Source organism: Dermacentor albipictus, chromosome 10 (genome assembly GCF_038994185.2).
Source record: "Dermacentor albipictus isolate Rhodes 1998 colony chromosome 10, USDA_Dalb.pri_finalv2, whole genome shotgun sequence".
Lineage (NCBI taxonomy): Eukaryota > Metazoa > Arthropoda > Arachnida > Ixodida > Ixodidae > Dermacentor > Dermacentor albipictus.
In genome coordinates this window covers 92,718,175-92,790,263 of record NC_091830.1, presented here as the reverse complement: position 1 = coordinate 92,790,263, position 72,089 = coordinate 92,718,175, and the positions used below count along the sequence as shown (strand labels likewise).

Sequence of the window (72,089 nt, the reverse complement as noted above, 5' to 3'; positions counted from 1 at the left end):
AGTCCGGACCCACAACTGGTCACCGACGTGACGGGTCTGTGCCGAATGTTGTAGTGTCGTGCATCGTATTCCTGTTGTTCTTGGATTCGGAAACGCGCAAGGTGCCTGGCTTCCTCTGCGCGTTGCGTAAACCCCTCGGCACCAGTCTCGTCGTCACCGCACTCGTGTGGCAGCATTGCGTCCAACATTGTTGTCACTTCCCGGCCGTAAACGAGGTTGAAAGGCGTCACGCGTCTTGTCTCTTGGCGCGCCGTATTATACGCAAATGTAACGTATGGTAAGATATCGTCAAGTTCTTGTGGTTGACTTCGATGTACATACTCATCATGTCTGCCAGAGTCTTATTCAAACGTTCTGAGAGCCCTTTGGTTTGGGGATGACAAGCCGTGGCCTTTCGGTGAGTGGTACCACTTAGCCGCAAAACGGTGTCCAGAAGCGCAGCCGTGAACGCAGATCCTCCGTCTGTTATGACCACTGCGGGAGCGCCATGCCTTAGAACGACGGCTTCGATGAAAAATCGCGCTGCTTCGGCTGCTGTTCCACGTTGGATAGCACCTGCTTCGGCGTATCGAGTAAGGTAATCTGTGACGACGATTATCCATCTATTTCCGGCAGTAGACAGTGGAAACGTATCTAAAAGGTCAATGCCAATTTGTTCGAACGGCGCTTGCGGTATCTGGACAGGATGCAGCAGTCCAGCTGGCTTGCCGGGTAGGGCTTTGCGGCGCTGGCATCCAGACATGTCTGTATGTAACGTTTCACGATCGACGCAAGCCTTGGCCAATAGTACTTTAGCCTAATTTTTGACAATCTGCGGGTCTAACCCAAGTGATCAGTGGTCGGCTCGTTGTGGCAGGCATGTAGGACTTCATCGCGAAGAGATGCGGGAATGACGAGTAAGTAGCTTCTGCCACTAGGTGAAAAGTTCTTTTTAAAGAGAACGTCGTGGCGCAAGCAAAACGAAGGCAGCCCTTACGCGAATAACCTCGGCACGCTGCTTGTTTTTCCCTCCAAGTAATCGAAAAGAGGAACCAGTTCTGCGTCCTCGCGTTGGGGGTGTGAAACGTCGACAGTATCCACCACACCTAGATAAGCCGCGTCTTCACCGTCGTGCACTGCAGTCTCAACAGGAGACCGAGAAAGGCAGTGGGTGTCGGTGTGTCGTTTCCCTGATTTTTAGACAACCGTGAAGTCGAACTGTTGGAGCCGAAGACTCCAGCGAGCAAGCAGACCAGCTGGATCTTTTAAATTAGCGAGCCAGCAAAGTGCATGATGATCACTGACAACGATGAAACACCGACCATACAAATATGGCTGAAATTGCAGGACGGCCCACACCAGTGCGAGGCATTCTTTTTCTGTAGTGGAATAGTTAGCCTCCTTCCTTGATAGCATCCCGCTGGCGTAAGCAATCCCTCTTTCGGTGCCCTCCTGCCGCTGTACAAGCACTGCGCCAAGGCCGACATCACTAGCGTCGGTATGAAGAACCGTAGGAGCGTCATCGTCAAAGTGTGCGAGCACGGGAGGCGTCTGCAGCCGTTGCCGTAGGTCGTCAAATGCCCGTTGCTGGTCTTCGCCCCACACGAAGGGGACATCTTCTCTGGTGAGATGTGTTAATGATCATGCGATGCGCCAAAAATTCCACAATAAAGCGTCGGTAGTAGGCGAAAAGGCCCAGAAAACGTCGCACGGCCTGTTTATCTCATGGCCTTGGGAAATTAGTAACAACAGAAATTTTATCAGGGTCAGGTCAGACACCTTCACGACTAACGACGTGACCGAGAAATTGAAGTTCTTCAAAGCCATAATGGCACTTTTCAGGTTTTAAAGTTAGACCAGCTGAGCGTATTGCTGCAAAGACCGTCTTTAGTCTCCGTAAGTGTTCCTCGAATGTGACGGGGAAAATAATCACGTCGTCGAGGTACACCAGACAGGTTTGCCGTTTGAGGCCTGAGAGTACCGTGTCCATTAGTCGTTGAAACGTTGTTGGCGCAGAACATAAACCGAAGAGGAGCACCTGAAATTCATAAAGTCCGTCGGGCGTCACAAAAGCGGGCTTCTGACGGTCTCTCTCATCAACTTCTGTTTGCCAGTAGCCGCTTTTCAAGTCAACGAAAGTAACGACGTTTCGTAGCCTGTCCAGTGAATCGTCGATACGCGGTAGCGGATAAACGTCTTTCTTTGTGATGTGGCTGAGTTTTCGATAGCTGACGCAGAAGCGCAGGCTACCGTCCTGCTCTTTCACCAATACGACAGGCGTTGGCGAAGGTCTCTTAGATGGCCGAATAACCCCGTCCTCAAGCATCGTCTTCACTTGGGTTTGTGTTGCCTCCCGCTCTTTCGGTGCTACACGATTAGGATTCTGCCGAATTGGTCTGGCGTCGGCTTCGGTGGCAAAACGGTGCTTCGTGAGTGGCGTCTGGCTGACTTGTGACGTTGATGAGAAGCAGCTCTTAAACTCATCGATGAGCTCAAGAAGGCTGTCGCGTTCGACGGGCGACAAGGTGGGACTGATGTCACCCACACGGGCAGGCAAAGCCACAGAGGACGTCGCATGCTCCACTGAGAGGCAGTCTTGTACTGAGACTAATTCGTCGAAGTAAGCTACAGCCATGCCTTTAACAATGTGTCGACGTTCCTTGGTAAAACTCGTCAGTAGGAGTTCAGCACGTCCGTCGTGTACGTTAATTACGGCCCTGGCGATGGGAACGCCTTGACACAGTACCAGTGCGTCGATTTGTTCGGCGACGCCAGTACCGGTGTTGAAATTGTCGCAGATAACAGGTACGAGGGACCAGCTTCGTGGCGGAAGCGTGACGTCGTCGTCGGCGATACGGAAGCGAGGTCGCTGGTGTTCCGCGGGGTCGACGTCGTCTGAGCTCGTAGCAAATGTGACGACAAGGTCACGGACATTAATCACTGCACCCTACTCCCTCAAGAAATCCATCCCCAATATAAGTTCCTTGCAGCACTCAAAGAGAATGACGACGGTGGCGACGAAGTTTGCACCGGCGATTACTATTCTGGCTGTGCATTTTCCAATAGGCGTCATCAACTGGCCGCCGTCAGTTTTGATGTTGGGCCCAGTCCACGGCGTCTTCAGTTTTCTCAGTCTGTCGGCCAGCTTTCGACCTATTATCGAAAAATGGGAGCCAGTATCGACGAGAGCGGCCACTTGGTGGTCGTCAATGCAAACAAGAAGATCGGCGCTGACGGCGTCGGTTACATGGGGTGTGGTTGAAGTCGCCGGAGTTTTAGAGTCGTCGGTCGGCGCTGATGGGGGCTCTTGCAAAGTTAGACGGTTTGTAACCTCACCCCAGGAAGTCGCTGCTTCTAGTTACCCCGGCGTGGTAACTAGGGGATGCCTCTAGGGGACCTGCCCCTAGAGGCATCAGGAAAATCGCGACGGTTCAGTGGGGTGTAACGAGCCGGAAAAGGGGAAGGCGATCGAGGCGTCGCTGAACCTTCCGGCCGAAAGTTTCTAATATTTTCGTCGCAGGTACGTGCAGCATCAAACACAGGGTAATTGCAGTTGGGAAACCTTGGATACCCAGCTGCGCGGTAGTGGCACGCGCGGTAAACATGTCCCGCTTCGCCGCAATGAAAGCATAGCAGCCGGCGGTCAGTGGTGCGCCACAAATCGGTCTTTCGAAGCGGGTAGCCGGCAGGGGATTCACCGTAAGACAGAGGCGCAGTGATCGGCTGGCCGCGATACGGCATAGCTGGCGGCGGCTGTGACTGTCGAAAATAGGGCGTCGGGGCTTGCGGTGATGGCTGCGTCGTAGTGGCTGACGGTGTCACCAGCATCGAAGTGGCGGGAGGTGGACGACATACAGCTTCCGCGTAGGCTAATCGTCGCGGCACCGCCTGCCGGTCGGGCGACCAAAAGGCCTGTCGAACTTCCTCCCGAACGACATCAGGGACAGAAGCCACTGCTGGTGTTGTAGGAGAAATCCCGAGCTGCCGGATCTCCTCTCGTACAATCTCTCGGATGACTTCACGCAGAGACATGCTGCAGCTCTCAGGTAGAATTGAAGCATTCAACGGGGAGTTCTTGCGATCCGTCTTGCTACCGTTGCTGTAGTGCCCGTTCTATAGCCGTAGCCTCCTTGCTGAAGTCGGCCTCTGTCATCGGAGGGTTCCTCACGAGTCCGGCAAACAGTTCCTCCTTCACTCAGAGCAAGAGATAGCGTAACTTCTTTTCTTCGGTCATCTCAGGGTCTGCTCTGCGGAAAAGACGGGTCATATCTTCTGCAAACATGGCAACGCTCTAATTTGGTTTTTGAATACGGGATTCGAGCAGGTGCTGCGCGTTGCCTCTTCTGTCGGTACTACTGAACGTGTCTAGCAGCTTGGTGCGGAAGGCATCCCATTTGGTCAGACCTCTCTCCCGGTTCACAAACCACGTCCGCGCACTGTCTTGAAGCTCAAAATAGACATTAGCCAGCTTTTGCTGGGAGCCCCAATCATTATAACTGGCGACACGCTCAAATTGCTCCATCCAATCTTGGGCATCTTCAAAAGCGTCATCATGGAAACTTTCTGAGATCTTATGATTATGTAGCATCACCTGAGATGGAGTTGCAGTAGCCATGGCTGAAGTAGGCAGACGCGTTCCTGCAGAGTCCTGCAAAGGGTTGTACTGGGGCGTCAGGCCTAGCAGGCAGCGACTGTACCGGTGAACAGGAGTTTCGATCAACGTAGGTGATTCCGTCTTCGATGTATGGCTCCGCGAATGGGTGCCGAGCATCAGGCAATCCTTCGCAGCACCTCCACCAGTGTCACAGCCTAGTAGGAGACGGGAAAGCCGGTGTCGAGGACGTGTAAAAGCACTTTATCAGCGCAGTCAACGCGACGTCGTTGTCGTCTCCGTTTTTCTACTCGCGCGCTTCTTCAGCGTCGTTTTCATCGCCTGGCAAATACCCGCGGGGACCATAGAGGATGTGGCAATAATGGTCACTGTGTTCTACTCATGCCCATGGGTGACCTTAGCAAGTGACTGCTAAGTCAAAGGGGGCCGATACCACTGGCAGTGTCCCTTACATGTAGCCAGGGTAATGGAAGCCTCGGAATATCCAATGTGCGTCACATGTAGCTAAAGCAAAGGAAGTCTCGCAAGTCTCTGGAATACCACTAGTGATTCAAATAAGCGTGGCCTAAAGAAACACACTGCTACCCTATGATATTGTTATGAAATTCTTAGGTGTAGTTCATTGAGTTCTACGGATGGACGTTTACTTCTCTTATAGTCGAACCTGATGGAACATGCGTTTAAGTCTAAATTTTCACCTTGTTCCCAGAAAGTATGGCGAAGTAATGCATTCCTCGAGTCTCTGCTGCTATAGCTAAATAGACATGCATGCTTCTATTACATCTCCAAATGTGATCCTGTCTGCCCAGATGCTGACACACGTCTTGTCGTTATTTGCATATTACGCAGTTCAGCTTTATATTTTTCTAAAAATAGCGCCTTGTTGACCACTTCCCCTGCAGGAAATGAGGACAATTGCTAATTAAGAATTGAGCCGCGAGAAATATAGAAGTGCGTAGCCAATCCTTTGCTGTCGGGGAGCTGTTGCCGTTAGGTGCAATCCTCTGCGCGACCTTTCCCTCCACTTTTTTCAAGGTGTGAAGAAATCCAGCGGTATCTACGCAGACCTTAGGGCCTGATGAGCGTTTGTCCGATAGCGCCCGACCTTCGCGCCCTCCTACTTCCACGTAGAAGCTGAATCACTTTGCACAAGCAAAAGTACATTTAGCGCTAGAGCAAGCATTTAAATTATGACGAGAGACATCTTCCACCGTGGCAGAGCTGTTTGTAATCTTGTGTGCTTTGCGTTTCATAACATCAGAAAAACATTCAAAAACGGGTTATATTTAGCGATTCGCAAGCCGCTCTCACATTACTACAGAGCAATCAGAAAAATTCTTTGAACACTGCGCTATTGCATGAGACACTCAAAGAACTTACAAAAGCAAACGCAATGAACCACGTAATTGCATTCCAGTGGATACCTGGGCACTGCAATATTCCTAGCAATACTGCAGCGGACGCAGCTGCGAATCGAGCGCACAATAGCGCGGAGACAACCGATCTTCCTCTATTGCATAGTGAAATCCATCTGCTCCTGAGACAGATTTCTTGTCCCCTCAGCAAAACTACCTGGTTTGATCAGCAAATTAAAAACTCGGAGTTATACTTTATAGACCCATGTATAAAGTTACCTATGCCGGAAAATTTAAGAGACAACAGAAAATTTGAGCCATTGATACACCGCCTGCGTCTTGGTACTGCATTTACAAAACACTTCTTGTACAGAATAAAACGTGTCTCTAGCCCGCAGTGTTCTTGTGGCCATCCAGACGAAGATGTGAATCATCTTCTTCTCTAGTGCAAGGAATACGATCCACAAAGAAGGGTACTGCAAGCAAATTTGTTGATGTTAGACAGAAGACCATTCACTTTAAAAAAGATACTTGGCCCATGGTAAACTGCGGGCCTTCAAAAAAGAGCGCTGCTTGCACTGAAAAAGTTTTTAGAGGAAACCAGCTTTTTGGGAAAATAATAATAATAATAATACTTTATTGCGCCAAGTATTGAAAAAATGTACAAACATCCGGCCTGCCAAAGCCTCATTGGGCTTCAGTGGCAGAGCCCGACAGGCAGCGGAATCACGCAGATAAACACACAGGCGTGAACGCACATTAAAAGTTACAGAACATCAAATTAGTATAGTGGCAAAAAAATAATAAAAGTAGACATGGAACCCAAGTTACATATAAAAAACACAACAGAATAAAGAGCAAGGAAGGAAAATAAAATAGCATGAAAATACTCAGATAAGTGCAACAAATACTGCAGTAACCAGCGAATTCACAGGATTCATTTGATAAGTGGTGGAGCATGCGTGTACAACGTCGTACACCCACTAAGTAGCGTATCGCAGCATCTTTTTTATTTTATATTTAGTTTTTGCAAGGCGAACACTTGGAGGCAACCTATTGAAGTAAAAGGGAACGTAAAAATCTCTTACTCGCTTTCCATATCTTGTAAACCGTCGGCGAATAAAAAAGCTTCCTTCGGTCGAAGAGACCCTGTGGGAACGTACGGAATTTTGTAGTCACTAAACCAAAAATGTTTCAGGACAATAGTTTCCATCAAAAGGCGATCAAAATCAGGTAGCGAAAATACCTTAAAAACATCAGAATTGGGGCGCAGGCCTAAATCATAGCCAATATTTTTTAACAAAGATTTTAGGAGAGAATTGATCCTGTTTTTCCAACGAACTGCACAGTGACCATAGATTGTTATGCCATAACGCAGTACGCTATAACCGAGAGCGTTTACAATAGCTTTGCGTATTGAAAGTGGCATATAGTATCTAATGTTATACAGCACACAGGAGAAGGTTCGGAGCTTTTTACAAATGTGGGATAAGTGGTCATTCCAAGAAAGAGCACTGTCAAAGTATAATCCTAGGTAGCTCACAGTAGTTTCATAGCTCAGGGGTAGACATTGACATTGAGAACAATTAGATCCGTGCAAGAGCAGCTGCTGGTTCAAATCTACTTTCTTCATCGGGCTGTGAAAACGTATAAGTTGGGTCTTAGAGCTGTTTACTTTGATTAGGTTGCGTGAGAACCAGTCCATAGCAATAGTTGCTGCAGCTTGAAGAGAAGAAAGGGAGTCAGAGTAGTTCGGCGACTGGGATACGAGGACAGTATCGTCAGCGTACTGATACAGGCCCGCAGGCACGGCGTTTGAAAGGTCGTTCACGTATCAAATATTAGGTATCAGATGGTTTGAATACGCTAAATGAGTAACACAAGCGTTGTCCATGGTTCATAATTGGTTTATGTGGTGATCGCAATTTTTACGCAATATGGATAATTCTGTTCTCTGCTTGTAGTGCATTACATGTGTTGTGTGTTTTGGCTGTACAAAATATCTGACTTTATATATGCGTACGTGGACTGAAATAATGCAGAGAAAGTTACGACTGATGTAATGTTGGACTCTACATTTTTTATTCATCCAGTGTTCTACTGAGTGCCATATTTCGTGTCGCTATTCTCCCTTCTTACGGAAATTTGTTTCCTTTGCCAAGTGACAAGGAGTAGCCGGTGCCACCATAAAGGCGCCAACCTCTACTAATATTCACTTCAATAAAAAAAAACTCACCGTGAAACGAAATCAACAATTTGTATGCCGTACTGTTTTTCGTACTCTTCAGTGCGGCATTCGGTGGTTTAAGTTACTTTGTGAGCTTAAACTTAAACTTTTCTTAAGATTTAACGGGTTTCATGAAACCACGTAACCGTCCTACATTTGAATCACAAGCGTAGTTTTCGGGAATGCGGCCAAAGAAATCTTGAGCACGCAGAAAGTTCTTGCATGAGCACTATGATTGATAACGAGAGAGTCGTGAGCCTTTTTGGCTTCGTCATATTTTAACGGACAAAAATAAATAATTGCTTTATAAAGCGCTGTGTGCACCTGTTGTTAAATAATGTACTCTTATGTTCGGCACTGTTTCCTGTAGGAACATTTCAAAAAATTCGGGAACGTTCAGAATATTTTACAGAAAATGACATTTCGTCACATAGCGAATGTAAAACCCGATGCGCAAAGAAAGAGCTATCTTAAGAATATGATATATTTCCTTTGACAATATGTATTACATCAGCGAGCTAATGAAATACACGAAGAGTCTTAAGGAAGAGGAAAAAAGGCTATATTACATTATTTGTCTTAACACAATATTCCAACATTTCATATGTACTTAGAAATAGAAGCACTTGGCTAACTCCCCTTTCCAGAACACGTTGTTGAAGAAACGGGTTAAAATTGCTCATAAGTACTCTTTTAGATGACCTGGCAAATTTCACTATGGAGATAGCGTGCTTGTCTCTCGAGAAATGAGAGACAAATGCGAAACAGTTGCTGCTCTTAGACACACGCAGGCTGTTCACTATCAAGATATTGTTACATCGGATTGAAATATTTATCTGATGCTTTTGATATGTTTCTTTGTAGACTGGTTTATTGCTTCTGTAATGAGATTTCCTAGTATTTCATATCATGTACTTTGAATGTTTTATAGGCTGCTGTTCCGTGGCCTAAAATTCATGGGAGACTACAGTGCCTTACTATACCTTAAGAGTGGCTTAGAGGTTTTTAAATATTTACGAGAGCTTTGCGTTTCTTTTCTTCCTTACTTGACCATTTAAACTGTGCAAATATTTCTTTTGCTAGTCACTCGAATGTATATTTCTGCGCCTATTGTTTCCGCAAAGCGAATAGTAGGGGAGGCTGAATTTGAAATTTGGGGTTGGGCCTACTTAAATTTGCAGGTAGGCTACCTTGAAGTTCGAGGGTGAGCCAGTTAGAATTTCGCGGTGGGCTAAATGAAATTTCAGTGAGAGCCAACTCGAAATTTGGGCGCATGCCAAATGAAATTTAGGCGTGGCCTAACTGAACTTTGGAGGCGTGCCAACTTGAAATTTCATCGTGGGCCAGATGAAATTTTGGGCTATGTTTACGCATATTTTGTTGGCTCCAGTCGAGTTCCTGCATGCTTTTTGATATAATAAAAACGGAGTAATAGACAACGACTAAAATGTGTGTTATTTAGGCTTCTGTGTTAAGCCGTTCAAAAATACCGCGTTAAACAAACTGTTAGGAAACTAAAGCAAGAAATCAGACCTGCACGCGATAATTACGCTAAAGTGTTGAGCTTCATTGTCTCAAAACAATTTGGGGTAATAACACAAGACGCTTAATGAATGTCCAGAAAACTCTCATTCGATAGCTTTTCTGTACGGTTCTGTGGTGTATCAGTCTACTACGGCGAGCAATATCTACTCATGCACCTGGCCATCGGAGCTTTCCGAAGTGGCTCGGTAAAAACTCTTTATGGAGAATACATTGTGAAGTCACTGCATATGCAAAGTTTGTTGTTCAGTTCCATTTATGTCCTCAAAGCACACTTTAGCAGTCAACATCCTTAGAGCAAAACCGTAAAAGATGTGACCTGCGCCACACATGTCGACAATCGTCCAACAGCCAGAGAACCTTTCTCAATGCCTGGGAGCAATCTCATCGAAGCAGGGCCTGTTCCACTTGAAAACCCTCTAATGGCTCCCGTCATGGCAGTACGAACGTGGCTGTGGCAGCTGAAGTTTGTGACTCGTCTTTCGTAAAATTTACAAAGAATCCCTCAAGAAATACACATAAAAATGCACTTCCTAGAACTTCAGTCAATGTACTCGTGCCCAGAATTTTATACTGATGCTTCAAGATTGCATGCCGACGTTTCTTCTTCTGTAGTCGGTCCATCCTTCTCGGAATCTAGCTGCTCGCAACCGGAAACAAGCATGTTTATGGTGGAAGACACATGAAGGAAATGAAACCGCAGAAGAGTATAATATCTACTGGTGCATTAAGCATCGTCAAAAGCTGAATTCTGTCGGTAAATAACTTTATTCTGTGCTCTGCGCTTTGTACGTATCTCAACAAAATATTATATTACGATGTGCACCTGGCAACAAGGCATCGCGGGTAATAAGCTTGCCGAAAATGAACCCAAATCAATAAATACAAAAGAAGGTTATTCTTCTGTAAGTCTTCATGTCATGGATTTAAAACCTTTCCTGCGCATAAAACTGAGGGGCCGCTGGAAACGTACGCGGGTCACTGTGGAATTTTTAAACTCTAGGTTATTAAGCCAAGCGTCGTAAAGGGGCCACCAGTAATGCAGTTGACAAACTAAGGATAATGTCTCCCATCTTAGGATACGCCGCACCTACGACATTCACTCCTACCTTGTCACCGGTAATAGTCCTCTTGCCTGAGATAAGTGTGGGGAGACGCTAATCGTTATTCATATTGCGGGAGAGTGTCGCGTAGTCGAAGCTCAAAAAAAGTTCTTTGCCTTGGCACATAGAAAACCCATTCCCCTCCAACAAGTTTTTCCACTTTGACAATAAGTTAGTTTTAACATTTTTACAACAAATTGGCAAATTACATGTTATCAGCCCAAGGTGTACGTTGCACGTCCTCTCAACTGAGGCGGCTGCTGCTGTTGCATCTCTTTAAATCGTATTTTCGTTGAACCATAACCTTCTGGAACAAGCTGGCTGATAGTGTCGTAACACAGAACTCATTGTTATTATTTGAGGTGCATATTCAATAATTAGTGATTTTATATTCTGTGTAGGTGTTCAGCCATGTTTGTTGTTTGTAAATCCTGAATTGAAATTAATATTCTGTTATGGTCTTGCGCGTGTATAGTATTGGTGAACAATGTTCTCCTGTGTACATGCTTTTGAAACATTTCATTCATTCAAATATCTTTATTCAGAGCCCTGTGATTTGGTGGGGTGGGCCTGGACCCCGCCTAGGTTTCAGCCAAAGGTTCTTGGCCCTTGGCAACAGGAAGAACACATTCTATGCAGAAAAAGACAATAAAAACTTACGTAATACAAACTCACATGTCGTAAGGGGCAGGCAGCGAATTCAATTCAGAAATAGTCCGCGGAAAGAAGGAGAACTTATAGCTGTCTATTCTAGCATAGATAGGTGTCAATGTATCCGGACAATGTTGTCGTGTATACCTAGTGGAGAGATGACTTACATATAGTGAAGGGTCCAGAGCCAATTTGTGATTAATAGATTATGTAAAGAATCTAGCCTGTGTTGCTGTCTTCTTTGTTCAAGCGAAGGAATGTCTTTAGCCAACATCAACTCTGGCGATGAATCCGGACTTTTGAACTTAGAATAAATAAAACGAACAGACCTTCTCTGTATTCTGTCAAGTTCTTTTAACATCGACTTTAGTACAGGGATCCCATGCAACGCAAACATATTCAAGCTTTGGCCGGATATAGGATAGGTAAGTGAGAAGCTTAACGTTTGAGGAGGCATTTCTTAGCTTGTGTCACAGACAGGTTAGCTTCCGAAAGGCGGAAGAACATGTGTTGTCAACGATAAGAATCCAAGAAAATTTTTAGTGAACGTTACGCCAAGGTACATGTAACTCGCCCCTTGCTTTAATGAAACAGATCTAATTTGATACGTGTACACCAGGGGATTCTGTTTATGCCTTATACGAAGAGAGGCAGTTCTACCTATGTTTGCAGCCATGCCCCATTCTTCGCACAACAGAAATATATTATTCAAGCTAGAGTTAAATTCCTTCTAATCATCCACGGACTTAATAGTATGGAATACAACATAATCATCCGCAAACAGCCTTATTTGTGTTCCTGGTTTGACGACGGTAACAATGTCATTATTATATAAGAGAAAGAGCAATGGACCCAGGACCCTGCCCTGCGGAACATTTGAAGTGACTGGTAGATATACCGAGTTGTGTCCGTCAACTGAAACACACTGTTGGCGATTATCCAGATAGCCTGTAATCCAGGTAATTTTGGTGTCCGGAAGGTTAATGTTCCTTAATTCTAAATTTAGCTCTTTACGAATTACCCTATCGAATGCTTTACTGAAGTCCAAAAACAGTGCAACAATTTGACCTTTGGCATCTAAAGCTTTGGCAATTGAATCAATTATTGTTACTAATTGTGTGATAGTGGAACAACCTTTTCTGATGCCATGTTGAGCAATTGTTAGTATAGAGTGTTCATCTAAAAATTCAATAATGCGAGTTGCGATTATGTGCTCGAAAGGTTTGGAGCAAGATGACGTTAATGATGTGGGGCGGTAATTCTCGAGCAATGATCGATCGCCTTTCTTAAAGACCCGAACAACTCGAGCCATCTTTCAATATTCAGGCACGTTCGCGCACAACAAAGATACTCTGAATAATACAACTAAGAATTTCTCAGGACCTTTGGCGTATCGCCTAAGAAACACATTCGGGAGGTTGTCAGGGCCAGGGGTTGTTTTGGTTTTTGAATTGAGTAACCTAGACAAAATGCCATGGAAAGATATAAAGTTCGCCTCACGCTCTTGAAACACTGCAGAATTCAAAGGTGGGCCTGATCGTGCACGGCAGAATACGCTATGAAAATAAGTGTTAAAATGCTGTGCGATGGCACTCAAGTCGTTAAGAATGGTTCCATTAACTGCAATTTCTGTAATAGTCCTCTTGCTATTGCCAAGGTATCCCCAAAACTTGGGAATACCTTGGCTGGGCAATAAGGTTGGGCAATGTTGTCGAAACATAAAGACATTTTAAATCGCGCACGGCGCATGACAGCTTTTTTTTCGAGTTCCGTGATAACGACTGTACGTGGATGCTTCTTTTTTATTCGTTTGATTTTGCGCTTTAGTTGTACTATTCCACGCGTCATGCAAGGCATACCTTTATTGACTTTCTTAGTTTTAGGGGGGTATGAATGTATCTATGCAATGCCTGCACATTGTAGTAAACGCGGTCCAAAGTGGAGACACACTACTACCACTATCTGTCCATGTTTAGAGTAGTTTATCTACATGCTAGTTTCCATGCAGTCGACTAGGCTGGCGTCATCTGCTCTGGTGATCTCTTTAAAAGATTTGGTATTGGAAGTTCTAGGAAGAGTAGTTTTGACAATGGGCAAGGAAAGTAGAATAAGGTAATGGTCAGATAAGCCATCTTCAATTGACACGGTATGCTCGGAAAAGGTTCGGTTTAAAAAAATTACACGTAATATAGAACATGATGAACCTTGCACACGCGTGGGTTCATTAACCACTTGAATAAAATCATGTGTTAGCATGATGTGAAAAATAATGTTAGCATTTGCATCAGCCTCATTGTTTGCTTGGAGGAGCTCCCAATTGATACCAGCAAGTTAAGATCGCCGATCAGAAAAAAATTCTTATTTTGGTAGAGATATATGTGCTCTTTAAGTTTATTCAAGTAATCTGGTGTAGCATCAGGTTGTCTATAAAATGCGAGCAGCACGAAGAATTGACCCCAGCACGATAACCGGATGCATAGGTACTCTACTTCGGGAGCATTACCGACAACTGTGCCTCCGATTTGATCTTTAACTAGAACCGCTATATCCCCGCCTCTGCGCAGTCGATCCTTACAAAATACTTCGTAATGGGGTGGAAAAACGAGTTCATTTGTTATATCGCTGCGCAACCAGGTTTCTGTTATGACTGCGATGTGCGGATCGTGTTGTAGCAAGTGAATGTCTAGGGAATCTATCTCATTCACCACGCTACGAGCACTAAAATTCACCGTACGAAGACGTTTATCCTTGGCTGAAACTGAATTTCTGTGGATGGCAGGCTGGAAGATTTCTAAACACGAGAGTTCTTAAACATTGTCTGGATCATCGGCGACTCTCGTGCCTATTTCTGCGCTTGTGCGTGACGACGGGTCGTTGGGCGGTATGGTTTTTCTGCGTCGTTTTTTATACCAAGAATTCTTTCATTTGTTTCCTCGGTCCAACTATTAGCTGTCCTATTGATGTACAATTTGTCAAAAGCTAAGGAAACTTTATCACCCCTCTCGCGGTTTTTTTTCACCTGCCCACAGCTTCCTTCCAAGTTCTCGAACTTTTCGCGAATAGTCTTCACTTATTAATATAGAAGTGTTCTTCAGCTTGTGGCATTGTTTAAAAATTAACGCTTCGTTTTTTTGTATCGAACAATCTCAGGATGACATGTCGTTTCTTATTTTTGGACGGACGACCTAATCTATGTATTCGTTCAATAACTATCGGGTTCAGTTTGTGGAGCTCTTGGAAGATACCTTTATTTACATCTGTTTCCAGTGATTCGCCGTTTTCACTCTCTGTTTCTGTTAGGTAAAAAATAATCAAATTTTGTCTTCTACTGTGGTTCTCCAAATCGCCTATTTTCTTTTCAAGATTCAGAACAACTTCGTTAATATGTGAAACATGATTTTGGCATAAAGTGGCCTTGTCTTCAAGTTTCGATAAAGCGTGTACCTCATTTTAAATTTCTACCAGGTGGTTTTCTTTGATATCCTTAATATCAGGGGCGATTTCCTTAAATTGTTTCAAGATTTGAGCAACTTCAGGCGCGGGGTTAATTTCAATGTCCCCGGGCCTCCCGAAGCAGTAACTTCGGGAGGGAAAAAATATCAAGCAAGCAACACAGCCATGGGCACGGCAGCACTGGTAGAAACGGATCCCTTGAACGGTAACACATGCGTAATCCTTTATCACCTGCACAAGGAACTGCAGAATGTGCCCAATGGTCGCGTATTCCAATGGGTGGCCCTTTATACTGGTTCCGCATGGTGTCGCCAATTGCATAAGCTGCGTGGCGCCCTCTGAGCTTGTTGTCGTTGTATGATGAGGTGGTCTGATGGGTGGCAACAGAAGCTGATCAGCAGGTTGATGGCAGATGATATCGCCGCGCTCGTACGTAGCCGCCGTGACCACGTTGTGCTCCAGGCAGAATGTAGTGCGCAGGAGGCAGAACTGCACAAAGAACAGCAGAGGGTTTAATCGCATTCGTTCGGTGCCACCGTGCCCAGTTATTGTACAGATATCCTAGGCCTTGTTTTCAAGACTGCAGTGTCCATAAATTAAAAAAAAACTTAATTTCAAAATCCTTATGTCATTGTCGTCATGCCTTCGTTGTCACACTGCGTTTGTCGTTCTACATTAGTCACTGCGTCGTAGTCCCGCTCACGGGCGACTGCCACATAAAGGGGGCCGCTACCACTGGCAGTGTCCCTTACATGTTGCCAGGGCAACGGAAACCTCGCTATATCTATTGTGCTTCACATGTAGCTGAAGCAAGGGAATTCTTTTGAGGACCCCTACTGATTCTAAGAAACGTGACCTAAAGAACAGACTGCTACCCCAATATATTGTTACTATATATTCTTATCAGTAGTTTATCCAGTTCTACGGATTGAAATCTACCCCTCTTAGTCGTGCCTGAAGGAAAATGATTTCATGTCTAGCTTTTTATCGTGTTCGCCGAAATACAGTGAAGTGATGCATGGCTCAGGTCACTGCCGCTACAGGAATAGACGTGCAGTTTTATCACATCTCCAAATGTAATATTGTCTACAGCGTTCCTGACACCTGTCATTTTGTCATCCGCATATTAAACCGTTAACTTTTGTATATGTCTTAAAACAGAGCCTTGTTGGCCAGCTCCACTGCAGGAAATGAAGTCAATCACCGTGTATATATTGAGCCGGGAGAAGCATAAAAGGGCGTAGTCAATGCTTTGCTGTCGTGAAGCTGTTGCCGTTAGGTACAATCCTCGGCGCCGGCCCACCGTCCCTTTCTTCAAACTGCGGACGAACCCAGGGGTATGTACGCAGAATTAAACACCCGGTCAGCGTGTGCTCGAAGGCGCGCCGCCATCGCGCGCTCATACTTGCACGCAGAGGCTGAATCCCTGTGCAGAAGCAAGCACACTCGCCGCGAAACGATATCAAACACACCTCGGATCAGCTTGCCATTGACCTAATGAATTTATATGCCGCATTGTTTTTCGCGCTCTTCATCGTGGCATCCGGTACTTTAAGGTGACATCGTTAATCTTCAATGGAAGCGTTTTTTTAATGATTTGTTGCGTTTAATGAAGCCACATAACTTTTCTGGCTTCGAATCAAATACGTATTTCTCGTGAATGCGGCCAAACGAACATTTAGCACGCCGAAGCTTTTAGATTTAGCCCCTTGATCTATAACGGTCATGTGGTGTGCTTTATTGACTTCGTCATGTTCTGACAGATAAGGTTCAATTATTTCTTTATAAAGCTCCGGTTGCACCTGCCAATAAGTAGTGTAGACCCGCCGTGGTTGCTCAATGGCTATGGTGTTAGGCTGCTGAGCACGAGGTCGCGGGATCGAATCCCGGCCACGGCGGCCGCATTTAGATGGAGGCGAAATGCGAAAACACCCGTGTACTTAGATTTAGGTGCACGCTAAAGAACCCCAGGTGGTCTAAATTTCCGGAGTCCTCCACTACGGCGTGCCTCATAATCAGAAAGTAGTTTTGGCACGTAAAACCCCATGTATTATTATTTATAAGTAGTGTACTCTTACATGGGGAGCTGTTTTATGTAGGAACATTGACAAGTTTCTACAGCAAATGACACTGTCGTATAGCGAATATAAAACACGATGCGCAAACAAACCAAAATTTTTGAAACATGGCATACTTCCTCGAACACATTATATGACTTGAATGAACTAATAAAATACAATAACAGCTTAAGGAATACGAAAAGAAATTTTCATTACATTATGTGTCGTAGCACAATCATCTGACGTTTGACATACACTTAGAAATAGAAGCACTTGACTGACTCCCGCTTCCAGAATTGGTTGCGGAAGAAAGAGGTTAAAATTGCGCATAGATACATCTTTACGTTACCTGGAAAATGAAAACAGTGACATAAAATAGTTATCCCCTGAGAAATGGGTAGCAATTGCAAAACAGTTGCGGCTCTTAGACACGCAGAGGCTGCTAAATATGAAAAGTTTATTGCATCGAATTAAAATATTTACGTTATATATTTTTTAGATTTGTTAGTAGACGCGTTTATTTTTCCTGTAAAGACGTTTCTGAGTATTTGATATGATGTGCTTTGCGTTTTCTCTAGGCTACTGTTCTGTGGGCTAAAGTTCATGGTAATCTATAGTGGCTTACTATAACAGAACAGTAGCTTACAGGTTTTTGAGTATTTTACATGTGCCTCGCACTCCTATACTTTGTTACTTCACCATTTAAAATATTAAAATATTTCTTTTGCTAGTCAGTAAAATTTATTTTTCTATGTCTTTGTTGCTGCAAATTATGGAGCAAGAGGCCACTCAAGCACTAGCTTCGCAGCTTTTACTGCCTCCCCTAGCATTACTCCACCGACCCAGCAAACGAGCTAGGCCACTGATGACCCAGTCGAGGTGTGAAATACGAACAAGGCACTTGCAAGGACGGGCATCCAACGCTCCCAGGATGCAATCAATACAACACCGGCACCGTAGGGGACGAAAGAGCAACGCGGTTTTCAGGACCACGCCAAAAAGAAAAACAAAAGATCATGGCCGCAGACAAGGGTACATGAATAAAATTTGCATTTCCTCTTAACTCACAGAACACACATTCACTACAATGGGCATGCAGAATGGAATACGAGGACACTTATCCGTGGTCCATTGACACAACTGAATTATTATCTTGATATGCGTCAAAGACGTTCTGTTTCCAGGAGAGACATATAAATTCGAGACAAGTGAATTTTCCCCGGCAGTACGCAATATTTTACAAACTCCGCGACAACGCTGTTGCCTCGTCTGGTGGGAGGGCAATTACTGTCGCCAGGTCTGTCGCTTGCCAACATATATCTTTTCAAACGTCTCTTGAGGCCGTGTACCTGCGAGCAGTATTATTTACAAATGTCATAACAACTTGCTTCATTCCTATGGCGCCCAAAAATGAACTTGCTAAAACAGAATTTCACAGTCTCATTCACCAGCTCCCTGAACAATGCGTGGTCACCGGCACCGTTAATGCTCATCACACAATATGGGGAAACTTTCAGTACGACACCAGAGGCCGCCTTATAGAAAACATTCTTGGCTCGTCTGGTACGTGTCTCTAACAAGAAAGAGCACGCCTATTATCATATACAAGATAATCCTTATTCCTCAATAGATTTAGCACTAAGCTCTGTAACCACCTTTCTGTACTTACATTGGAGTACAAAAAAATTTCTCTGAAAAAAAAAGACATTCAGGATTGATCACTGCCTTATACCGCTGAAGGAGGAGGAGGAACTTTATTATTGCAGAAACTGTTGCGCGGTTTATTCCTGGGTGGTTCCCTCTGATAGGGCTCCACTGGCGATCGCGGCTCGCCGGCCCTGGTCGAGGGTCGCCAGTTGGCTTGCCAGGTCCAGTTCGGAGAGCCTCCCAAGACCACGTAGTGAGTGTGCGTGTTGTGACTCGTTGCGAAATTGCGTCGCCCGGACGGTCGGTACATTCGTGTGTTATGTGCGCGAGAGTCACTGTGTGGTTGCTACACCAAGGACATGTCCGGGACGTATAACTGTCTGGGGAAATTGCATGTAAATGAGACAAATGTGGGTATGGGTTAGTTTGCAGGTGGCGCCAGTCCCTTGCGTGGAGTTTATTGACAGCTTTGTGTGGGGGAGCGTATTGCATTCTTCTGAGACGTTTGTCCTGTAGTATTTGTTGACCTGTTGTTAATAACTCGTTGGTCGCTCGTCGGTTTCTAGGGGGCTGAAGAACGGTGTGGTCTGCCGCTCGGCTAGTGAGACCTCGAGCTGCGCAGTCCACCTCTTCGTTTCCCCGCAGGCCTTCGTGCCCGGGGCACGAGACGATACCGTGGGTGCATTCTATTGAGTGACCCAGGATTCGAATGGCTTGTATAGGGAGCGTTCCGTTCATGTATAAAGGACACGCCGCTTGTGAGTCCCTAAGGACGCGGGCGGACCTTCCCTTGCCCTCGGCGCCGCGAAGTGCGAGAGCGATCGCTGCTGCTTCTGCTGCTGCGTGCATGTGGCGCGGATGGAGGCAGAGACTACCAGGTTCCCCTGATTGACAACGGCGAGTGTGTGTGACAACGGCGACGAGGAATACGGGCTAGCGTCCGTGTAGTGTGTATCTGGGTCTCTGAAGCAGCGTTTGTGCAACATGCGGGCACGCGCTGCTCTTCTCTCTTGATTGTGGGTGGGGTGCATGTTCTTGGGGACAGAGTCTACTACAATGTTCTCTCTAATGTGGTTAGCCAAGAGTTGTGTTTCTTCTTTGCAGTACTGAGGTGTCAGGGGGTACCCTAGCCGTTGAAGAAGGTGTCTTCCCTGTTTAGTCTTGTTGAGGCGCTCCCTCGGGGCTATGAGCGTGGCACTTGCTAGCTCCTCAAAGGTGTTGTATACACCTAGCGCTAGTAATTTCTTTGTGCTTGTGCTTGACGGTAGCTGTAAAGCCATTTTGTACGCCATTCTTATGAGAGTGTCCATGCGGTCTGTCTCGCTTTTGCGCTTGATTTGACACGGGAGTGCGTACGTGACACGGCTTATGACGAGGGCTTGTACCAGTCTTAAGATATCGTCCTCTGTGAAACCATCTTTGCTGCGCGCTACTCTAGCGATGAGTGATGCGGTGCTTCTTATAAAGTGATTTAATTTCTCTGAGGCTAAGTTTATGCCGTTGTTCTCCTGGACGTGCATATCTAGTAAGCGTGCGGTCGGGACGCGCTTTATACGTTGCTCGGCAATCTCTATATGTATTGGCGGGGCTCGATGTTCCTTATACCCCTGTCAAGCGGGCAAGTTAAGTGCACTTACGGCGAGTGCACTCGGTTTTTAAGTGCACTTTCCCAAATCTTAACGTCGCAGCGGAGTGTACTCTCAGGTGAGTGCACTCAAGTCGGAGTACGTTCACGGAACGCACTTTGCTGGCCGAGTACGTAGCCCCGCCGCCAACGGTTTGAAGGAGTGCCTAGCCTCGCCGCCAACGCTTTCAACGACGCAAAATGTGATGCATAGAAAAAGGACACAGAAGTTCATCTCAGTTAGTGAACAGCTTTTAACAATATAATTTGTGTTTAGCGAGAAGCGAAACAGCACAATAAAGAAACGAATTTATCATGTACGCAACTAACGGCGCGAGAATGATGCGGCACTGCGGCGCCGCCATGTTACTTCAGTTCCTGTTTATTTTGGTGTGAAAGCGTGCTGGCCACGCCGGTCGTGCTTTGAGCCGTGTGCGAGGCATTTTGCAGTGTAGCTAAATATCGAACTCGCCGTCTTTGCTCACATATACTCGCTCATATTATGTTCTAGCAGGATCAACTGCCGCCTCGCCGCACGCCACCATGTTGTTTTGGATTTGCTAGGCATTCGTCTTGGCCAGCATTGACTTGCAACAGATTTATAATAAAAACGTCTTGGTTTTTTGTTGAGCCAAATAGATGAAGTTTGTTTTTATATATAATTCTACTTAAAACAATCGCTTTTTAGCAGCTTTCTCTTGTTAATTTACATCTTTAAAAACGCGCTCTTAGTCTGTCGCCATTTTTTTCACTGGGAGTACACTCTGTTTTCCCGTTAAGAAGCGCGTTGCCTAAAGTGTGACTCAAGATCCAGAAGTGCACTCCCAATAAGTGCACTTAACTTGCCCGCTTGACAGGGGTATTAGTTTGCTTGGGCTGCACTTGAAGGTACTCCGACTTGTGTGGGGCACACCTCATTCCTGCTGTGTTTAGGTATGACCCGATGTGTCCGATAGCTGTGAGTAATGTGTTTTCTCTGTCGCCATATGAACCCATGGTTGCCCATAGGGTGATATCGCAAGCATAGGAGGCGCATCCGAGTTTTGGGATGTTCTCCAGTTGTAAAGCAAGCTTTCTAAGTACGATTTTGAAGAGGAAAGGAGATAATATTGATCCTTTCGGAGTACCCTTCTGCTGTAGATCATATATGTCTGATAGTAGGCCTGCTATGCCGATGCGGGCTTTGCGGTGGCTGAGAAAAGCCACAGAATAATGGTATGCTCGCTCTCTGGATCCTTTGGCCGCGAGGCCATCTAGGATGGTTTCGTGTGCTATATTATCAAATGCTTTTTCCACGTCAAGGGCTAGGAGTATGTTGTTGTTGCTGCCCAGTTGTGGGTTGAGGGCCTCTTCCTTGAGCAGGAGGAAGACATCTTGTGCTGACATGCCTTTCCGAAATCCGTACATGCAATTGGGGTATAGTCCATGTTCTTCCATGTGTTGTTCTATTCGATTGAGTACAATTCGTTCAAGAAGCTTGCCCAGGCAAGACATGAGCGAGATCGGTCGTAATTGATCGAGCCTGCGCGGTTTTCCCAGTTTGGGTATAAGGACTATGTGAGCTGTAGTCCATTCCTCGGGTAATGTTCCGCCCGGAGTACATATTTCTTCGTTCAGCTGCTTTGTAAAGGCTCGCAGGGTTTCATCACTTAGGTTTCTCAAGATGGCGTTGGTGATCCCGTCGGGACCCGGTACCATGTTTTTTTTGAAGCTCTGTGCTGCCGCGTATACCTCCGCATACGTGATGTGTGCATCAAGTATCTCGTTCGGAGGTCCCGGATATTCAGGGTATGGTTTCGGGTGCCCGGTACGGATTCCCGTGTATGTTTGCTGTAGTTCTTGTAAGAGTTCATCCTGGTTTCCCGGATATTCACTAGCGAGTTTTTGTAGGGTTGCGTTTGTTTCTGTTTTCGTATTTGAAGGATCGATGATGCTGCGGAGTATGTTCCACGTCTTTTTTTTTGGTGCTTAGCGTGCCTTTATGCGAATCGCAGAACGTGCGCCACTTGTCCCTGTGAACCTTCAGGGCATAATTGCTGGCCTGTTTTGTGAAGTTTGATATCCTAAGTATAAGTTTGCGATTTAGCTTCTGCTTGCGCCATCTTTTTGTGAGGCCTCTGCGTGCTTCCCATAAGTGTATCAGATGGTTGTCGATTGCCGGCGTGTCGGTATCGGTTCGGTACACTTTAGTGTTGGCGTCATATAGTTCTTTGATGCGTTGGGCCCACTCCTTGATCGTGGTCAAGCGGCCTTGATGTTGAGGGATGGGCGGACATGTATCCAAATCGAGCTGTTGCCTCTCCCTAAACTTAGGCAAATTTATAATTTTGGCTTTCCCCAGGGGTCGGCGTAGTTCGGCCGAGGCGCTGGTGCTTTCGATAATGTAGTGATCACTACCCAGCGAGTCGTCTAGGAGCCTCCAGCGTGTTCCCACGGTATCGCTGGTGATGGTGAGATCAGGGGTCGGGCCCCTGCTGGCGCTGTTTCCTATGCGAGTAGGCGTACCTGGTACAGTAATTAGAGTGTATTCGTGGCGCTCTATGGCTTCTAGGAGCTTGGTGCCCTTGGTGTCTACTTTCAAGTAGCCCCACGTGTTGTGCTTTGCATTGAAATCTCCGCTTATAATTAGGCGATCGCGGTGTCCCAGCATTCCCTGTAGGTGCCGGAACAATGACGCGAAGACAGCCTTTCTGTCCCGGGGGGGGGGGGGGGGGTTAATGTATACGTTGCATACGACTTGTTTTGGTCTTCCCTTCTTGACAGGCCATATCATGGTGATGCGATGTGGGATTTCCTCACCGGGGAGCACTGTGAGGCTTGTTGCCAAATCGTTGCGGACGAGTGTGGCCACCCTACGGTAGCTGGGGTCGTACTGTATTTTATACCCCAAAATTGGCTTTGGTTGCTCTCCCGCCTCGTGCAGACAGGTAATATCCGGGGGTACTAGCGCCGCCTGTACGTATAGCGAGAAGGGTGCGTGCTCGCTTTAATGTACCTACAGTTCCAAGACCAGATCATGATGCTTTCGGTTTCCATTTGAGGTTTACGGGCCATGATGGGGCTTAGAGGGTATTATGCTGTCTGTGTCGGAAGTTAGAATGCTACCGTCATCTGTCTGAGAGGGTATTTTACTACTTTTTCATTTACGCTTGGGTTCCTTGGTTAGGGATTCGTTAACGTATTTCTTTATTTCTTGGAATTCCGCAACAAACTGTTAAAATTGTTGCTGTATTTGTTGTATTATTTGTTGTTGTGATTGTTGCAGTACTTGTTGCAATTGGTCCTGGGTTACCAGGTTGCTCTCAGACGGTGAGTGCGTATGAGGCTGCTTTGGCTGTGTTGTTTGGGGGGAGGGGGGCAGTTGTGTTTGTAGTGGTGGATGTCCGGTGAGAGTGCTTAGCTGTGGTAATTGAGATTGTGGCGATCGCTCACAGGTCGCAGCGTGTGCCGATTCAGGCATGGCCACTCTTTTCATTGAAGTTTCGATTTTGTGCTCGTAGTCGGTGAGACGCTGTTTTTGCTGTCTATTTTCGTCAATGACTCTCTGGTATTCTGGATTTTGTGTGATCAGTGTGGATGTGTCTCGTGGCTTGGGAGAGACGACTTCCGCCCAGCTTACCTCGTGTGAAGGCTTCTGCTTCCTTGCCGGAGGCGACGGGTTCCTTTTGGGTCTCGGTGGGGCCCGATGCTCGCGGCTCGCTGACCGGGAGCGGGAGTGGGATCTGGAGCGGGAACGTTCGTCGGTATTGACCGGCCTGCCGCGAGTGTCCGCCCTGTAGGTCTCTTCTTTGTCTTCCGAGGGGAACCATCGTGGGGCTTTCGACATCATCGAGGCTGATGATGGTGTGCGTCGGGGTCGAACCGGTTTGAGTCGCTGCTTGCACGAGTGGTCACCGGTTGGGTGGGCCTCCCCGCACGAGACGCAGTTTATCTCGCATTTGTGTCCGTTGGTTGGATTAAACAGTCAGCACAATCTACAGATATGTCTGTCTGGGTTTGGCCACACATCGGTATGGTGGCCCTTTTCCCTGCAGATCTTGCAGACTTGGAGCGTCGGTCTAAATGGATAGCAACGGAGTTCACCTCCGTAGTAGTACACAAATCGCGGTAGATGGCGACCAATAAAGGTCAGCGCTGCACTTTGAGTGGCACCGATCATCCTGGCTGTAAGGATTTCCACGCCTTGCGTTCTCACTCTGAGGTGGGCCATGAGGGTTTCGCTGGTTGTGTGCAACGGTATTTAATGTAGCACTCCTATGAGGGTGCCTTCTCCTTGGACGGTGTATGCGCGCACTGCGTGATTTCTGCCGGTAAGTGTTAAGGTGTGGATCTGTCTTGCTTTTTCGGCGACGTCTTGGTACTGGGTCGATAGGATGGCTGTATTGGATCCCGGGTTGACTCTCAGTATGAATTTGCCATCCGTGAACTCGTTGGGACACGCGTAGATGATCGCTCGTGCAAGCTTGTGAGTGAGCACGTTTCTTAATGGCAGACCTCAATTTGGACGAATGATTATTTTGTAGTCATTTTTTCGTAAGCGGTGGAGGTTTAGCGACTCACCGCATTGTTGAAGTCTTAGTTGTAGTTGCGGGGTCTTGTGCTTCACATTACCGCGTCGCCTCTCCAAGGTTTTTTGCTTGCGTTGCTTTTGTGTTCGTACTGATTGCCAATTGAGATCTTCTCTCATGGTGTTATGGTACAGAGTTTCTTGGGACCACCGGTTTGGTAGTCTGGTCCATGCGTTCTTCTTCGTGTCCTCCGGAAGTTGTATGGAGGGGTCAACCATCGTAGTCGCTGCGTTCACCATGGTTGGGTCAAGTGCCATCACGGGAATCCCCGTCGGCGAAGCGAGCGGCTGCCGCCGGCGGTTAGGGTTAGCGGCTCACCCGTGGTGACGAAACGTTCAAGAATCCTCCTGGAGCCCTCGGTAGTCGGATTGCCATGGGGGTGGCGTCGATGCGGTCCTTATAACGTTAGGAAGGTGGTGAAAGCGTTTCGTGTCGCTTTCTGTTGAAAACACCATCAAAAACTCACGAAACTATGGCGCCCGACGCGAGCCGGTGTTGACATTGCGGTCTTCTTCTTCTTCCACCTATGCCGCTCAACCTGATACCGCAACACGAATGCCCTCCAAATAACCCTTGCTGGATATTTTCATCGGCCGACTCGTTTTATTTTATAAAAACAAGTTATTGACCACATAATTCTTTGACTACACTTAATATAGACGACACGTACAGTATTTTACCGCTTTTATAATAGACACAGCATCAAAATGCATCCCATAGGCCAATGGCTACTGATGCAAAAGTTTAGTTCCTGTGTGAAATGATGACTGTGGACAGGCGCGTAAGTAACAGAAAGCATGGGGCATAACCCGTCCTTATCCTAATGTGGAGAACCTTATTGCTTTCCAACACATTAAATCGCAGGAAGGACGACTCGAAGGCAAGCAAGGAGGGCAAGGTGTGAAAGGATTATATGCGGTAATAATTCTTACACAGAGGTAGCGAACGTCCGGGATTAGCGGAGAAGGCTGAAGAGGCAGTAAGTCCATTCGCTGCCCTTGTTGAATGAACAAAGAAACAGTCTGAAGGACCAGGCCGACGCTCTTTGTGACCACTTTGTGTGCATTTCTAGCTCTATACTCTATTAGTTGTGTTTTCTGCAATTGAAAGAAACGAAGAAAGGAAAATCACTCGACCATAGCCCGAACACTTCAACTATGCTTTCTGCGTTAATAAAAGACATGACATAACTATCCTCCTGGTCCCGACAGAGTTATGCGTCAGATGATTAAACACCTTCACCGAGACAAAGAAATCACCCTACCCGAACTCTTTAAAGCTCTCCGGCCAGCACGAAATCTTCCACCCTCTTTCAAAGAAACTATTGCGAACCCTGTGTTGAGATGGGATTACGAAACCGGCCCAGTAACAAGCAATAACCCGATAGCGCTCTGCTATCTCTGCAAGTTGTTTTCAAGTTGCAAGTTGCAAGTTGTGCAAGGTTTCTCTGCAAGTTGTTCAAGAAACAAAATGATAAATCATCGCCTGCTACATCACCTTCAATCAAACAAAATCCTTGATCTGCGCCAATGCGGATTAAGAGAAGGTCGGTCAACAAACAAACACCTCGTGCAGGCTGAGGCTATGTGGAGGCTATTCATGATGCCTTTGCCCATAAACAGTTCTTTTTATACATATTGTTTTACATGGGAAAGGCTTCAGACACCACGTGGTGCTATAGACTCCTCAGAGAGCTAATAATAACGGGAATAGGGGGAACATACTAAATCTCATTGCGAGCTACCTCTGTGAATATACTCCCCGCGTAAAATAAGCAACACAATCTCATGTCCGTTCAAGCAAGAAACTAGGGTATCTCAGGGAGGTGTCTTGAGCTGTACGCTTGTCATATTGAAGCGGAACAATGTTTTATTCGCTACTTCCAGGCGTTTTCTATTCAATTTGCGTAGACGATGCATACATAGGTTTTAAAGCCTATAGCCTTGCAATCTGCGAGAGGCAAGTTAAGCTCGCGCTGAAGAAAATATCCAAATGGGCAGACGAAAATGGGTTTACTTATTTTTTTATTTATAGTAACCTCAGGCCTTGCATAAAGCATTAAAGAGGACAGGGGCCAATAGATACAGATAACTATACAGAAGAAAGAAAACACAATAATCAGGTAACAGTGCGTAGTACAATGTTAAAATAACCCAAGTTAGAGCGACACATAAGCATATCATAAAAATACATACACAATATACAGCCGTATGTTACAGACTAAATATAAATGCGTGGTGTACACAATTAAAGTTAGAGTGAGACAATGATGCACATACCGATGTATATAAATAATTATAAAGAGTGTACTGTGAGTAGATTAGGTAGGTACTACAATGGAAATTATTTATAAACACTACTGGTCAGAAGAAAACAGCTACTCTACACGTGTATATGTATTAAAGTGAAGGTTTACTAGATAAGGTTATTAAGTGCTTACCGAAGTCGTCGGTGTTTGTAATACAGACTAGTGTATCCGGTAAGTGATTCCATTCCTGACATGTTTTTGGATGAAACAAGTTACCATAGTTAGACGTTCTGTGGGATGGGATGTTCACTTTATGACTATGGTCCAAGCGTGCAGAAGCAAAAGAGGTTGGTGGTTTGATATACCGTGATTTGAGCGTAGGAATTGAGTGGTATATTTAATGGAACAAAGAAAGGTGAGTGATGTTTCTCCGTTTAGTGAGGGGATAGATATTCAGGGCACCTTTCATGCTAGTTACGCTTGCTGTTCGTTGGTAATTATTAAGAATAAAACGAACGGCACGATTCTGTACAGCTTCTAAGGTGTTAATTAGTGTTTATTGATGAGGGTCCCATATTGATGATGCGTATTCTAGATTAGGTAGAATGTAGGTAACGTATAGCTGTTGCTTCAGAGAAGGAGGTGCCAGCGGGAAATTGCGCTTCAGGTACCCCGGCAAGCGATTAGCTTTGGATGCAATATGTTCAATGAGTCGCATCTATGAGAGGTGATTTGTAATGTGCGCTCCGAGGTAATTATAACATGATAATGATTCGAGTGACTTGTTGTTAACGTAGTAATTAGGGGAAGTTACTTGGTTACGTGATATTCTCATGAATTTGCATTTTGAGGCGTTAAGATACATATGCCAGGCCAGCGAGAGCCCCAGGTTGTTAGGTTATTCAAATATAATTGTAGTGTAACCATGCCAGAATCATTAGTTACCTTCCTGTAAATTACGCAATCATAGGCAAATAAACAAAGCATAATTGGTGATTTGATTAGGCAGGTCTTTATTATAAACCAGGAAAAGTAGAGGCCCCAACACTGAGCCTTGAGGTACACCCGATTGCACTTGCACCTCTGGTGAGTAATTGTCATAAATAGTTACATATTGAGAACGACTAGAAAGAAAGCTACAAATCCATTTGCATATTAAAGGGTCAATGTTTAGAAGGATTAGCTTAGAGACATTTAGCTGGTGGTTAATTTTACCAAAAGCTTCAGAAAATCTAAAAAGATAGTCCGTCGCAAAACCCGAATCCAAAAATCCATGCAAGTCATTAGTAAACGCTATTAGTTGTGCTTCGCAAGAATATGACTTCCTGAAACCGCGTCGACAACAGCTAAAAAATTATTCAAGCAAATTTGCAAGGTGAGTGAAAATTATATGTTCAAAGATTTTGCAAGTTACCGAGTTTAGAAAATAGGTCTGTAATTGAGTAGGTTATGTGGGCTCCCCTATTTAAAAAGCTGTATCACTTTCCCGGTTCTCCAGTCAATGGGTAGGGCACTGTATTTATGTGATCTAGTAAAAATAAAGGTGAGTATGATGGAGCTATACTCTGCAAGGCTCTGGAGGAACTTGGAATTAATACCACCAAACGTGCTGCTAAGTAGAGAAGCGCAAAGTTGTTTCAGAACTTGAGCCCCTGAATCGGGTTCAATGTTAATCCACATAGTAGCTCCTGCGTCTTCCTTTGAAGAAGACGACTGCTAACTTTTCTCACTGCCGTACTGCCAGGACGGCACATCCATGTGAACAGAGTACTCAAATTCTTGGGCGTCATTGTCTCGCAACACAAATTAGGGTATTGAGAGAAGATGCCTAATGAATCTCTAGAAAACTTTGACAAGATCGCTTTTAGACTATTGTATTGTGGTGTATCAATCTACTACAATGAGTGTCCTAAAATGCTTCATCTTGTTCATCATTTGCCCATACGGCTGGCCGAAGGAGCTTTCCGGACTAGCCTGGTACTAAGTCTCAATGTAGAATTCAATTAGTGGTCACACCAGCTGCAAAGCTCGATGTCCAGTGTTATTCTTTGTCCTGAAGGCACACTTTAACACTGAACATCCTTGTAACAAAACGGTAAATGATATGGCCAGCGCCATAATTTTTCACAGTCGTCCAACAGTCGGACAACTCTCTTCACTGCGTGCGAGAAGCCTCAGCAGTTCAATAACTGTTCCACTTATTCAAAGCCCTCTTATGGCTCCAGCCGTACCAGTACCAACGTGGCTGTGCCAGCTCATAGATTGTGACACGCCGTTTGTAAAAGTTACAAAGAACGCCCTAGAAATACGAATAAAAACGCACTTCCTAGAATTTCAGTCAATGTACATTTGCCCAGAATTTTATTACACTGATACTTCAAGGTCGCATGTCGGCGTTGCTTATACTGCAATCCACCCATTCTTCTCGGAATCCGGTTGCTTGTATCCGGAAACAAGCACCTTTATGGCGGAAGCCTACATGCTGTTGTCGGCTGCTAGACACATCAAACAAATAAAACTAGAGAAGAGAATGAACCCTACAGTTTCGTTAGGCGTCGTCAAAACTAAATTTTTCCAAAGAATAAAAATTCTGTCGTTACTGAACTTCCCTCAATGCCTCTGCGCTTTGTACGTATCTCAGCAACATATCATAATATTCTGGGTACCTGGCCACAATACATCGACGGTATTAACTTGCCAAATGTATAGCCACATCAGTAAATACAAGAATTGGCTAAATTATTCTATTGCTGTCACTTTCATGGCTTTAAATCTCTTCCTTATTAAGAAAGTGAGGGACCATCGGCAACTTCCCTGGTACACTGATGAATCATTAAACTCTAAGTTATTAAGCCAAGCGTCGTAAATTGGCCACTAATATTGCAAACACGATAAGCTAAGGTTGTTTACTGGCGTCTTGGAATAAGCCACACCTACCGCACCCACACCTACCTTGGGACCGGTAATGATCCTGCTGTCTGAGATAAATATGGCGAGAGGCTAATTGCCGTTCACGTTTTCTTACAGTGTAGAGAAGTAGAAGCTCAAAAAAAGCCCTTTACCCTGGCATGTAGAAAACACATTCGCTTTCACCCGTCAATATTTCTCCACTCTTTGACAATAAGCTAGTTGTAACGTTTTTAGGAGATGGTGGCACATTGCGTGTTATCAGCCCAAGGGACGCGTAGCACATCCTCTCATTTGAGGCTGCTTTTGCGATTGCATTTCTCTAAAGAACCTGCCTCTCAGCACCTGCATTCAAGGGCTCACTGGTGCGGCAGGAGTGCTACCTTTACTCACACGTTTGATCATCATTCCTTTGTAATAGAAGTTTTATGCTAATAGGATGCATCATTAGTCGTTGTCAGCATTCTAACGCCGGTATATTTTACGCACTTTTCAGCAACTAAATTTTAAGCCCCTCTACACTCAAGTTACATCTGTGATTCGCTATTCAGTTTCAGTACTCGGACATTTGTCCCGTTTTACCATTGAGAATGAAGTCATTGTCAGTTAAATGGCGCTCTTTGGCCATACCTCGCCCTTGCGCCAATAAAATCCATAAATTTCATCTCACTTCGTGCCGTCTTCGTCACGTGATTGTCGTCATGACGTCATCGTCACGCTGTCGTTTTACCACCATTATCATTTCAGAAATGGTGCCGCATTGTCATCATGCCATCATCGTCATACCGCATTTGTGGTTCCATCGACGACGATGCTTCTTTGTGGCTCTATCATAATTAGGTTGTCGTCATTCATTCGTGATTATGCCACTGATGTTATGGCATCACCGGCATCGAGTCGTCATCATGCAGCCGCTGTCGTGCATACAGTTGTTATGCCGTCGTTGTCTTGCCATGGCCATCATTCCAGCTTTGTCATCTCGCTTTCTTTATGTCGTCGTCGTCATGAATAGACGTCATACACTTATTGTCATCCAATTGTTCTGAACCCATGATCGTCATGATGTCGCTATACCATCATCATCAGCTGTTACCAGCATGGTATTACTGAACATTCACTTTCCGGAGTTGCATAATACAAGCATCTGCGCCACTGAATTGCTGATTAGCTTTCTTGGAGTAAACGTATTGATAACACCTCCGCTAATGCTCTTAGTAAATTGTTCCTTTTGAGGCGGCCATTACGGCATCCTACTCCTGAAACTCGCCTACTTGCTTATCAAGCTGTTGCGCGACCACTCTTAAAGTACCCTGTAATAATCTTGGAGCCCTTCACTAAAACTAACATTTACAAATTGTAACAGGTTAAAAGAAACAGTGAGATTCATCCATAATTCCTATGAACATACGTCCATTACAGTCCTTCTAACAACAAGCGGTTTACCGTTAGTTACACATAAGAATGGTATTTGTCGCTTGAAAATTTTCTTCTTGCAGGTGAATGGACACTACAATATTGACACTTCGCAAATAATTAGTTATTCCAGTGGTTACGCTACACCCATGCGACGTTCTCTGTCACGAAAATCATTATTAGCAAGAACTAACTGTTAGAAATATTGATATTTTCCAAGAACAATAACCGACTAGAACAACTTTGGTGATAGTGCAGTAACGCAGAATTCATTGTTATTGTTTGTGGTGCATATTCCATAATTAGTGCTTTTATTTTGTTCGTGCGTGTTGAGCCAGATTTGGTGCTTGTAAATCATATATTGAAATTGATATTCTGCTAAGATCTTGCACGTGATAATATTGTTGAACAATTTTCTGCTATGTATATGTGTTGTTGAAGCCTTTGCCTGAATGTATTTCATTTCTCCCTCAATATATTACTTTACAAATATGTAAAGCCACCTGCACAGGTCGTTATTTATTTATTTATTTAGATATACTGCAGCCCAATATAGGGCTATAGCAGGAGTGGGAAATACATACATTAGATTAGGGAGTACCGTACAAAGAAATAATTGGGGATACCTACTGAACCCGTGCACTCTTTAGTATGGAGATTGAAGATTAGATTTAAGACACGATCAAAACTTATTCCCATATTGCCTAATTTATTAACTTCTGCATGATAACTAAACTTTGGAACTACATGGCTATCGAGGGTGAAAACAGATCGGAACTACTAGTTAAAAGCATTTGAAACTATGATGGGGTCGTTGGTAATAGCGTCATTAGTCTTCAAAAAGGTACTGCACGTTGGACTAGGTAAAATTGATGCCGGAATCTGCGAGGATTTGATTTAAGAGTGTAGGTAGTTGCACTGAAAAATAGAAATCCTTAGCATTTTTAGTGCGAGCAAAAAAATTCCTCGTTGGCTTTTTCAAACGCAACACAAAGCGCAAGAATAGAATGTTTTGATTTACTTAGTCTACCTACACGGCGTGACATGTGCAAGATATCCCGGATATTCCAACGAATTTTATCATTATGTTTTTTTCAAGGAACGTAATTACTAGTGCAAGATTTCACTAATGTCTCTAAACAATCAACAAGACTGTCAACATGACATCCGGTACTTGTAACAAAAAATGTTCAAAGTTATTTGCCAGAGTATCAGTCATAGACATATCGTCAGCCTTGTTAAAATTTTGAAATGTGGAGTAGCTAAAGAGTTCTTGTGGTATAGGACAGTTAATGTTTATGAGAACTGTGTTATGATCTGAGATTCATTCCATGATATAATATTTAAAACGTAAGTGAACAACGCTGTCACTGATAAATACTAAGTGAAGTATGGAGTTCTGCCGCGTATTCTTATAAACTAATTGTATCAGGTTATGGGACTAAGAAAACGTTATTAAATCTCTAGAATAGAGGCAATAGTGACGGAATATGTAAGGGAAGGCCAGTGAATGCGGGAACGGTAATGTCACCAAAAACGAATAATTTAGGACTGTCAAGGGTATGGTCATGTATAAAATGCGGAATATTATCGACCAAGTCACTAGTGCTATCAGGGGAGCGAGGAGCTATAAAGATAACCAATTGTTAAATTCTGCTTATGCATTAGTAAGTTGCACCAAATAGATTCTACATTGGGAGGGCTTGGTAGATATGTAAAGTTAAAATCTGAACGTGAAAGCGAAGCAACACGACCGCCTTTCTTATTCTGATGGTCATACCGGACAGCAATGTAACTAGGAGGCGTGAATTATGGGTCGTGAATATCTTCATGTTGCCATGTTTCTGTGATGTATATAATATGAGACGAAAATGATTAAACTAGCGAGAGAAACAGCGGAAACTTTTTTTATGCTTCTTGCAGAAGCGGAAGATCTTTGGCAGAGTGATCGGATTGTCAACCTAGTGAAGATGATAGTTTCGGACATATTACGGTAGAATCAAAACCAGGAGCTATTAATAAACTCTTTGAGGACTGCCTTAGTTGTAGTGAACGTTACCTCTAAATCAATGATCGAACCTCATTTTATTATATGAGCCGTCGTTCCGCTGTTCAAGCAAAGCGACCCATAGCTTTTTACGTACTGCGCACACTCTGGATGAAAAATATTCGGAAAGTTTCAGGCCGGCATTTTCCAGCTTATAAGCGTGTTTTAACATCACTGGCTTATCGCTGAAGTCAAACATTCCCAAAATAATAGGGGAGAACGCCCAGGCCGCATTCTGCATAAAATATCGAAGCATTCAATAGGCGGACAGTCAAGGGAAAGCCTACTGAAAACGTTCCCAATCTTGGATTGCAGTGTGTTACTATTCTCGTCGGTGTCCTCTGTATGCCATGAAAGATTAGGGGATTTCTTCGTGAACGATTTTGAGATCGTCATATTTAGCAGTTAGTTCGGCAACAGCGCGCTTTAGGCAAACTGCCTGAGAAGGAAGCTGATCAGAGTCTTGATCCCACAGTGCCTTCGAACATGAGGTGTTGAGAGCAGACACAAGTGATTCCAAGGCATCGAAACGTGTATTCACAGCATTTTTTATTTCAGATATGTCTTGTGGCATATTTTTCTTACAAGCAACTCAATTGCAAAGAACCTTCACAAGAGAAGGGTTGTCACAACTAGACATTGCCAGCTCAAGGGCGTTAAATACGCTTCCTTGGGATTCGTCAGGCTTGCCAGTTTTCGACGCCGGTCGCCTTGGATCGGCACCAAGCTCCCCGTCGCTGCTCAGGATAAGACGAATAAGGTAATAGACGGCATAGGAAAAATTGCACATGAGTCTGCTACGCAAATAACTGTTTGGTCAACCCAGCAAACACGCAAATACATAATTTCAAGAATTGTTATGTCATTAACCTCATGTCTTCGTTGTAGCACTGCGTCATTCGTTCTATATTAGTCACTGCATTGTATTTACGCTCAAAGGCGACCTTAGCAAGCGACTGCTTCATCAAAGGGGATGGATAGCGCCGATCGCGTGCGTTCCAGGTAGCAAGGGCAAGGAAGCCTCGGAATATTCACTGTACGTCACATGTAGGTGAAGCTACGGAATTCTCGTTAGGAACACTGGTCAATCTAAGAATCGTGACTTAAAGAACACATTGCTACCCAGTATATTCTTAGTAGGTTCTTATCAAAACTTTATCCAGTTTTACAGATTGCTATCTACTCTTCTTACTCGAGCGTGATGGCAAAGGATTTTACGTCAAAGTTTTTTTATCGTTTTCACCGAAGTATCGTGAAATAATCCATGCCTCATGTCACAGGCGCTACAGGTGAATAGACGTGCCGTTTTTATTACATCGCCAAATGTAATCCTGTCTACTCCGTTCCTGACACCTGTCATGTCGTTATCCGCATACTAGGCCGTTGACTTTTGTATATGTCTAAAAACAGCGCCTTGTTGACCTCTCCACTCTAGGAAGTGACGTCAATCGTCATTTATACATTGGGCCCCGAGAAGCATAAAAGCGCGTAGTCAACACCTTGCTGTTGTGGAGCTGTTGCCGTTAGGTGCAATCTTCCGTGCCGCCCTGCCGTCCACTTTTTCCAAGCAGCGAACGAAGCCAGTGCTATCTTCGCTGACCTAAGTGCCCAGTCAGCGTCTGCCCAATAGGGCGCCACCTTAGCGCGCTCATACTTGCACACAGAGGCTCAACAACTTCGCACAAGCAAGTATACTCTCCGTGAAACGAAATCAACCAGATCTTGGAGCAGCTTTTGATTGACGCAATGAATTTCTATGCCGTAACTTTCCTCGCGCTCTTCAGCGCGGCATCTGGTGATACGAGGTAAGTTGCCTAACTTTCAATTGAAGCTGTCTTTTATATTTTACTGGGTTTCGTGAAACCACAGAACTGTTCTGCTTTTGAATCACGTACGCATTTCTCGTGAATGCGGCCAAACAAACGTCAAGCATGCTGAAGGTTCTTGCATGAGCTTCTTGGTCTATCACGTACATATGGTGTGCTTTATTGGCTTCGTCGTGTTCTGACACGCAAGATTAAATTATTTATTCACAAAGCTCTGCTTGCACGTCCCATTAAATAATAGCTATAAATAATAACTGTTTCATGTAGGAACATTTAAAGAATGCAGCAACATTCAGAAGATTCTACAGAATATGACAGTACGTCATACAGCGAATGTATGGGGTGAAATGCGAAAACATCCGTGGTATTTAGATTCAGGTGCATGTTAAAGAACCCCAGTTGGCCGAAATTTCCAGAGTTCTCCACTACGGCGTGCCTCATAATCAGAAAGTGGTTACGGCACGTAAAACTTCATAATTGAAGTTTAATATAGCGAATGTGACCTACCTGCCAAAATATCGCGATAAGCGCACACGTCTTATTGCCGAAGCGTTCCACATTCATGTTAGCGGAGAAGCGGGTGTAAGCCTTCCCTCTATCTTCCTCTTTCCGAAGGGGATTGCCTTCCTATCACATTGATTGCATTTTTCTCCCCTGTGCATGCTGAATTCTGTTGATTCTGTGCTTTGAGATAGCGGTGACGTATTTATCTGCTGACTGAAAGAAAAAAGACACTTGGTTGTTAGTCATCACTGGTGTCTGTGTCCCTCTCCTCGTCCTGTTGTTTAGCGCTGTTGTACCCCAGTCACACGGGCACTTTCAAAGTCCTTTGAACCAAAGATCCTTTACTTCAAGGGAGAATGCGCACTGTCACACAGGCACAGCAAAGGAGCCTTACTGGAAGGGAGCTTTGAGTCGAAGGAGTGCGCGTTCTTCCTTTGAAACCTCAAGGGAATACTCTCGAGCCTAGATGGCGTCCGACAGCAGAAAAAAAAGATATCCAAAAATATGGAAGTTCAATTTTTACGTCTTCAGAACAAGCTTGTAAGTACGAAATACTATTACTAAGGTACTAAACACTTTCGGGACACCCGTCATCTCCATCATGAACCCGCCGGTACAGCAGCGCCAGCACGGCCTGTCGTCAGCAGCAACATCGACACGATCGACACAAACACGGGTGCCATATGCGATTGGGTTCTTTGGCGAGCGGCTGCTAGGCATCTCAGTCTCCTCGGCTATCTTCAGCGTCGTAGCTCATCTTCACAATCGTTGCTTTGAAAAAAGGCGAGAACACTAACCTAACGAACTGAAGCAAGGACAACAACGAAGAATCGACGCCAACATGCGGTATGCGAAGCGGCACACATGGTGGCCATCATTACAATAAATACGTCTGTATTTGGTAAAATAATGCCTTTACTGCGCGTGCATGTTGTTTTGATGTTTCTATGTATTAGAAAAAATAAATGTTGCTGAAAAAATATGTATAAATGTATTATAAGACGCATTTGAGCCATATTTTTTTATTACTTACGAGGCGATGGCAGCGCTAAGGATACGTTGCGGTTTCTGTTAAAAGCTTCAACGGAGTCAATCTGGAGACCGTGTAGCACCGACACATTTCCCTGGAACTAATGGGCCTTTGAAAGCTCAATGCTCCTTAACCTCAAAGGACTTTGAAAGTGCCCGTGTGACTGGGGTATTATACTGGTCGTACTACGAGACGTCTCATCAATGTTTTTATTGCTTTTTCTTGTGTGACGACATTGTCGCTCTCAGTTACATGAAAGGTCGGGCGGGCCCAACATAATAAGTCTCGAAGAAACTTCTTTAGCAGCTTGTAATGCTGACGGCTGCAGATTTTGAGTGTGCCTCTAAGCAGACCTAAAATTTCGCTTCCTTCACACTACGTAACACTCGTTTTCCCACCTTAGTCACCATTTGGTAACGATGAAATGTTTGCGGAACCAATTATGCCGTTTTGATTCACGACATGGGATCGATCGTTCTTAGCATGCGCCTGACTTCTTCTTCGTTCTTATCTATTCGCCCAGCTATATGTCCCGGTACACACACACACACACACACACACACACACACACACACACACACACACACACACACACACACACACACACACACACACACACACACACACACACACACACACGCGCGCGCGCGCGCACACACACTTTTATATCTAGCAGTTTCTCGTGAGTTAGCGCACCATCCGATCCCAATCTCGTGATACGTATATGTGATTGTGTGAGGTGCTACAAGATGTACTTCTGGGTGCTTTATCTCTCCTTTGTGGTCATTGTACCAATTTTCTGCTTTCCCCATGTTTAACCACAAGGTGTCATTTGTCAGAAATTACAACCCCAAACAAACGCAAGAAATGTGTAAATAAAGAAATAAATAATAAATAATGAACCCTTGTTATTCTACAGTTCTGCTTCACATCACCTCTGATAAACTCTGTATTTGACATAACAGCATTTGTATAGTATTTGCCTTCGTCCGCAGGCCTCGACAGAGCAACGAAGTAATTATCAGTGGCCATAACTACAGCGCGAACGAATGGGACCTTGGTGCCGTCATAAGTGTACCTCTGAAAAGCAGCAATGTGAGTATGCATGAACTGCTCCTCACAAGCGCGCTACTAAGATTTACTTTGTTTCTTCTGTTACACGGTTTACATGCACAAAGGCAAATTGGTGAAAGGGCCTGTGAAAGGGCAAATTGGTGAAAAGCCAGTCTGAACCCAAGCGAGCTTCATCATAGCGCGTAGCGCCCACAAAGCGGATTCCGCCGCTTCTTTCTCTACACTGGCACACGGGGAAAAGAAGAACCATCCTGTTGGATCAATGCGTAGCTTGTATAGCTGGGTCGTAGCCTGGCTTAATGCGACTGACGTGGACAATCTTTCTTCCTCGAAGGAATAGACAAGGGCGAGGTTTCATAGGCTGGACCTCCTATTTCACGGGCGAGGAGAGGGTGACTATGCGGTAAGGCCGCATGGGCCAAGCAGTTTACTAGAAAGCGCATCACTGTTCGGTTAAACCCAAAGCTAACCGAGGGCACAGGTAGAGAAAGCAAGATGAAGTCGGTCACCGTCGTCTCACTGTTCTAGTCGACCATTTTTGTCTGTCGTTAATGAACGGGTAAGATGTGCACAGAATTCCGCTTACTTGGAGACACAGCAATAGATGTGCATATGATGTGGAGTCAGGCCTGTACGAAAGCAAAGTGTTCAGCAGGCGCGACTGCTCACCTTCATACAATGCGAAAAAAGCAAGGAGCGGCTGGTCGCTTGCGTACGTGGTTTGTACACGTATGCAACGAAAGGGAGGATGGTTTGTCAGTTCGTCTGGTCATACGCGGTGTACACTGTCAAGTGTGAGGATCGAAGCGTTCCGGTAAACAGCTAGTTCGTTGATGGTGTATGGTTGACGTGCCACGAAATATGTGGTTGACGTACAGTGCTTGCATACAGTATACGTTCAATGCTTGAATACCATAGTACAAGAACGCAGACTCTTTGTAGCTCAAAAGTTTAGGGGAAACATCCTGCCGAGAAACTAAGTTGCACAGCATGATGAAAGCAACTTCTTCTGCGGTTGATGCGGTCAGAGCTGCATTATCGGCGTATCGCGTGAGCTGTCTCACGGCAACGGAGCATCTCCTTTTCTGAGGAGCGGTGGAAGGAAGCCGTGCATAGAGGTCCATATCAACCTGGTCTAAAGTACGGCCTGTGCAACGTCCAAGCAGACATCCGGCGGCAGCGCGTTTCGTGGATCCTTCCAATAGTGGCAAGTGGTGCAAACACGAATGTACTTGAACACGAAATCATAAGTTCCGCACCAGTAGCATCTTGGACGCAGATGGGCGTAAGTCTATAGCCCGCCGGCGTGAGCGCTGTGAAGATCGGCGTCAAAACCAGCGCAGATTTCGGGATGCACGTGGGGGGCTATCCCCAAGAGACACTTCTGACCATCAAACATGTTATTACGGTGGTACAGGAGCTGCTCTCGAAAATGGGAAATTTGACGACAAACCAGTATGGAGTTGGGTGGAATACCTAAAGCTGCAATGGACAAAAACACTCGGTGAAAAAAAGTTTGCGCAATTGCCTTTGTGAGCAAAGCAGGAATATCACATTATATTCTTGGAGTAGGTTTAAAAGCACTCATAATGGGTCACGCAATATTATGGAGGATTTCCCTATCCGTGATACTCGTGGAGCGCATAAATTCTGTTTCTAAAGCAATGGCGACTCACCCGCAAGTTATTTTGCACCATCATCAAAGTTTTTAGAGAAGTGTTAATCACAGAATGATCTTTTTTTTTTATTGCGATGAAGGCTTGCCCTTAAGGCATAATTCTTGGAGCGTATATGTGTATTATATGTGTGCTGTGAGGCCTGTGTTGTGTATGAATCGAAGCAGTGTTTTATGAAATCTGTTGTCATGTATCCAGCGGTCATAGCTGGTTGTCACACTGTAGCGGAAGCCGGCTTGCAGTAGGAGACGCAAGCGTTCCGATTGTAAACCCGTACATGTCCATATTAGGTGGTATGCATCTGATTCCACCACAGGAACGGAGCAGTATGGACACGTAGCACCCAGTGGTAAATGCGACCAGTTCCACCTTGAGACAACAGCCGGTGTAAGGGGCACCCCGGCCCTAAGCCTCCTAAGCACAACTTCCTCCGCCCTAGTAAGGTGAAGGGGGAGGGAGCAGATACACGGTGGGATAAGAGCGCGTGTGTCCTGCCGGAGAACATTTTTATGGGCTCGCAGCGAGTTACGGGGTTGGGGTGGGAGGGGAATGGGTGGAGGATCAGGATTAGGAGGGCAGTGTGCTTGCTGGTCAGCCGCAATGTTGTGAGGGTTTGCTGAATCGCCTTGAATCCAGTGTACCTTGACGCAAGTAGCTGTCTTACTATTCATAGTGGGTATTCTCTCGCAGATTTCCATCGCCTTATCAACCTTCTTGAGTTCCTGAATAGCCGCTAAAGAATCCGTAAAGATATCTAGTTTCTCGATGGTAGGCTTAGATGTCGCATCTTGCACAGCGTCGTGGATGGGTTGAAGTTCCATTACTAGAGCGCTGGCTTCCGTAGATAAATAGCGCTGGTGGCCGCTGATGAAGTTATGCGTAGTACTCAGGAATGATGTCCTTCCGCCGTCTGGGAGAATTGCAGCATCCGTATAGACTTTGCAGGTGTTAACGCATGATGCATCGACGATGTTGTGTTCGTCAATAGTACCTGTTGTATTGCTGCGTCGTAACTTCGTTGGCTTATTAGTTGTGATGCTGGTGAATTCCCAGGGAGGCATTGGGTAGGGCTGATTGTCAATCCGAGAGCCGCGGTGAAAATGAGCATGCAACGCAGCGACAGCCGGAATAAGTTGCTTTTTTATTTCACGTGCTTTTTCACGTTGCAAAATTAGCTCTGCAATTGTGTTGAGCTGGGCATGTTCCTGTAAGGTTGGTATCGGAGTGATGCGGGGCAGTGCTGTGATTGTGCGCATAGCATCGCGATTAATCGTCTCCAACTGTGCCAGCTGTGCCAAAGTCAGCCGTTGAAATTGTGCTTGATATAAAATTCGTGGCTGCAAGACTGCACGCACCAACCGTCTAGCTACGTCAGTACGAGCTACAGCTGCTTTTGCTGCAATGCGACGAATAAGGTGAAGTGTTTTTGTCGAACTCTGTTTTACGGAGCCAATGTGCACCACTACCGGATTGGTGAATATCGAGACCCAGTACACAGAATGATCGAAAACGTTGAATTGAATGAATGTCTTCAAACATGGAATATAATATCGAAGGGTACTAACTCGTAGGCAATGTAAAATCCATTTAGACGTTAACATTGTGTTCACCTAAATAATTGAAGAGTTGCTTGCCACACTTTGCAGTTTCAATACTACGGGGTCATCAGTATCGGAACACCACCGCAAACCTTCAATGTTGTCTTCGACACAAATTCCAATGTTACATGGCTGCCTTCAGTTGGCTGCAGCAAGGCACAATGTGGTAAGTACATTTTCCTGCAGCGTTAAGACAATACGCCTAAACAAATATTTCGTCAGCGCTTTTTTATAATGGCTACTTTCTTTCACATAAGTGCGGTTATAGTTGAACTGTACAAACACGCTTAGGGAGCTTTATAAATTGGCAGCGCTCGCACTGCTTGAATCTTCTGCAGTAAGGAACTTGTCGAAAGAAAGAACAAGCTTCTTTCCGGAGCTCCAGATCATAAAGTGAGCAATGCTGCTTCCTATAACAGTCATCCTGGTGCAGTTATGGTTGCCATGGATATTTCTTTTCTTAATAAAGCAACTCTAGGTGGCTAGCAGATGCGAAAAAAATTGTTTGTGCACAATATTGTGCGCACTTGCAAAATGGTTGCGCCGTGGTAAGCAAAAACTGGCGGAACCCATCTCCCGATGAATGTCGACGTCACTGCAGTTGGCGTTGAAACAAAGTAACGACGCACCCTATTGGAACCGCCATAACGCACCGAGCATAATGCGTGTATTGAGCTAGGATGCACTCCCAAGCTTCCCTCTATAATGTCTGCGCAGAAATGTGCGCGCCTGTTTAGAACAGAGAACGATGCGAGAGGCGTGTTTCCTCTGTCAGCTGCTCTTGGTCAGAACAACAGGGTGCGCTGAAGTTACCTTCCAATCACGCAGCTGCATTCAAGCCTGCCGCTACTCGTCGACTATCCGGGGGTTCGTGCCAAACTACATTATGACGCTCTCTGACGAGGTAGGCCTCTTGTGTCGAGACATTGCATTCCGCGTACGCGTCCATTAGGGCCCCTGTGCCTGTCAATACACCCTTGACTTAAGGACAACAGGCGCCGCGCTAAGCAGACGAAGATGCAGTGAGACAAAAACAAGATATACGGGTACTAACTTCCAACTGCTTATTCGCCAGAAACCACGCGATTTCATAAATGAAACCAAGGTGCAAAACAATCACAGTAAAAACCAACTAATAAGGATGGTAGGAGCTAACATCCACTCTTTAGCCTGTGATCACGAGAGCCGATAACAGCGTAACTGCAGTGACCTGAACTGAACTACAAAGGCAGGCGCATGTGTATTACAGGCGTAAACCGAGTAGGAAAGCAAATGGAGCTGCTGCACGTTCTAATCTTTGCGGTGATTACAGGCTACCTTTCATAAATTACATGTCATTGTTCGTTACTGCTAGTGATGGCGTGCTAACAAACTTATTGCGTTCTCTTTATGTTAGGAACGCTCGATTACCTCGATTTTAGTCTGGTTTCTTGCTTTCCTTAGAAAGATCGTTTGGTCCAGGACTGGCACACAACCATAGCGCTTGCAGTAGTCTGCCAAATTCCCACCCATGTTGCTGTTAACTGCAAACCGGTGTTCTCTCGTACGATCGCATAAGCATCGTTTTGCTTACGCAATATACACCCTTCCCCAGCGTGGGAAAATATTGTAAACCGCATCGCTAACACACTCGGTGTGGCGGGCTTCTTCAAGCATGTAACCGGCAGCTTATTCGTCATCAAAGGGCAAATCTTGGCCACTTTGCATGGAGCGGAAAGCACAATGCCCAGATTTTATCTGACTTCAACCTTCTTTACATTGTGCGACAGCTTATGTACGTGCGGTAATACGTGCGTATTCATGTTGTCTTTGGCTCCTGCCCTTCTTTGCCCGTTGTTTAGCTTCTGTAGGAGGCTATCGCGCTAACCCGCAATATCATCGGGAGGAAATCGAGTTTCCTTCAAGCAGATAATTTGATACCTAAAACTTGTAACGAGATTGTGCTCGCATGACTTCAATATTGCGGAATTGGGGCATATCTCAGATACTCTCCTCTTGGTCAGTTCAAAATGTGCGCTGTCAAACGGTAGAAGGCTTTTTTTTTGTCGCTGAGTTTTACATGCAGCAAACGTGGACCTTTGTGAGGCTTAAGGTCAAGGAATTGAACTGAGTTATCCTGTTGCGATTGCCAGATGAAATCTAGTCTGCAAGATTCTGCCAAGAAGGTGTTTGTTGATTTTGCCCCGGCAACGTCAAGGCTAGTGTCAGTTACATTTATTAGCCCAAGATATTCAACCACATACTTATAAATCCTAACTACATTACAATCGTTGATTTTGGGATAAATACGTTTGTCAGCGAATGAAAATAAATATCGCGCAAAACCAGAGCTACGAAGAGCCGATGCATATACCGTGTTTTCCGAAAGCATTATGGAAATACTTCAAGCAGAGTAGAAAAGCAATATGAGCATTCCTACTTTTACTATCCAGGATACAATTATAAGCACTGATGCAATGAAAGGTGAGGTTTTCAACGAATATTTAAAATCAGTTTTTACTGAAAGTGCGCCTGACGAGATGGCAGCCGTCCCATTTGCCGAGCCTTCAATGACAGACATTCAGATTGACGGTAATGATGTTGACTGCTTGCTACGACACATAGGTGCATCAAAGCAGCTGGTCCTGATGTGCCAGTTATCGCGCCAGTTAGATTATCGCCAGTTGTTCTCCAAAAATATCATAGCATCATTGCAGAGTATTTGAGCATTATGTGTGAAATCACGCTTAATACTGGAATTGATCCACATGACTGGAAAGTTGCAAACGTCATGCCGGTATATAAATGAGGTGACAAAGAAAAAACGCCGAAAATTACAGCCACATCTTGTTAAAAGCAATTTGCTCTAAGCTATTTGAGCACATCATTTACAGTTAAATGGTCAAATCCCTTGAATCAATCAACTTTTTCGCACTACCTCAGCTTGGTTTTAGATATGGACGCTCATGCATTACGTGGCTAGTCGAATTTGAACACTAAATTTTACATTCTTTAGACAGTAATTCCCATGTAGATGCAATATCTCACGGTTGCCGTAAGGCTTTCGACACCGTACCACATAGCCTATTAGAATTTGCGATGCTTTCTGCAAAAGTAAACCTTAAAGTTATTATTTGGATAAAAATTACATGGTTGCCAACAAAGTGTAGTTCTAAACGCCTATAAATCATCTGCGGTAACCGTGACATCTGGTATGCCACAAGAGAGCCTATTAAGACCGCTGCTGTTCTTAATTTCTATTAATAGCATCGTTGTAGCATGTGTTTGAACATATCACCTCTGCCATTAAATCACGGAGAGATGCTGAAACTTCGGAGAGAGACTTGCGCTCAACATCGCAATGGAAAATGAGCCTGGACATCCGCAAATGTTGCTGCATAGCATTCACCAACCGTATCCATAAATTAGAAACTAGCTACACCATTAACAATTCAATGATTTTGACAGCCTTAAGTGGAATAAGCACGTAGAAGTTTTAGTGACAAGGGCGAGTAAGATGGTATGTATATTCTGTACGAAGGAACTTTAAGCAGGCTTCATCAACCGCAAAAGGAGCCCTTTACTGTTTGTATGTAAGATAGATTTAAAATATGGTTCTGTTATTTGGAACTCATCAGCAGTTCCTAATTTAAAGAATGGAAAAAGTGCAAAATCAAGCAGCCAGATTTGTAACTAATAAGTATAGTTCATTTTCAAGTGCTTCCGAAATAAAAAAGTACTTTGGGATGGGAGCCATAAACAATAGAAAGGGAGCAACTGTGGTTTAAATTTCTTCATAGTACCTATTATAATAATAAAGCCAATATTCCCCACCACTACCGCTCTGAACCGACGTACGTCTCGCTTCGTCGAGATAATTCCCGAAAATATTAGAATACCCTTTCAAAACACACACTTCTGGGGCCCTATAACGTAAAACTATTCCAATATGTTTCTATTCCAATTCCCTGACGTCAAATTTGCGTAAGCACCAACGCAAGCACCGGGCGGCCACCCGCAAGGTTGTCTGAACAGACCAATCAAACGCTCTGCTCGTTCATAGGAGGTCACTTTTGTTTGCTTGAACAACCAATAACATTGCCTACACTGAGCCGCTTGTCGTATCTAATTGGCTGACAAGAGGCGAGGAGAACACTCAAGTGGAGAGGGATTCATTAAGGCAGAGCCAGTGCACTGAAAATCGATAACCGGATGAAGAGGGTGGTGCCGGCGCCTGCGATTGGTCGACTTTCCCTTACTTAGCTTGTGGTGGCTGATCGAAAATCGCGGCGGCATGCAACGGAAGCTTAAGAATGACGCTAAAACTGACCCTCACCAAAGAAGAGTTGGCAGAATGAGGTGGTAAACGTGCCGAAAGGGCTCGAAAACGTTACACGGCCACGCAGGAAGTTTTATTATGCGCAAATACACCCATGCTCTGCGGCAGGTGCGGGTAGCTAGCGTCTCAGCGATCGGCGGCAGCCATCTTTTATTCCTTTTGGAACGGGGCAGCCTTCGGCTATTCCGAAGAAAACGCAGTTTTGTTCGGCATATTAATGCATCTTTATCGCATTCACGTCGCTTTGACGCGGCGAGTTTGTGCGGTTTTGTGAGGTGAAGTGGGTGCAGCGCGAAAACTTTTTACCAATAGCCGAGGGCTAATGGCGAAAAGGGGTCAAATCAGAAATAACTGTTTTGCTTTTTTCTGTCAGATCATGCACAATCAGTGTGTACACATAATATCAGATGGGGAGGTGTTGCGGTTTTCGTGACGTCGCGTGACAGACAGGTGAAGTGGGGATGGTTGAAACACATTTTCAACCAATCGCGGTGGACTGATAGCAGAATTGGAATAGAAAAGTTTGGAATAGTTTTACGTTATAGCGCCCCTGGTAGTGCGCTCTTTCTAAGAAATTGCAAGAATGGTAGCGCGTCCGAGACGATATCGTTAGCAAAACCAATATTGAACTTTTTTTCTCTTCCATATGAAAACATCGGAATCGATAATGTCGAAACGAACAGAAGTATTCTCCCGAAGTGTCTCTATTGTTTAGAATGTATGTTTGTGGCAATGTTTGTATATTCTACATAATTTCGCATAAGTTCGTTGCTATATTCTGGCATTATTATAAACCTTGCACAACAATCTATTGCTATTTATCTTATGTGGTGATCTATGCACCCCCTCCTCCCAAGCAATGCGTTGTGCTGATGCAGGTCAATAGGTGATGCGCTATTTCGATCACACATAAACTACTGTAGTTTTGTTTGGCGTACTAAACCTCAGCGTAATATACGTAGAATACTGCCTTTGCAGAAGAGAGCTTTCCATCACATTGCTGACATTGGTTATTCATTTCAGTCCTTTACATACTTTCGCACTCATAGAATAATTAAAATCCCAGATATTTATGAGTTTCGCATCCTGCATTCATTTTACATCTGCTCTTCTTCATTGAAGCACTTAATTCAGACTACTTCATTCCTGTAGCGCAACAGTCATGCTATCAATACTCGTTTCGTGGAAGAGGGACTTATACCCCGTTTCCTTGATGACAATAAACTCCAGTGCTTGAAACACAACATTCCCTTTGTTCTAAATAAGCATAACGACTTAGACAAACTCACAGTAAATGTATTACGTTAAACATTTCTGAATTACTAATTTATTTAATCATTCATCTATAGAATAGGGTCTTGATTAGTAAAGGACTGTTTGTATTCAAGAAAACAGGTTACTCTGGTATATGATGCCTTATGTATTATTGCTTTGTTCTTGTTAAGTATTATCAATATAACTGATTTTATTTTATGCTATTGTGATTAATATTTGTATTAGTGGGGTTACCATATCTTTCTGTTAGTTAAATTAGTGTAACGTATTATGGTAGATTTGTGCTTCGTAAGATTCTTCAATATATGTTTCTTGTGCATTGCAACAAAAATGCATTTTTTTTCTTTTTAGAATAAGAGCGCACATTCTTAATTAGTTTATAATGACATTCTAGTATCTGCATAAATAACTTTTGTGTGTGATCCTTCTAAACATCTGGTATCAGTTTACCTGTCACAAGTCGCCGTGTATCTCTGGCCTCCTGGGCGCTGTCAAGCTGTATTCTTGAAGCTTGTAGCCCCGGAGTACAGCCAGTATATTTTCTGGTAAATAACAAACATTATATTGAATTGAAGAAGTGTAAAAAATAATTAAATAAATAAATAAGAGGAGCCGGTAAAACACATGATGGTGGGCTGTGTGTAGACTAGTAAAATCTCTAAAAACTGATCAGAACTGATTAAAGCATTGTTCTGGAAGTAAACTGCAATCGCAGCTTCTATAGTTTCCCGAACTGCGTTAAACAAGCCAAGCTCAGGTACGGAATAAAACAAATTTGTACAGGTAGATCGAAAAACCATTTGTGCTTGCTAGCTTGCCTTCTGCTAGATCTTCAAGTAGATCTGTCGAGCTACATAGCATACGACCAGAGCGGTGAGGATGCGTTGCCGAAAACTTCGAACCTCGTCTTGGCAAGTAAATCACCTTTCCCGGATACAATCCCTCTAAGCGGGCCCTCTGGTTAATGTGTTTTACCCATTAAGAAAGCTTTAGGGCTGTTATTATCAGACTTGTTACGCAACATGGGCGGTCACTTGACACACCATATCAAGCGCCACTCCTGCACGAAACTAACTTTCAAATGAAAGCAAGAGGCAGCACTGCCAGGGATGTAATCGAGGTGTCCCTTATAAAAAAACAGACAATAAGCGCGTTAGCACGCCGTGACTAGCAATAAGTGACAAAGCAATGTCATCCATAAAAGATAACCGGTAATTACGGCGAAGAATAGAACCTGCTGCTGCCCCATTTGGTTTGGTATTTGGTCTGCGCATGAAATTCACGCGTATTCCTGTTACTGTCTTGACAGTTCAATTCAGGTCCCCACAGTAACATTGTTATCCACTCTGATGATCACTGGGTCGAGAACAGGTTTTAGAGCCCACCACAATTATTTTTTATCTTTAGTGTGACTTGTTTGCCCCTATATTTCATCTATAAAATTGCATCGTTTCTGGGGAAAAATACAGTTCGAACTTGGCGCCCGTAGATGTCGTTTGTGTCTCAGTTCGTCGTAGTCGTATGCTTATCGCTTTACCTTTCGTCCTTAATTCATTAACCAATCAGCTCAGCGAAAAGTTTCTTTCAATAAACCCAGTTCTTGCCATCCTGCTACAGGCATCGCGATGATGGCATATGATTATGCTAGGAGTGCGCCGTCTGCTTCGGTCGGCGGTGCGTGCAGTGTATTGTCACACGTCACTAACGGTCTAAAGCGAAACCGCTTTCCCAGCGTTATCTTCTCCTGTCATGGTCATAGCAAAAGATTGAAAAGGTATTCTGCATGACCAGGACTCAATGGCTATGATGGCTTGATGACACCTGCGTGACGACAAGGAGATCCCAATGCTGAAATGACGACGGCGACGTGGAGATGATGCGGTGACGATGTCGCCGGTACGGCAGTGAGATGGCAACACTGGTATGATGACCACGTCATGAGGACATTCACATGAAGCTGGGATGCTGACGACAAATTGAGAATGATGGAATTGCCACGACCGCATTACGACGACAATATGACAATGAACGAATGGCGAAGATCATATGACCACGACGGGAGGAGCATAACCGCATGACTACGATGGCGTGTTTTCGACGGCGGAGACAATGACATAATACGCTGGCAGAAAGGCGCTGATATCGCGACGAAATGACGATGAAATAACGAAGATAGAGGTCGTTTGTGCTGGAGCTCACGTCCGTGGATATGTGCATCACACAGCGGGCCGAGCCGACTCGGTTTGCACTATATACGGTGCTTGCTTGCACTACTTCGTGTGCCGACCACTCGTGCAAGACGCCAGCCAGGAGCCGGCAGCTGAAAAGTAGGGGTAAAAAGCAAGGAAGGCATCGCTTTATTGCAGGTCTGTAGAACTCTCGGACATACTTGGCATGAAAATGCTTCGGCGAATCGCAGCAGATGCACCCAACGAGAATTGCCAAAGTCGGGTAGACTTCGAGCAGTGACAAAACATACCTCCACGAATTCCCAAAAGTGTGACCACCCCCATGCGTGCTCTTTGCATATGTCTGTCAGAGGTCGCTATATCTGTAACATCTTACTTACCCTACTCTTGCACCGCTGGGCATGTGCCAATTTGACACAAAGGGTATAAGAGCGTTAATTCGTGTATAGTTGGCGTCCCACTTCTCTCATCCATATAGATGTCTTCACAATTTCTGTTTCTACATGACACTAAACATCGCCTTCACCCTCATGGCATAGCTCCATCGACGTCTCATTGCATGCATACACCCCTCCCCTTTTTCCAGCTTTTTCGTAAGCCTCCAGGTTTCTGCCCCGTAGATGAGTACTGGTAAGACACAGCTATTATACACTTTTCTCCTGAGGGATAATGGCAACCTGCTGTTCATGATCTGAGAATGCCTGCCACACACACCCCAGCCCATTCTTATTCTTCTGATTATTTCCGTCTCATGATCCGGATCCACCGTCGCTACCTGCCCTAAGCCGATGTATTCCGCTACCACTTCCAGTGCCTCGTTACCTATTGTAAATTCCTGTTCTCTTGCGAGACTGTTAAACATTACTTTAGTTTTCTGCAGAATAATTTTTAGACCCACTCTTCTGCTTTGCCTCTCCAGGTCAGTGAGCATGCATTGGAATTGGTCTCCTGAGTTACTAACTGAGCATGTGTTGGTGGGCTAGTTGGTTAAGCATGATTACAAAAACGGCGCCGAATAAAACAACACACGAAGAAGGGAAACAGAAGCGCCTACGTGCTGTCTCGTGTTTCCCTTCTTCGTGTGTTGTTTTATTCGGCGCCGTTTTTGTAATCATGAGTTACTAAGCAAGGTAATATCATCAGCGAATCGGAAGTTGCTAAGGTATTCTCCATTAACGTTTATCACCAATTCTTCCCGATCCAGGTCTCTGAATACCTCCTGTAAACACGCTGTGAATAGGATTAGAGAGATCGTATCTCCCTGCCTGACGCCTTTCTTTATTGAAATTTTGTTGCTTTCTTTATGGAGGACTATGGTGGCTGTGGAGCCGCTATAGATATCTTTCAGAATTTTTACATATGGCTCGTCCACTCCCCGATTCCGTAATGCCTCCATGACTGCTGAGGTTTCGACTGAATCAAACGCTTTTTCGTAATCAATGAAACCTATATGTAAGGGTTGGTTATTTTCCGCACATTTCTCTATCACCTGATTGATAGTGTGAATATGGTCTATTGTTGAGTAGCCTTTACGGAATCCTGCCGTGTCCTTTGGTTGACGGAAGTCTAAGGTGTTCCTGATTCTGTTTGCGATTGAACATCTTGAAGGGGCAGCGCGAAAAGACGATGACAGAAGGCAGGAACACACAGGACAGCGCTAAACTCACAACCAACTTTGTTCGAAGGCATACACACACTTATGTACACAACCCATAGCCACGTGCTCTCCCATCCATGGCGTCATTATCAGTGAGCAGGCAAAAAAAAAAAAACACGCCAACCTTCAAGATCACGCAAACACGCTCATAACGGGTAATGCCTACTCGCATGTCGCGCGGCATTGGTCTGAGCATGGGTGCATTCCAATATATAATAACACCACGATACTTTCTGCGCATAAAAATCAGACTACGAGAGAGATTATTGAGGCATTCCATATCAGGAAAAAAGGGTCGCGTTGTCTAAGCATACCATCATTAAATTTCAATGATAGTGAATTTGAATGTTTAAGCCGGCTCATAGCGTAGCATTAGATTAAATGGGTTTGCGTGTTTTTTTTGTTTTTTTGCCTGCGCACTGATAATGACGCCATGGATGGGAGAGCAGGTGGCTATGGTTTGTGTACAGAAGTGTATGTATCCTTCGAATAAAGTAAGTTCTGAGTTCAGTGCTGTCCTGTGTGTTCCTGCCTTCTGTCATCGTCTTTTCGCGCTGCCCCTTGAAGATGTTCAACCAGTAACAACTCGCCCAAATGTCGATCCCTCTGTTTGCGATTACCTTAGTAACTACTTTGTAGGCAACGGACAGCAAGCTGATCGGTCTATAATTTTTCAAGTCTTTGGCGTCCCCTGTTCTATGGATTAGGATTATGTTAGCGTTCTTCCAAGATTCCGGTACGTTCGAGGTCATGAGGCACTGTGCATACAGGGTGGCCAGTTTTTCCAGAGCAATGTGCCCACCATCATTCAACAAATTTGCTGTTACCTGATCCTCCCCACCTGCCTTCCCCCTTTGCCTACCTCTCAAGGCGTTCTTTACTTCTTCTGGCGTTACTTCTGGGATTTGAAGTTCCTCTAGACTATTTTCTCTCACATTATCTTCGTGCGTGCCACTGGTACTGTATAAATCTCTATAGAACTCCTCAGCCACTTGAACTATCTCATCTATATTAGTAATATTATTGCCGGCTTTATCTCTTAGCGTATACATCTGATTCTTGCCGATTGCTAGTTTCGTCTAGCTTGATATAAAGGCAATTGTGTGCACTGTTTCGTTTTATAACATTTCGTACTCTTGTTTACGTAAGCTTTGGTTCAGGTTGATTCCAGCACGTGCATTCAATAGGAATATTTTTTCTTTAGAGCTTTCCTAAACGCGCATACTTAAAGCGCATAGGAAACATTGAAATCTGTTTATATTTTAATTGCGTTACAATTGACTTCAATTTATTAGCGACGACTTCTTTATGTATTAGTATTTCGTACGCTTAGACATTTTACCACATGACGATAACGTGTCGACATGCCAGGCAATGATGTAGAGGCAAATGGGCTCGACAAGCTGCCCACGCAGCATTTCTCCGTGCTCCTCCCCATGAAACCGTAGACGCAAATGAACTTCAAAATATGCATCGTAAATACATATGCATATTGTCGCGTGGTTCTTTATCTTGCGTGTCAGTTTGGTCTTGGCGTCGGGTCATAGCTGTGTCGCGTTGACCTGTGGCTGGAAAGTCGCCTCGTTAGGTCTTCCTTTGTCGCTGCATTGTTTGCTTCTTGCTCGGCTTTACATCCTCCGTCGCCGACGAAGGCGCTGCCATCCCGACAAAGCCAACCGTACCTCCGCCGTTTGCTGGTTTTAGTTTTCCGGATATTGGCGTGCAGACGGGCCCTAGGCTGATACATGCATGCTCAGCGTTGTGGCGACAGGTGGCGGCCAGGTGACGGCGAATGGATGGTCGTCGAAGTCTCCACTTAGTGGTGGCGAGGTAGTCGGCGATGTCACGTGGCCACTCGCCAATCTTTAGTCGTGGCGCGTTGATGGGGAACCCTCGTAGACCCATCTAGCGGTATGGGCATCGGTTGTAGACATCGCCCACTTTTCTGCAGTGATAAGAAAGCGAATGATGGTCGGGGGAGTGCCAAACGCCAGTCTTCGTTTGAATGCCGAGGGGGACAACGGGTTGGAGTGCTGGCGGCGGTGGCGGTTCAAGACGAAACTGAGGCCTTACCCGGACCTGCTGCGGCCGTGAAGGGCGAACGAGACGGCGGGCTACGGCGGCGTACGTCAGCAATTCCGGGTGACGCTGCGGTGATTGGGGGACCCGTATTGACTGCTCAGTCTCCTCGCGGAAGGTTTTGGCAGTCGAATGCACTTGAGGCTGTGAAGGGAACAACTTGTGAAGCTTTTTCCTCACGACAGCTCTCATGGCCTCAAGCATGCCGTCGGCGCTACACTACAATTTTGTTGAGATCACGCGGCCCTTGAATTCTTGTTTCCAGATTTCAAAAGCTTCCTTGATACTTGTGGCCTCGCGAAGAAACTCTTTGACGGTCTTCAGTGCCTTTCATTACATTCTGGCAGAACGTTCTTGCCTGAACCCACGCATGAGAAGGCTAGCTTTCTTTTCTTTGGACATTTCCGGGTCGGCGTGGCGCAATAGACGGTTCACATCTTCCTTAAAGATGGCAGCGTTCTCGTTCGGTACCTGCAGTCGGACTTCCAATAGAACTTCGGCCCTTTGCTTTCGGAGAACGCTCTTGAAGGTCCTGAGGAAGTTACTGAGGAACCGGTCCCACGTTAGACTCTGGGTTCTCGAGTAATGTCATCGTGGCATCTTCCAAGGAAATGTACACATCGCGTAGCTTAGCCGCAGGGCTCCACTTGTTGAAAGCTGAGTTGCTTTTGAAAGTGTCCAGCAAGATTTTCGGATCCTCCAACAAAGTTACACGGAAGGCCGGTGACTGCCATTGGAGTTGTTGAGTTGGGCACGACGTTGGTGGTCGTCTCAGGCAAAAGTCCTTGTTTCGCGGGCACTCCTTCCATTCTGCGGCTAGCTCGCTGGTCCTTGGCCACGTTGGTGTTGTCTTCGTGGTTCGCGCTTGCATCACGGCTTTGGTGGGGCTTGTGGTACATCAACGCACCAGCGCCTCCACCGATGCCACGTGGTAATGACCGTCGAAAACACAGTAGCAAAACTGTGAATGACGGTCACTACCATGTGACATCTGGTGGACGTACTAAGGCGTTGATGTTGGCCGTCGTCAAAGCCAATAGGCGGGTTGCCACGCTGGCCTACATAGCCTTCACTTACAACACGGCAGTGAAATAAACGCAGGTCACTCCATTAAAGCTTGTTTAGGGCCGGAACCCGACGACGACTCCGTAAGTTATGCTGCCGCACGTCACCGACAAAGAGAATCTCGATGTCACCGCCTATCAAAAGCGCGCCAAAGAGCCTGACAGGTCGCCCGCTTGGCCATCAAAAACCAGCACAGGACCAACATTCGACACTACAGTCTTCGACGCCATGGCATCGAGGATCTGCCCAGCGACCGTGTTTGGGTCTGGACACCTAAACACTGCGGAGGACTCAGTGAGAAACTGGTACGCCTCTATTTCAGACCCTACAAGATCATCCGACGCATTGGCACACTGGACTATGAGGTCGTGCGAGACGGCATTTCGCAATCGCAGCGGTGCTGCGCATGACCTGAAGTCATGCACGTAATGTTTTTAAGCCTTTATACGCCCGCTGAAGAACGTAGGGACTTAATTTCTTTGTTATTTTGTCATTATCGGTCCTTTTTGTTATGGGTGGTTTTGTTTTCACATTTGTGTTTCTTTGTAGCACCGGTACGATGTTCCTTAAGAAGGGGTATTGACACGTGTACTTCTTCATCGGGTGACCACGCTTCACCGTTGAACAAATTTTATCGCTCAACGCAGTACGTGCCTACATGCATATGAATTTCACGAATGTTATCAGTGGTTCTACGGCTTTCTGTCGTTGCCGAACCTTGTGTAATCCGATTGCAAGTATGTGTGACGCGAATTGTGTAGACGTTTTGGAAGACATGCGGGCAGCAGTGATTACTCCCGAACATTCGATGAGTGATGTATAAAAGCCGTCGGGTTTCACCCGTTGATCTGATCCTGACGGTCGCCGAATATGTCCGCCGCTGTCATTGTGCTTTGAGTGTAACCTGCTTTTGTGAGCACAAGTTTCCCTAATAAAAGTTTGTTTCGGCATTAACAGTTTTGCTACTGCATTTTGACGGTCACATTAGAATATGTTGTGATGCAGCATTATTAAAATGTGTTCATAACATTTTTTTTATAAACACCCCTTCATGTAAAGTTTCAACTGAGCTTACCTTATCCCCAAATTTAGGAGATCGCAAGCTGTACGACAACCGCAAGTCCTCTTCGTACTCTCACTACGGTATATGGGTCGAGGTCCCGTCTTTTGCTGGGAACGGCATCAAAGGAACTGCCGCACGTGAGACCATCGACATAGGTGGTGTCAAGCTCACGGACCAGCTCTTTGTTGAAGCAACCGTCATCGATCCTGAGGTTTGCTATTCTTTTGGAATGAACTATTTCTTTCTGTGTCAGCCACTTCGGCAGTCTTGGCAGAAATAGATATTGGACATCTCTCACGGCCAGAAAACGTTTGAAAAATATTTGAGGCAATGTGTAGGAATAATGATTTACTTCATTTTTTTGCGTAGGTTTACGTGCCAAACAGATGATATGACTATCAGGCACCCCATAGTGGGGAACTCCAGATTTATTTTTTAGCATCTGGAGTTCTTAAATGTGTTTGCTACCAAGTATTTGGGGCAAACATTACATCATTCCATTCCACGGAGGGTCATCTTACTTTAGCACTGACCTAGCAAAATTTTATCCTGAGCTCATGACTTATCTTAAGGTACCCGTTTCTCCAAGTGAAGGTGTGTAAAGCTGCCTATATAGCAACTGCAGAAACTAAGTGGCTAGTGTGAAGTAGAAGTAAGATTGTTGCTCAGAGTAGCTGAATTATTGTAGTAGTCTCAAACAGTGCAAAGGGAAAAACGAGAAGCAATAACTTTACAGCGATCACATCCGCCACTGTTTATAGTGTCGTTCGCGCCAATGAGTTGTCCATGATATAGTCCATAAGCGTGACTGAACGAGGACGCACAGTGATGCACAGACAGCGCTTCACTTTCAACTTTAGATTTTATTTTCGCACGCATCGATATATATATACCGTACGAGAGAAAACAAACGTGACACGAAAAAAAAGCAACATTCAGTGGTGCGTATCGATAAACCGTACCCGTGTGCAAGGCATGGCGAAAATGTATATTGCAATTATTACAAAGATAAACCAAGGAACCGTATCTCATTTTCAGATAGCGACACCGAAGGCTTGTTTACGCCCCTTTCCTGTAAATTTGCAATTTCGTATGCTTTCTCTATCTCCCTTGTCATCCTGCATTGAGCCCTATACAGAATGGAAGTACTTTCAAACATGAGCTTCAGGAACAATCTTAGCAATGAATACCGAAATGCCCTGAGATTACCCTAGTGACGTTATATCGATGCTCGTTTAATCTCTTATTCATGCATATGCCGGTTCGGCCAACATACGTGTTTCCGCAAGAAAGTGGAATGGCATAGACAACGTTATGAGTGCAGGTTACAAATTGTTTTCGGCGCTGAGTAGAACTTTGCATTTGTAAGATCTTGATGAGGGCTAGTTGGTTCATACTTAGAATTGCGGTGAAACAGTGCGAAAAAGACGAGGACGCATTGTATTTGTTTCTTTGTGTCCTCGCCTTTTTCGCGCTGTTTCACCTCAATTTTGAGTAGAACATGCGTGCCCTTTGCTAATTTCTGTATTAACCTGTTTGCATAGCTTCCGTAGACGTTCAGGGGCAAAGAAAACCACGTCAACCTCAGGTTTCGCCGCTATTCTTCTGAGAATATGTGAAATGCATGGATGTATGGTACCACAGCAACTTTCTTCGCTCTAGTAGTGGCACTCTTTCCATTCGATGCGTTTTACATTTCCTGCTGAAGCCTTCCGTGACAGCGGTGAGCATACCCATCGGGTAACCGGAATCTACCAGGAGCTTGGCCTGATTTCTAAAACTGGCTTCCACTTTGTGGTCACATGACACTGTCAGATAATTATAGCAGCACGATGTTACTACAGCGCGTTTTACGAGTTTTGAATGAGCAGAATGAAATGACAAGACTGGCTTATTGCCTCTCGGCTGATAACTCCAGGAGGTCTTTTGTGGGGAAAAGTACAATCCGAAGTCTAAAAACCTTACGAAATTGCCTATGGGGACTTCATGTGACAAAGAAGCGCTGTCTCAGTGTATCTCTTTCTTGCTACGTCCTCGTTTAGTCGCGCTTATACACTCTATCATGGATTCTGACCAATTCGCCCACCACGTGTCCTAAGAAGTTATGCCCTAGCAGGAGGAAGGTGTTACGACACATTGCAAAATACCTCCTACGGTTTGTCTGGGCTCACCTTCGCAAGTAATCAGCCATCTCTGAGTTCTATCTCTTTATCTGACAAACTAATTGAGTTGGTGCTTACACAATCTGCGCCTTTTGCTGCGATCCTGCAGACTTCACACATTTACTTTCTCCGTTTCAATGTGTACTTTTGCAGTGTTGCAATGCGTACTCAAACCAGAAAGGTATCCACACTCTTTCCAATGATTACAGCGGTTGCTACTAGTCCACGATATTACAGAATTTTTCTGGTACCGCAACCTGTCGGTGCAACAACCGATGTTGTGCAATGTAAAACTGGCCACACGATAAAAAGGGATGTCGGTGATGACTCCTGTACAGCAGGCGACGTACACGTTCCGGCATATCTTAATGCATATAGGGGCTTTTGGAGCATCCAAATTTACTTTTCTGCGCAATTCTTTAATTTGTGGGGAGTGGAATAGACCACACGCCACCCGGTACGGCACGCCGTCCTTTTAAGCTTGAAGGACACGTTCTGCGCACACGCAATCAAACCAGCGGGCTTCACTTCGTCTGTCTAGATGTGCCTCTACACTTCTTTCTCTCTTTAGCACTTCCGCCAGGTTGCCACGGAAAGGCTCTGCAAATCGCGCTTCAATCAAAGCTGCGTTGTATGTGATGCAGGCAAGAAGGCACTAAGGCATTATTAGGGGCTGCAATTTGTATGCCTCACTTAACGACCTTCGAGTGAGCGGGCGAGAATCGCAGCAGTCTTTTCTTTGACCTAGTATGGTATCGCATGCAGGTGTGCTGCTTTTTTAAGCATTATCACTAGGTCCTAGAAGCGGAACCCTCCTTTTAGGAAAATTTTGGATCACGCACGGTTTAAGTGGTCGCGGGGAACAGACGTAGAATACCGTTCCTCTAATCTGAAGGTCATAAGTTTGAATTCTCCTCCAGTCTCCCATATTTTCAAGCTTGGAGAAGCACCTGACACCGTCAAGAAACTTATCGAGAGCCAGTAGGGCTATACTTAGTCCAGTCGCAACCGAATTAGCTTCAATTAATGTTCAGCAGAGGAACTCCCTCACCCAAACAAGAATTGGCCTCCCTGGTGCAGTATTCGGCCACCGCCTCCCTCATGACTCCACCAATTAACGCACGGCCAGAAGTGCGTAGCAGCTGCTGAGCACCTGACCAAGGAGATGGTCAGACCTGTGGCGCGGTAGAGGGTGCTAAGAATCTCTGTATCTAGACAGACCGCCACTTGAAACCATGACAACGTTTAACACAAAAACCCTCTTAAGTGAGGCTGACTTAGCAGGGCTCTGAGGAATTATCAGGCAGTGCTTGGAATATTATCGGCCTTAGTGAAGCCATCTGGTGAGGCTTGTGCAGCTATAAATAGAGGGTAGCAGCCATCGTTATAAAGCTGAGTAGCAGGGACAGAGTACGGATAGTGCAAGGAGCCTACGCTGTAACCTCTATTCATGACTATTAAGAAATGGAAGTATTATGAAGACGTTGGATGAGCATTGAAAAAACGCATAAGATTAGTATAATGTAGTCATGGGGTGACTTCAGTGCAAAAGTGTTGAAAAACCAAGCTGGGGAACAAGCACTGGCAAATACGTCATTTATTTTAGGTACACTAGTGCTAGAGGTTGGTAGAATTCAGAGAAAAGAATAGGCTGTGAATAATGAATACATTCTTCAGGAAGCGTATAAAAGCAATTGGACCTGGAGAAGCCATAATGGGGAAACAAGCAGTTACCATAGGTTAGTGAGGACTTGGATGTCTCTCAGTATGAAGAGATAAACAGCAAAATTAGTTGATAAGGCCTGCCTAAACGCAGTAAGGGCAAAAGCAGACGACTTCAGGCTGGTGCTCGAAAGAAATGTTCAGCTTTAGAACAGGATGATGAAGACAATATAGAGGTCATGAATGAAACCGTATAGTGACTGATTTCATAAGGAGCAATTGAGGAGGAAGGAAAGGCACCAAGGCGACCCGCGGGTATACCCTCCCAAGTAACGAAGGACGTAATGATGCAACGACAAAGCATAAGATTGAACGCCTCATGGGATTCGTTAGAGTTCGATAAACTGTCAGAGCTGGTCAACGAGAAAAAAGTATGGAATATTCAAACTTATAACGTGGGAAAATTTGAGGAAGCGGTCAAAATTGTCAACAGTGGGAAATCAGTGAAAATGAAAACATGGCATAGGACAAAGCAAGATGTAAGTGCTGAACGATAAGCAGGAGAATGTCATCAGCAATTTCAATGATATAATAAAAGCAACAGGATAATTCTATACTGACCTGTCCCTGTACACCTGTAGAGTAGCCGTGCTACCTTCACTCAAAGGAGTGATGAACAGGATACTGAGAGTATTTCTGTAACTAGCGATGAAGTTATAAGATGCTTGCAAGACATCATTAGAGGAAAAATTGGAGGACGCTTAAGCTTCGCATTCAAGAGTGGGACGCGACAGCGTTCCCGTCGACCCGCCAAGGGGTATAAGACAATGCGCTACGGCACAGCGATCACTTACGATGCGCCCCGCATCGGACTTAGCGCCCACCTATCACGCGGTGAGCGTCGAGCAACGCAGCGTTCGGCGCGTCAACGAAACATGCGTCTGAGCGAACGGAACGAACCAAAGAACTCGGTGTCTCGGAGGGGAAACGATCTACGCCAGCCAAACGTCGTGATCGGCACGGGCAGAGAGATAGATAGTAATCTAAACCGGGAGCACGGCGAAGCGTCGTCAGGGGAGAGGGAGTCCCGCGACGCGCCTGGCAGTGGTCCCAATGCGGGCGCGGCGCGCCTCCTGTCGGGGCAGCGCCGTACATTGAGAGGAGGGAGTCTTCTGTGTTTGCCGCAAGATGGCTCTGCGTGTGCGGAAAGCGCAGAAGAAATGCAGCGGAAATTCACTTCGCAACTCGTGTAATTGCGACTTCTGTACGTTACATGTTCATAATTCCCGATATACACCGCATTATAACTTTCCACGGCTCGTTTCGAAGGCAACACCGCATTCACTAGAGGCGCGTTTGCACCGCTTGGAAGCATCGAACTCGTGGCTGAATGGTAGCGTCTCCGTCTCACACTCCGGAGACCCTGGTTCGATTCCCACCGGGCCAATCTTGGAAGTTGCTTTTTATTTATGAAGCGCCTGCCGTGATTTATCGCTCACGGTCAACGCCGCAAACGCCGACGCCGACACCGACGCCGACGACACCGGCTTTTCTGCGACACGAGCTCCTTAACGCTATCGCGTTAAAAGTGACAGCAGAAGATTTAATAACAGCCTATTTAATCGAAGGTGGATGAGATCTATCGCTTGAAAAGCTTGCGGCCTTTATACGTAATCCCTATCGACTTCAAGTGTACTAGCGAGCTGGAAGAATGCCAACATGAAACTAAACCATAAGAAGGGAGAGGTCAGACAATTGTAGAATTACACGCCCACTATCTTGTTTTCAGGAGTGCGTAACATATTCACCAATGTAATCGCCGATAGCATAAGGGCAACACTTGAATTCAATCCACCAAGATTACGATCTACAATGGATCACATCCACGCCACTAGTAAGGTAATCGAGGAGTCTGCGCAGTAAGATAAACTTTTCTATGTTACTTTCATAGATTACGGAAAGTGATATTATTTAGTAGAGATATCAGCAGTCATAGAGGCTTTGCGTAATGAAGTAGTACAAAAGACATACATCAATATATTCGGAAATATGTACAAGGATTCAGTGCGTAGTGAAAGTAACAGATCCTTCAATAAACAATTTACAACGACATCTGCCTTTTTTTAAGTTGATATCTCTATGTCCGTGGGTTAATCTTAGATGTTTCGCACATGCGGTCGTTGTCTGTTTTCCGTAGTTCTCGTCAAATAACAAACGACGATAACAGAAGAAGCAGTCAAGAGCTCGCGACAGAGTTTGCTTCGGTATATGGGCGTTTTGCTGTGATTTCCTACGTTGCGTTCTTCATGTACCGCACCTGTCATCAGCCGCGTGCTCATGTGGGTACTGTCCGTCGTCATCTAGGGCGCCTTGTTGGCTTTGTGTGATAAAAATTCAGGAGTTTCTGTAGTATTAAATGCTTTATTTATAAACACACTCGTGAGCACTGGCGGGAGTCGGGGTAGTATCCGGCATCGCAGTACTTGAGTTCACAGACGCGCAATAGGTGGAAGGCTGGAAATTTTTTCATTGCACTTCTAAATTTATATTACAGATTTACAACGGTCTACCCTTCGATGGTGTCGTAGGGCTTGGCACCGAGCCTGAACTTCCTGAGCACTGGTCCGTCTTCGATACGATGAGCCAGCGACGCCTGCTGTTTATGCCTTTATTCGCCTTTTACCTTTATAAGACACCTGACGGCGCTGATGGAGTGATTAAGTTTGGGGACTATGACCCGGATCATTATCAAGGAGGTCTGGCTTTGATGCGTCTTCCTGGAGAAGACTGGTCTATTCCCATGTACCAGTAAGTACTCGCATGGTATCCTACTCTATGTAAGGTATGTCATTTCAAAAATTGCTCTACCAGAGACATCTATTGCTATACCAATTACTAGCAATTTCCTTCGTGCTTGAGTGAAAGAATGCCTGCGCGAAATATATTGAGTTATTGCTCTTCAGGTTCTGCATGAGATCGCAGTAGATGAACAGCATCCCAGCCTAAGCAAATAAACTGTGTATAAATAAAGGGAGGTAAAGGTATTAGGCGTCTAGGATGTGCAATAGATGCCACTGATCTTAATCAGTATCATTAAAGGTGAAGTCCAGCGCTTTAATTATTGATATCTCTTCTGGTATCACCTTCTAAAGAATCACTTTCTGAATTACTTGTCTTCCATCTCATACTCAGCATAAATATTGGAGAGAAGACTATATGGAAGGAATTCACTGCCAAGCCTGCTTCCGCACTGCCATTCATCTATGGGCCAGAGAGGTACATTGATGAAATCCACCAGGCCCTTGGAGCAACACGAAGCGGTCAAGGCGAGGTGCGTATCTCATGCAGTGTATTTATTAGTTTCACCGTAAAAGTGGCAGTCAATAAGGAAATGGTATTAGGTATCGTGTCACTGCCAGCGCAATAAATATACCTAAAGCCATTTGCTTGACTTGACTATGAACAAGCAGCGTAGAATATCGGAAGTAATCACTGCATCAAATTTCAACCAGCTGGAAACATGAAGTAAAGTCAAATGAAACATGCAGAATATCGTATTTGATAGCGCCGAAGAATATACGTAATTGTATTTATTATAATGGAGAGAAAACACAGATCCTTCCAAAGTCCTACTTCTTATTTTATTTCAAGTACCCTCAAGGCTTACATGAAGCATTACAGAAGGGAGGGGCCAAGAGATACAGCTAACTATACAAAAAAGAAAACACAATAATCAGATAACAGTGCATAGTCCAACCTTAAAATAACGCGAGCTGCCAGCGGATCGAGAAAGAAAGATATCATCCATGTATAAATTCGTAATACAGATATTTCAACCTGAATAACTCGACACAACAATCAGGTAACATACACATACGAAACGCTACACTAAAAACAAATATGTAAATAAGGTAACGATTACGTATCCACGCGGACACACCGATTGAGCGCATGATACCTGCTAGTTTTCACGAATGTGCTTTACTTAATTGTCTTACGTGCTACAGCAAGGTATGTTTATTCTATTTGGTTAATGACACAAGCTTGTTCTTCTGCAGTATAAAACTGTGAAAAGATCTGTCGCGAAAGCATATTCGCATGCTTGACGAAGGTATGCAAATCCGTAGAGCACCATAGTACCAAGCTCTGTCATGGCTGCATTGAGAAGCCGGGAAGAGTAACGGAAGCTAGGAAGCGGAACTAAACTGCGCACTGTACATTTTGTCGCTCCTCAGCCTTTAGCAGCGAGGGCTTAAATTTCTGCTTCTAGGTTCTCTTAGCTAAATAGCCATTGCTACGTCACCTTACGGGGCAACAAACATAGGGCTGGTCACACACTTAAGATCGAGTTCTTTGTCGCGGCAAAAAATAAAAAGGAAACACAGCTATCAGGAAAACAGTCTGAAAGACAGGTATAAAAAGAACTCTAAACACAAGTGCATTTCCCGTTGAGTCGTTAACGATGGCGAAATCCTTGTCGATTTTAAGCATTGAGCGGTTCTTATTGACTAAATCAGGTAAATCGCTAGCACGGCTTCCCGTCTATGAACCCACATGAAGGAGGTGAGGATTTCAACCTAAAATTAGAGCCCCTACATATTTTTGCTTTCTTACTGCAGCGACAAGCCCTGAAGCGCCGTCGACGAATCTCATTGGGCGACGTTCATTTCCAGCAGCCATGTTCTTCATCCCATTCCCCCCACCCCGTACACATACGCGTCACTTTGACGGGTTGAGTTCTCGCGGTTTTGTGACGTCGCGTAAGGGGCAGATGAAGTCGGTGCAGCCCGAAAATTTTCGACCAATAGCCGAGGTCTAATGGCGAAAAGGCGTAGAAACAGAAATAAATATTTTTATTTTCTTCTCTGCGGTAATGCATAATCAGTGTGTTCCCATCATATCAGATGAAAAAGAAACCGCGGTGTTACCGCGGTTTTTGTGACCTCGCGTGAAAGACAGGCGAAGGTTAAAAAAGTTGATGGCCCATTGCGGAGGGATGATTGCAGAATTGGAATAGAAAAGTTTGGAATAGCTTTACGTTACAGCGCCCCTGACTGCGTATATCTCCCGCAGCTGCCTTTTAGCACGTTTTATTGACGCGAAGCGTAGTTCAGAAAATAGCTTCGTAACAGAAAGCTTTGGCTCGGGTGCTTCTATCTAAATGCATGTAAAAGAAGAATTCGTTTTCATCGGTAACCACTGCACCCAATTTGACGAGGTTTGCTGCATTTAAAAGAAAAAGTTAAAACGTAGTGACCGCTTGTTTCGAATTTGTTTTTGATGTTATAAATTTTTTTTATAAAAGTTGCAAATCCGAAATTTTCAGTGAACGAAACAGTCAAGTTTATAACTCTGTTTTTCAGCATGGAAAAAGATATCACAATTCTTTGAATTCAGCCTAATTGCACATCTAACGGGGACAAGATTGATATCTCACACATGACGATAAGAAATTCATTAATATAAAGATACAGTTCTTGCAGCTCTTATACACAACGTAAGAACTTCACGTAAGATATAAGCTGACATTTCGGATTTGTCCGCTTTGAATGATCTGATAGATACTGTTTAGAGAACCACAATATCTGTCCTTGTCGCAGAGCTATTATTTATAAACTTCGTGTTTCTATTTTTTTTCTAGCTTCCGAATTTTCGAAAATATTTTTTTCACAAAGTCAGGCCCCCAAATTGAAATTCCGCTTCCAACAGTCACTACAATTTAAACTTCTCTCTGAAATACCGCAAACATCATAAATCGGTCCAGGGTTTATCTCAGAAAAACGTCTTTGCGCTTTACATGTATTTCAATAGGTCGCGTCGGAGTTGGGCCCGAGCTGCAGCTTCCTTTCAAGTTCCCATAACGCGGGTGCGCGATTCGGGCCGCGGCTGCAGCGAGTCCCTAAAAGCGGCGGAGACTCCGCTTCAGGAGCTCAGGAAGAACATGGCGCCCGACGCCGGCTGCGAGTGAAAGGGGGTTGGGAGAGGAGGTAGATGTCGGCACATAGAAGCAAGCAGAAATTCTAGGGAGTTTACCTACAATGGGATCTAACCACCTGCACGAACCGCGGGATGGCTTAAGATGAACAACAAACGATGTTAGCTTGCTGTTTGTAGCGCTGCGACAAACGCTGTTCGACTTTCTTTTCATTTTTCTTCTTTTCCATTACAGTACACAGTAGACTGCGAAAGAGTTCCAGAGCTGCCTATTATTGGACTTGATGCCGGTGCTTGGTTTCAACTGGGTCCCGAGGACTACGTCGTTAAGGTAATACCTTGTTAATTCATTGGTTTAGAAACTGTTGTAAGTATAACTTTTGTTGTCTGTTTATTTCTTGAAATCCCCACAAATTAGAACTGCTGAATATGCGCCCCCATCCCTTTGGCAGTCACGCTGTTTCAACTTATTTTCCACCCATAAAGAAAGAAACGCGCGCGTTTAGTACGCTCTGTGCAAGTCCCAATTTAGAGATCTTTAAGCACGATTTGGCAATCTAAACGCATGATAAAAAATACATTATTTTAAGGAAAAGTGCACAAATATTATGTGGACACAAACTGTCTCTCTAGAAATACAAGCTCCACAAGCGTCGTGCACGGATATAAAGACGTGTTCTTGCTAAAGAAGGGAGTCGACACCGCACGATGCGCCGTTGCCTTTCACTAAATATCTATGGCGTCCACTTCATTTTGTGACTGCGTACCTGGCTTGTAACGTGCGACGCATCTCGGTAAGGGGGTGAACTACACCACGAGTTCTCAGCATCTGCAATGAATCGCTACATGGCCAAATGCACCGTCGTGCAAGTTCCTTTTATCTAACCAGTAATGCAGTGAATGACATCGCATTGTTTTCCCAGTGCATCGTCTTGGGAAAACGGCGCCGCGGTTTCTCAATTGGTAAGAGCATCGAACGCGCATAATGCGAAGTCGTGGGTTCGTGCCCCATCTGCGACCAGCTGTTTTTTTCATCCATTTTCATTTCCATTTCTTCATCATTTCTTTAATTCAATGACTAGGCACATGTAATTTATCGCATGCTGTCTCGGGCGTCTTTACTTGTTGGCTTTACTTGTTGGCTCTTTACTCAGTGGCTATGGTGTTAGGCAGCGGAGCACGACGTCGCGGAATCGAATCCGGGCCACGGCGGCCGCATTTCAGCGGAGACGAAATGCGAAAACACCCGCGTACTTAGATTAAGGTGCACGTTAAAGAGAACACCAGGTGGTCCGGAGTCCTCCATTACGGCGTGCCTCATAATCAGAAAGTTGTTTCGATATGTTAAATCCCCTAATTTAATTTTTACTTGTTGTCTTCTTGTGATATGAGTAATTCAAAAATTGAGCCCTCGGTTTCATTTCTTCTCGTTCATCGTACTGATAATTCAAAGGAGAGCTGCGAGTGTTCAATGACAAGAAAGTTGCCGACAACTTTTGTATAAACGTTCTATATGGTTTTTTCTGTAGACAACCTCGACGTACTGTAGATAAGGGTGGCACACTTCTGCGTAGTTTGTCTATTTATTTGTATCTACCCATATTAAACAAGAGGATGCTTTTTTTCCCCTTTGACTTGAACAATTATAGTTGTCATACGCACCTTTCTGAAACACTTAAACGGTACTGAAAGCAATTAAATCAACTGAAGTTGGTGCAGATCAACACGTTTGATTTGGTTAAAAGACAAAGACTGAAGGAACAAACACAGTGGCAAGGAGTTTATGCCTCTTACTTTGGTAGTCCCACTACTCTTACTGACAAAGTAGCGTAAGAAAAAAAAATAGAAGGCTCCCTAATCCTTCAAAAAGTCTTCGCATATTGTTTTCTGTATGACGGCTTTGCATATTTTCGATAGTATATATTGAAGAGCAAAGCTAGAGAAAGTTCCATGAAGCAGCCACAGTATATGTAACACAACAGAAGAGCACTAATCGATGTGTCTAACTTCTTACAACTTCGCATTGCTATCGCAGGTGGGCACTGTGTGCTACAGTGGTTTCGCTGTAGGACAAGAAGGAATCTGGCTCTTGGGGCAGAACTACCTTCGCTATGTATATATGTTCTACGAGAAAGGCGAATGGAACCGAAAGCAAATTGCCCTCGGATACGTCCGGAAACCAAGCAACTAAGCGGCGCTACGCCTATCGCCCTCAAATGACAATCTGATTTCAGAACTTCGCAAGTACCCGTTTGTATCTAAGAAGAAGGCAAGCTGAGGAATTTGGCGGCCGCGCATAAAAACATTTATTTTGCCTTAGTCTGTGTGTGAACATTTCTCTTAAAACAGATTACAGCCGTTGGCGTGACTTGTTCTTAACTTTTTCTTCTAGCATCATGAATCAGAAGTCAATAAAAACATACCAGTGGCAGACCCATAGTCATCGTAACCAAGGAAACCTTCCACGCACATTTAATGACCATGTTGTGTTTGTCCTGATGGCTAGGCACTACAAAATCGCAACGGCCGTTACATGTGAGTTTTCGTTAGCGTGTGGGCTTATCCGCCGTCAACGTAGCTTATAAGCCGAGCGTACTAAAAGGCGAAGTATTTGAAGGCTAGTGAGCCAACTTCACACATATTTCACCAATCCTAAAAATTTATGTTATCTTGCGTGTTCCAGTGGAATACGCACGATCAAATAGTTTAATGTAACTTTTGTTTCAGATGCTCAGTATCCGAACACATCGGATTACAGGATACAGCTTGTGTCAGTTTCGCTCCTACTCATGCAAGCGCTTCCGACAAAGTGTTCAGTCTATGATGACAGACGCCGGCGTCGAGGCACAACGGTTATCGCGGGCCTCAAAGGTTCTCTTAGCAGGCACTTAAAGCGTTACGCGCGAAGTATTATTTTCTATATACTGCATTCGAAAATCTCAAATGATTACGCTTGCAGATCGTTAATCTGGCGCCAATAAATTTGCCTTCGATCTAAAAGGGGTGATGGAACGCAGCCAGAACAAAACACGGACCGCCACCGAAGCTAAAGCAGTAAAGATTGCCTGATGGAATACGTATCAGAAAAATAAATCAACGAAAAGTGCGAAACGCTTACCTGTTGGGGAAACAAATAGCAGAAGAATAGAGATCTTTCAGCTAGCCATTATATAACAATCTGTAGGTCACACATACATACTTTCCGGAAAACAACTGTATAATCAGTGACCACCCGGTCCTAAAAAAATTCTAATATTCAACTGGCAGGGACGGCATCTATTACATACCTTATCCCAGCAATGCGTACATGCTGTCTCGACCGGTAGCACCAATGAGCTCAACTTGCATGCGTTGGATGTACGCCTTCAATGGCCAGGCGGCACAGGTAGGTGAGATATTTCTACATATACCCCAGACAGTTCGATGGGATTTTCATGGTGCCAGGTTTGCGTTCCTGACCATTCACTCATAAGAAAGCCGAGTGCTCGGCCTGATCACGATGCATCGTACCATTCTGCGAAAGTAACAGCCCCTACTTGAGGGTGCAATTCCCTTCATCACACGAAAACAGCACGGCGTCTATAAAGGGGTAAACACAAGAAGGACATTTTTGAGGGTGATATGGGTGGAGTCGAGTGGCGTCAGCCAGCACTACAAATTTCCCGTAGACGTGCCCCGCTCACAAGGGCGAGGCTACCGGGGAAAGAGATCAGTGTTGGCAGACTATTCTGGTGGCTTCTGCCCTCGACAGTACTCTTCATTTCTTCATGTACCCTTTGTTACACGCTTGATATGTAGTGTCCCCAAGACACGAGAAATGTTAAACTAGCCCACTCTCCCCCCCCCCTTTCGCATAGCAAAAAATCCAAATAACGGGCATCGTCACTTAACTTCCCCGTCACCCTGGCACACGTGGTACCTTCGCATTTGTGACGGGACCGCCAACCTCATCAAGAAAGAACTTCTGATACAGGTGCCACCCTATTGAGCAGCCAAATTGGTCAACGTCCTCTGACAACAGCACAAGATTCCGCTTCGTCCCCGCCAAGCGGGGTTCGTTTGTTCCGTCCGGACAGTTCTCTCCCCGGGGTTACACGGTGGCGGGACGCCATATCCTAAATCTGTGACGTCGTTGTAACATGACGCGCTCTTTCCGCGCCGAAATCCGGGATTTCTACCTCATGTGAACACCCCTTAAACGATTTCTCACCACGCCACATAGAAAATTTCAATTTTAGTCAGGAATATGTTACACGCCCTCTAGGGAGTGTTCTACCGCAAGAATTGTTCAGATTGGTTACCTATTAGCCGGGTTACAAATATTTTATTGCCACGAACCCATGATTTACGAAGCAGTTTCACCGCTAACAGAGACACGATTTACTTGCCCCGTCTAGCCTCACAGCAACATGGGTGAGTTCGTAAAGTCTTATACCTGTGTCACACGGGCACATTTGGAAGGCCTTTCAGTCGACGGCCTTCGAAATGCCACAACTTTATCGAGTCAAAGGAGTTGTCGCGCTGCTACACGGCACTTTTGAAAGGCCGTTTAGTGGTTCAGGCGTATCTCGTAAAATTGTGTGGCGCTGCGGATCTTTACTTTCGTTTTCATGTACCGCAAAGTTAAGCAACAATAAAACCACTTAAGTGCCCTATTATTTCTTTTGCGTTTGTTTATGCATTTAAAGAAATGTTTATACATTGCCATACATATATGTTTAGCTTTTAAGTTGTTGAGTAGCGAAACTGCGGCAACGTTTGCGTCGCTGCATGTCGCTGTTGTCGAGAGTATGTGCAGATCGCGCATGTCAAGTAGCGAAAGTACTTTATTGAATAATTAATAACACTCATATATAATATTTTTAGAGCATTTTGGTTTGATTTGTTCTTTCCACCAGACAGTACGAGCCCACTGTGGACGAGAGGGCATGTTCGCACTGTTTCCGTTTCCGTTGCTCAAAGGCCATCGAGATTTCGATAGAGTTGTAAGGTGCTCCGTTGACTCGATAGAGAATTGACTCGGCGGCCGTCGAAACCGCCCGTGTAGCAGCTCGAACTTGACCTTTGAGTCAACTGACTATCGGTTGGAAGGCCTTCCAAACGCCCGTGTGACACGGGTATTAGTCACACCGGTGACTTCAGGATGTGGCGCGACCGTTTGCGAGTGGCGTCCGAAACGCGACTGAAGGCGACCAATGCTCACACCGGCAAGCCCGGGCGAGCGCGACGTGCAAGTCGCACTCCCGTAGCTTATCGTTCTCATCGAGAACTCTAGGGATCTACGCAGTTCGCGCGTTCGCAGCCACAGATTCTGATTCGAGCGAAGAATAAAGGCATAGGCACGGCCAGTATTTGGGGTATCAAGCAGTGGGTGGCCGCGCTTCGCGGAGCGCCACGACGCACGCCGCGCGAAGTATTGCGGCTCAAGCGCAATCAGTGCCAGATGCGTAGTTAGCTGCGCGTCATCTGCTGCGGTTCTTCCCGCTTCGCCGCTAGCAGCGAAACCTAGATTGAGCGCGTGCTTTGGAGTACACAAACCCTGTAGCAATGATGCGTCAACAGGTAGTGTTCGAAATCAGTTATCAAAGCACGCAGGCATGCTGCACACCTAATATTTTAACTGCGCGTTTTACTTCTGAAAGGTCCCTTTTGTCACAAAGGGTCGATTTAAAAATTCACTTGCTATGGAAGTAAAAAATCACCCGACAACAAGGCATATTTATAAATCTATGCTTCAGATTTATTGTATGGTAATTACAAAGAAGCCCAGACCACGCTGCAAATAAAGCTTAGGTGAAGGTCTCCTTCCTTTCGAGCACCACGGCTACAGTCTTTTGTACCAGATCGATTGTGGCGAAGTTGGAGGAAACGTAGCAGACGGCGCGCAGCTAATTCCGCGTCTGGCGCTGATTGCGCTGGCGCCGCAATACTTCTCGCCGCCCCCGCTTGGTGGTCCGAGGAGCGCGGCCCCGCGCTCCGTGTTACCTCTAACCGCCCACGTGACGACTTTGGCGCCTGTGATTGGCTCGCTCGGGTTTGCGGAAACGCGGCGCCGCGAGAAAGTGGGTTCGCGACCCATCCTTAATGGGACACTAAATGTTACTATGAAGTCAAATTAAAGTGATCAAGCACTGCTCTGGCACGTCAAGGCATCAACATAATCGCGAACAGAGCTTTAGTAACGAAGAAATTGAGGTAAATGCATGACACGATTTGAGACCACCCAGCGACGTTCCGGTACTAGCCCGATGACGAAAGCACTCCTCATCATAATTTGTCACTAGTACTCAACTACTCGTATTAAAAAGATAATTTCATTAGTTTATAAGACGGAAGAAAATGCTACTTGTCTGCTTCTGTTCGATTAAAGGAAAAAATTACATTTTGACGTTACCGTTTAGTAGTATGGGTGGTCGGAAGCTTTCGTTTTCGCTAGACTCTGCGCGCTCGACTCTGCGCCGCGCGCGCTTTGAAGTTTCAGATGTTTCCTTATCGCGTCGTGCTGCGCTGGTTCTGCTGGCTCGCGATACTTGCATTTGGAACAAGCAGTGAGAATGTCACGTCCATGTGATGTCGTGGGAAGCGCGAATGGTCCGCGGAACTTGGCCACGGGCAGTTGCAGCGGCGAATCCAAGGTTACTTATCACTGTGTGCCAGCGAGTGAACCTCTCCATTCGAAGTGGTTAAGTGCCGTACCTCTGCCGCAGCGCTTTGGCAAAAAGCCGAAAAATCGCATACTGTGCTCGTTACCCTTTCGTCCAGATGGTTACGAGTTGAACGCCGACTTACTCAAGTCGAGTGGAGTGCCTTTCAAAGTGATGCTTTCCCGTAGCGCTGTTCCGTCGGTCTTGCCTGCATTCTCGGAAGCGCAAGAACAACTTCAGGTCTAAAACGGGGCGGTGAGTGTGGCATTTGGTTTTGCGAAGGAAAAGCTACAAATGCGCGAATATCTACAGCCAAGACATACAGTTGCCGTCGTTGTAGTACGCAACGACGCCATCAGTGCGTGGCCTCAGCCCTCAGCAGCAGGCCACGTCCTGTTCATCAGTGCTTAAATCGCTTAAGTCGAGCCAATGTGTCGTTGTCAGATTCGTCCAGTGCAACGAGCGTCAAAGTTGGCGTCATAAAATAAAGAACCAGCTTATCGTCGCGCGCTTTCCCTTCCGCTAGCTACCATTGTTCCGCTTTCGCGATGCTGTCGGCTCTGTCTTGGCTGTGTTTGTGGCCGCGCGTTTGCGTTTTGCGCAGAAAAGCCGTAGCGCCGTCTGATGGCGCCAGTTTACTCACCGACGGCGCAACGTCACTATGAGACCATGATGTCACCACTCTTGGATCGGACGGCGGGCGATTTGAACTGCGCTAGACGTACGCAGACGGACGGAAAAAACTTTAATGGAAAAAGGACCTGCGAGGTTGCCAGCCCGGGCTAAGGCCACCCGGGCATTGTGTGCGGTGAGGCATAGCCTTTCCACCGCTGCCCGGGCCCGCTGGATAGCCCATAATTGGTCGTGTAGTTCTGAGCTAGTCAGAGCGCTTAGCCA

At 45.2% G+C, this 72,089-nt stretch overlaps 1 protein-coding gene across 1 annotated transcript; it reads left to right on the top strand.

The window, feature by feature from the left end:
- The first annotated feature begins 34,885 nt into the window (after window positions 1-34,885).
- Window positions 34,886-66,979, top strand: LOC135918139 (cathepsin D-like). The gene is made up of 8 exons (XM_065451796.2): window positions 34,886-35,241; window positions 37,792-37,891; window positions 41,193-41,310; window positions 54,820-55,001; window positions 61,169-61,422; window positions 61,807-61,945; window positions 64,784-64,879; window positions 66,584-66,979. The coding sequence occupies exons 1-8, from the start codon at window positions 35,183-35,185 to the stop codon at window positions 66,737-66,739; spliced, it is 1,104 nt and encodes a 367-aa protein (XP_065307868.1). The 5' UTR covers window positions 34,886-35,182; the 3' UTR covers window positions 66,740-66,979.
- Window positions 66,980-72,089: the final 5,110 nt, after the last annotated feature.

Coding starts and splice junctions, on each gene's coding strand:
- LOC135918139 (XM_065451796.2), top strand. CDS start 35,183: ATGAATTTCTATGCCGTAACTTTCCTCGCGCTCTTCAGCGCGGCATCT. Junction 37,892..41,192: donor TACCTCTGAAAAGCAGCAAT/GTGAGTATGCAT, acceptor CACACTTTGCAG/TTTCAATACTACGGGGTCAT. Junction 61,423..61,806: donor TGGTCTATTCCCATGTACCA/GTAAGTACTCGC, acceptor TCTCATACTCAG/CATAAATATTGGAGAGAAGA.